This window comes from Castor canadensis, chromosome 8 (assembly GCF_047511655.1).
Source record: "Castor canadensis chromosome 8, mCasCan1.hap1v2, whole genome shotgun sequence".
Lineage (NCBI taxonomy): Eukaryota > Metazoa > Chordata > Mammalia > Rodentia > Castoridae > Castor > Castor canadensis.
In genome coordinates, this window is record NC_133393.1 from 92992843 (window position 1) to 93064931 (window position 72089).

At 36.0% G+C, this 72089-nt stretch overlaps 2 pseudogenes; one reads left to right on the forward strand and one right to left on the reverse strand.

The window, feature by feature from the left end:
• Positions 1-24923: 24923 nt before the first annotated feature.
• LOC109677996 (olfactory receptor 10A7-like) lies at positions 24924-25886 on the reverse strand (annotated as a pseudogene).
• A 6863-nt stretch (positions 25887-32749) lies between these two features.
• Positions 32750-35671, forward strand: LOC141425929 (olfactory receptor 10A4-like; annotated as a pseudogene).
• The last annotated feature ends 36418 nt before the right edge of the window (positions 35672-72089 follow it).

Here is a 72089-nt window from a genome sequence, read left to right on the forward strand (position 1 = left end):
ACATTAGTTGCTGGTATTCTTGATGGTAGCAATTCCAACAGGAGTGAGTTGGAATCTTAGTGTGGTTTATATTTCCTTTATGGCCAGGGATAGTGAGCATTTTTCATGTGTTTCTTACCATTTGTACTTCTTCCTCTGAAAAAGTTCTGTACAGTTCATTTGCCTATTTCTTTAGTGGAACATTGATTTTAGGGGGAGTTTAGTTTTTTGAGCTCCCTGTATATTCTGGTTATCAGTCCCTTGTCTGATGTATAGCTAGCAAAAATTTTCTCCCATTCTGTGGGCAACCTCTTCAATTTAGAGATCATGTCTTTGGTTGTGCAGAAGCTATTTAATTTCATGTAGTCACACTTGTCAATGCTTTTTCTTAGTTGCTTAAGTACTTGTGTTCTACTGAGGGAGTCCAGGTCTAATATAAAGGTCCTTAATCCACTTTGAGTTGATACTTGTACAGGATGACAAGAATGGACCTAGTTTCAGTTTTCTATAGGCAGATAACTAGTTTTCCCAGAAACATTGTTGAAGAGGCTATCTTTTCTCCATCATATGTTTCTGTTAACTTTTTCAAAATTTAGGTGGACATAGCTGTATGGATTCATATCCATGTCCTCTATTCTGCTGGTCTTCATATCCCTTTTTGTGCCAGTACCATGCTGATTTTATTGCTATGGCTCTGTCGTATAGTTTGAAGTCAGGTATTGTAATACCTCCATCATTGCTCTTGTTGCTCAGTATTGCCTTGGCTATTTGCAGTCTTTTGTGTTTCCAGATGAACTTTAGGGTAGATTTTTTTATCTCTGTGATGAATAATATCCCTGGGATTTTTATGGGAATTGTGTTGAACATGCAGAATGATTTTTGTAGTATAGCCATTTTTACTATTTTGATTCTAACAATCCATGAGCATGGGAGATCATTCCACTTTCTGTAGCCTTCTTCGATTTCTATCTTCAATGGTTTGTAGTTCTCTTTGTAGAGACACTTACATCCTTTATTAAGGTTATTCCTAGGTATTTGACTTTTTGAAGCTATTGTAAATGGAATTGTTTTCCTATATTCTTTCTCAATCTGTTCATTGTTGGTGTATAGAACCAATTTTTATAAATTGGTTTTGTATCCTATGACATTTCAGAAGCTGTTTATGGTGTCTAGGAGTTTTTTGGTGGAGTTTTTCAGGTCTTTATATATAAGATCATGCCATCTGCGAATAGGGATAGTTTGTCCTCTCTTTACTTGTTTGTATTACTTTTATTTCTTCTTCCTTCCTTATTGCTCTGGCTAGGAATTTCACATCTATGTTGAATAGGTGTGAAGAGAGTGAGAACTCTTGTCTCCTTCCTGACTTCAGGGAAAATGGTTTCAATTTTTCCCCACTAAGTATGATGTTGACTATAGATTTGTCACATACAGCTTTTATTATGTTGAGGTACATTCCTTCTATTCCTAGTTTCATTGGAGCTTTTATCATGAAATGGTATGGAATATTCTTGAAAGCTTTTTGCATCGATTGAGATGATCAGGTGGTTTTTGTCATTGCTTAAACATAATACAGCACATTAATAGAAGCAATTATATTTAATGATTTGCATATGTTGAACCATTCTTGCATCCCTGGGATGAAGCTGACTTGGTCTTGGTGAATGATCTTTCTGATATATTTTTGGATTCAGTTTGCCATTATTCTATTGAAGATTTTGGCATCAATATTCATTAAGGAGATTGGCCTTTAGTTCTCCTTTTTTGGATGTGTCCTTGCCCAGTTTTGGGATGAGCACAATACTGGCTTTATAGAAGGAGTTAGGCAGTGTCCCTTCCCCTTCTATCTTGTGGAAACATTTTAGGAGTGTTGGTATTAATTCTTCTTTAAGATCTGGTAGAATTCAGTGCAGACTCCATCAGGTCCTGGACTTTTCTTTTTGGGGAGACTTTATTGCTGCTTCAATTTCATTGTGCATTATAGATCTAGTTACATGATTAATAGCCTCTTGATTTAGTTCTGGATGGCCATATGTATCTAGAAATTTGTCCATTTCTTCTAGATTTTCCAAACCATTTGAATATAGGTTCTCAAAGTAGTTCCTGATGATTCCCTGTATTTCTTTGGTGTTTGTTGTTATCTCCCATTTTTCATTACTGATTTTATTAATTTGTGTCTTTCCCCTCCTCATTTTAGTAAGATTTGCCAGGCATTTGTTAATCTTGGTTATTTTTTTCAAAGAACCAGCTTTTGGTTTCACTGATTTTCTGTATGGTTTTGAGTTTTTTGGTTTTTTGTGTTTTGTTGTCTCTATTTCATTGATTTCAGCCCTTATTTTTATTATTTCTCTCTTTCTTCTTGTTTTGGTTTTAGCTTGTTCTTTTTTTTTTTAGGAGTTTGAGATGTAGCATTAGGTTGTTTATTTGAGATCTTTCTGTGTTTTTAATATATGCACTCATGGCTATAAACTTTCCTCTTAAGACTGCCTTTGCTGTACCCCATAGGTTTTGATAGGTTGTTTTTCATTTTCATTAAATTCCAGGGACTTTTTTATTTCCTCCCTTATTTCTTCTATGATCAATTGATTGCTGAACAATGTGTTGTTCAGCCTCCAATTGTTTGAGAATTTTCTGCCTCTGCTTTTGTTGTTGAGGTCTAGTTTTAATGCATTGTGATCAGACTCTATGCAGGGGGTTATTTCAATTTTCTTATATTTGTTGAGACTTCCTTTGTACCCTAAGTTATGGTCTGTTTTGGAGACAGTTCCATGGGTTGCTGAGAAGAATATATATTGTGCTGTTGCAGGGTGGAAAACTCTATAGACATCTGTCAGTCCCATTTGATCTATGGTGTCATTTAGTTCTAGGATTTCTTTGTTGATTTTTTTTGTCTGGGTAACCTACATACTGGTGATAGGCAGATATTAAAGTTATTACAGTTTCCCACTACCATAACCCCTGTAGGATTTATGTCCTTTAGTGTATGTTTGATGAAGTTGGGTGCATGGACATTTGGTGCATATAAATTGATGTATTGTTCCTTTTATTAATATGAAGCAACGTTCTTTATCTGTTTTGACTAATTTAAGTTTGAAGTCCATTTTATCTGATATAAGTATTGGTACTCCTACCTGTTTGGGGGGGGGCATTAGATTGGTAAATCAGCTTCTGGCCTTTCACCATAGGCCAGTGTTTGTTTCTGTCAATAAAACGGGTCTCTTGCAAACAACAGATTGTCAGGTCTTCCTTTTTAATCCAGTCTGCCAAACAGTGTCTTTTGATGGGGGAGTTGAGTCCACTAACATTCAGTGCAAATTTTGACAGATATGTGGGTATTCCTGCCATTTAGTTGTTTTTGTTGTTTAAGGATTTTGAGTGTGTGCAGCCAATTCAATGCTACACCCTGAGTACTTGTCTGTTCTTCTCATGAGATTTAATACTTCCCATTCTTTTGTGGTTATATTGTTTTTGTCTTCTGTATGTAGGATTCCTTTCAGAATCTTTTGGAGTGCTGTCTTGGTAGTGATATGTTGTTTTAGTTTCTTTTTATTGTGGAAGACTTTTATTCTGCCGTTAATTCTGAATGATAGTCTTGCTGGATAGAGTATCCTAGGACTGAAAGTGTTTTCTTTCAGTGCTTGAAATACCTCATTCCAGGTCCTTCTTGTTTTAAGGTTTCTGTTGAGAAATCTGCTGTTATTTTGATGGATTTGCCTTTATATGCTATTTGTTTTTTTCTCTCTTACAACCTTCAATATTCTTTCTCTGTTTTCTGTGGTATTTGTTTTAACAATAATATACCATGAAGAGGTTCTACTTTGATCAAGTCTGTTTGGTGTCCTGGAGGCTTCCTGTACTGGAATGGAAAACTCTTTCTCAAGATTTGGGAATTTTTCTGCTATTATTTTGTTGAATATACTACATATCCCTTTGGATTGTACCTTTTCTCCTTCTTTGATGCCCATGATTTACAGGTTTGGTCTTTTGATGGAGTTGCTGAGTTCTTGTGTATTCCTTTCACAGTTTTTGAGTCTTTTGCTTAAGAGCTGTTCTGTTTTTGTTTTTGTTTTTTAAATATCTATTTGGTCTTCAAGCCCTTAGACTCTGTCTTCTACTTGTTCTAGTCTGCTGGAGTGGCTTTCCCTGTATTTTTAATTTTATTTAAGGAACTTTTTATTTCCAGTGTTTCTGTTTGAGCTTTCTTTTTCCTGAGGTTTTCCACGTCTTTGTTAAATCCCTCTTTCATATCTTGTATTGTCTTCTTTATTTCATATACCTCTTTTTTCATACTCTCCTTTCTTGCAGTTTGGAGTTTGTTGAAGTTCTGAGTTCATTTAGATGATTCTGTGTCTTCTTAAGTTTTTTATTTGTGGTGTCTTGATATTGTTTGAGTTCACCTTGTGCTTTCTTTTTAACTGTGTCTTGTAGCTTCTCCATGACTGTCTCAGTGATCTCATTCATAATTTCCTCTTTTTTTTTTTTTTTTATTCATATGTGCATACAAGGCTTGGTTCATTTCTCCCCCCTGCCCCCACCCCCTCCCTTACCACCCACTCCACCCCCTCCTGCTCCCCCCCCAATACCCAGCAGAAACTATTTTGCCCTTATGACGAATGGATTAAGAAAATGTGGTATCTATACACAATGGAATTTTATGCAGCCATGAAGAAGAACGAAATGTTATCATTCGCTGGTAAATGGATGGAATTGGAGAACATCATTCTGAGTGAGGTTAGCCTGGCCCAAAAGACCAAAAATCATATGTTCTCCCTCATATGTGGACATTAGATCAAGGGCAAACACAAGGGGATTGGACTATGAGCACATGATAAAAGCGAGAGCACACAAGGGAGGGGTGAGGATAGGTAAGACACCTAAAAAACTAGCTAGCATTTGTTGCCCTTAATGCAGAGAAACTAAAGCAGATACCTTAAAGCAACTGAGGCCAATAGGAAAAGGGGACCAGGAACTAGAGAAAAGGTTAGATCAAAAAGAATTAACCTAGAAGGTAACAGCCACGCACAGGAAATCAATGTGAGTCAATGCCCTGTATAGCTATCCTTATCTCATAATTTCCTCTTTGTGAGATTTTTTTATGAATGTCATTTGTTGCATTGGTCATAATTAACAACATTCTGTTTGGATCAGTAACTGAGTACTCATTTTCTTCATTTTCCAGTAAATCCTATATTGAATTGGCCACCTTCTCCCCGTGCTTCTGTGATGTGCTGTGCTCTTATGTTGCTGAGGGCTATTTGGTGATTTTTGTTACCTGTTATCTTCCCCTTGACTCAGTTACTGCTCTATGACTGGCTTAGTTGTTAGCTATGTTGATGTGCTGTTTTTGTTCCCTGACTTGGCGATATGAATTAGTAATAACAATTACACTTATTCAATGCCAGACCAGTTATTTACAAAATATGTAGGGAACCTCTTGGTGATATCTATAAGCTGTGGATAAAAGTTGTTTAGGTAGAGGTGGATACTTAAGTATAGAAAGAGCTGGCACTGGAGGAAGGAGCAGAAAGGGGGGATGGGGAAGGGGAAGGGTGTGAGGTGTGGGGGTTCTAGGGTACTAAGTCCCTAGTGTGTGTTGAGGTGTATTCAGTCATTGTGGAAGAGTGTGCTATTGTCAGTGTTGCTGAAGGATAGTAAGGATGGGGTAATGTGTAAAGTTGGTATAACAGACTATTCAGTGGGTGGTTCATATTGCACTTTGGTAAGGGGAGAGGGAGGGAGAGGAGAAAAAGATGAGATGGAGAAAGGAAGGGGGAGATGATGGAGAGAGAAGAGAAAGAAAAAATTGGGGTAGAGAAAGGAAAGTGGGAAAATAGAGGGTTGAGCAAGTTAGTGTTAGGACAGAATGGAGAAGGGAGGTAGGCAATGGTAAGATTGAAGAAAAAAATAAAGAAAATAAAAGTTGGAATTAAAAATTAAGAGATACATATGTATGTATGTGTGTGTATGTGTGTGTGTATATATATATATATATATATATATATATATATATATATATATATATACACATTTCAATAAATGTTTTGGACTCTTTCCTCCAATTTCAGGTTGAGATGGTGATGCTTTTATTTTTTTATAGGGGCTTTGGCCAAGGCATTGCCCCTTCTTAAGGTTGGTATGTTGGGTTACCTGGCAATGAATGTTGCTCTTCCTTATCTGACAGATTTTGGGAGGCTCAGCTTTGGGTGTTTGAGCCAGGTTTCCTTAATGGAGTGGGCCCTTTGGAGCAGGTGGGTTCTCAGAAGTGGTCGTGTGAGGGTTGGTAAATGAGAAGTCACCAACCCGCTCCACTTACAGGGCAAGACTGTGAGTTAGAGATGAGCTTTTCTCTGGTGAGACTCTCATTTTCAGCTTGCTCCCAGTTTCTCCAAGGCAGTGCAGTGCCTGGTTTTTCCCACAGTGGCTGCTTAGTTGCTCCACCCCTGTATGGATTATTTCAGCTCTGAGTTCTGCCCTTCCCCTCAGACAGAGGGAAAACATTCCCTCCGTGTATTTGGCCACCAGTTTTGCCATGCTAGAATATGTGGTTCCCCCCCAAACAGTGTGTTGTGCTCTCTTGGTGGATTAGCAGATTTACTTGGTAGAAAACAGATGAGCTACAGGGCAGCACAGGCAGATAGCAGACAGAGGTTTTGTGTCTACTTGTGTTTGGCTGGTCCTAGTCTTCCCAGATGCTTGCAGCTTTCTTTTTGTGGTTCTCTGTGTTGTGTTATTGTTCATGAGGTTGAAGGCACACTAAGACAGAGAGAGATCTGTGCAGACAGGTTGGAGGTCTGTGTCTGCGTGTATTATGGCAAGTCCAGGTAGTCCCAGAAGCTTGTAGGTCTCTGCAGTTCTCTGCATGGTGTTTCACTTTTACTGACCCAGGTGGGAGGGAATTAAGAGAGAGAGAGAAAAACAAAAAGAAAAAAATGAGATGGATTGGCCAGGGCAATCTGACCCTACTCTTAGCTGTTCCCAGCCAATGAACAGACAGGCTGGCCAAAGCAGTTGCCTGACCTTATGCTGGGCTGTTAAGCACTTTACAAAGTTAGTTTAAGGGTCAGTCAATGAATATTAGTGCCCCTTATGTGTTGGGAGTAGCATGGTTGGCAGAAAAAGCAGGATTACCCAATCCTTGCTGTCACAAAAATCTGTAGTATTTGTTTGAAATCATGCAGGTCAAGGTTCCAGGGTCAGTCAGCTGTCTGCCATCCTGATTTCTCCTTTGAGTTTTAAATACTTTTATTTTATATAAATGAAACAGGCAAAATATTGAATTTAAGAAAAAGGAAACAGTAAAAGCAAGAACAAGGAATTGCTGTGGTTGTCATCAATGAACGATTTATGGGTATTGCTCTGAGTGTAGTCATCTTATATTTTAAAGAGAAAGCAATGTACCAAAGTTGAAAGGTATGGTGAACAAGGTGATATTCCCCCTGGTGGTAGAGTAGAGCAACAAAATTCCAGATGCTGAAGCAAGATTTTTATAGTTTTTCAATGTGCTTCTCAATAATGTCATATGATAGAGGATGCATTTGTATCTTTCAAATATCTCATCATAATGAGCTTTTTATATTTATTTATTTATTAGTGTATATGGGTGTGTATGCATTTCTTCATTCAATTATTTACACCATTAATTTACCACTTACATGTAAAACCAGCTAGATGGGCTCCCAATGAGCTGGGACAGTTGTGCATCAATATAGTAACTTCTCATAACCTCTTGAATAAAAGGATATTGGTCTTCACTAGATGGAGTCTGAGGTTTAGATGGGATAATGAGATAACATGTATATCCTGATTTTGATAACTGTATTTTAACTCTTGAACAAAACAAGTTTGAACTGCACGCATCCAATTATACACAGATTTTGTTCAAGGTTTATAATCTGTAAAGAACAAGTAACTGAATAGAAATATCAAAAAATAGGAAAACATTAGATATGTCATGAACACATAAAATATTGGTAGTTAATAGTCTAGCTCATCACTTATGACTACAAAACACACAAAAAACTATTATAAAAGTTAAAATTAATCAAAATTTGTGCATATATTTACAGACCTTACATTATGCCATTCTCAGTGGAGAGAAATGTGAAAAAGTGTAAAGATGTGGTATTAAATCATAACCGCATAAAATTAACTGTGGTAGCTGTACTGCTGTAATGATTTTGCAGCTGACCCATGCTGCTATTGCTGTGGTCACAAGTATTGCAAAAAAAACAAAAACAAATACATACACACAAAACCCTAAGAGACTAATTATCTCCCTGTGAGCAATGCTCTCTGTGGCAAATATAATTCAGTAAAAAGTGATCTCTTGCAGTATTGTCAAGATATATCAGATATGTATATAAATACAAAATATGTCCTTTGATTATTTATGTTATTTGTCAATATAGGCTATTAGCTAAGTTTTGTGGAGTGTATTATTTATATTTTCTTCTGACAAAAGCTGAGTTAAAGGAGGAATAATGTATTTTGGATCATGGTTTCAGAGGTTTCAGTTCATGGTCGCTTGCTCCATTGTTTCTGGGTCTTTGGTGAGACAGAACATCATGACAAGGATTATGTGGTAAAACATATCTGCTCACCACATGGGAGCTATGAGAAAAAGAGAAAGAGAGACAGAGAAGAAGGTGCCCATAGACAAAATACCCCCATAAAGACATACTACAGTGACCTACTTCTTCCAACTACAATACACGTCCTAGAGATTCTACCACCTTCCAATAGCCCACTAGGTATGAATTAATCCATTCATGAGGTGAAAGCATTCATGGCTCAATCACCTCCCAAAGGCCCTACCTCTGCATTGAGCACCAGGCTTTTAACACATGAGCTCTGGGCAGTCATTGTAGATCTAAACCATAACAGGAAGTCAAAAGTTATATGTAAATCTTCAACTGCCCTGGGTGTCTGCAACCCAAAACCCCATATAGTTTGAGTCAACTCTATTTGTAACTGTGTAAATACAGAAATATGTAAAGAATGTACTTTGACAAAAATAATCCCTGAAGTATGTGAGGGAGATAGGGTAGTGAATTGTTATGGTTTTATCTTGTTTTAGCACTCATTGTGAATATTTTTACCTTTTTTATACCAGAAGTAGGACTTAGTCACCTTGGCACAATGTGTAGTTATGTACATTCTTCGACTTCCTTGGTTTGGTATAGCAGATACCAGACTACAGTGGAAAGGACAGAGCAAAGATTGCCAGTTGGACATTAGAAGTAGAGCAATATAATCAAAGTACACTATTTGCATGTGTGGAAGTGTCATGATGAAACCACTTCTGTATAATTTGATACATGCCAATTAGAAAGAGAAGCAGAACACAACACAAATGGCCCAAACCAATAGTAAGAGGTAAAAACATAGATTCCTTTTCTCCCAGCAGAGTAGGCTCCTTGCTTTCCCATTGCTTCTGCTAAAGAGAACATTTTCAGGACTTTGTCCTCAAATTAAAGTGACCTACATGCTAATCTTCAACAAATATTGCTAACTGTCACATAATCTCTCTCTCTCTCTCTCTCTCTCTCTCTCTCTCTCTCTCTCTATATATATATATATATATATATATATATATATATCTTCATTTCTGCCTTGCATTAATTATCTGGAGAGAGAGGACTGTACTCCCAACTCAAGTGCCCTTCCTGCTCAGGAACTATAAGTTATAAATATTTGAGCTTATTTCCTATAAGTAATGGTAAATCAAATTTGAGGGTTCTACTGGAAGAATCAAGAACTACCCTAGGGCAGATTTTCCCTTTGATATCATGGAGAATATAAGGGACAACTTCCAGTGTGAGAGCAATGATCAAAGAGGTATACACTGGACATGGGTCAGACAAGAACAACAAGAGTTTCTGCCAGTATAAGCAAAGTTCCTGGAGGAGGGAGTCCATACAGATCATAGAGCAGAAAATTAGGCCATTTTCCTGGTAAAACAAGTGCCACATATAAGACAGATGTTAAATACACATGGCAAGGTCCGTTTCATTACTTGTTAAAGTAGAATTTGCTACTTGCTCTGTTTCTGGAATCTCAGTTTATCTGAGATCTCTCATGAAAGATACATTGCCATACTTACAGCTTATTTCTTAAATGGCTCATGAAGGAAAAAAAGTTCTTTGCATTATTTCTGCAAAACATATTACTGTTTTGCAGAAACAGTAAAAAAGAGAAATGTCTCTTTTTTATCATTTCATATCATTTTGTAGAGATCTTCCTCTGTGGTTTTCACTACTTTACAATACAAGAGTATTTTGCTTTGTTTTCAATTTTATATGAGTTTCAAGAAATTTTTAGGGTTTTTTTGTATCAATCTTCAATATTCATCTACATTCCTATTGTACCTGTAGTCCACTTGTCCTCATTGATGATACATATCTATTTTTGATGGACAATTAGGTGGCATTTATGAATGACATTGCTGTTAATATTCTATATGTGCATTTCATAAATATGTTTTTATTCTGTTGGCTTTATAAACAGCAGAATTCTTAGTCATAAGAATAAATACATTTATCTTAATTAATGTTATAAAATAATGAAAAAAGTCAGTCTCTTATGATTTTGAATTGTTATAAAGAAAGAAAATGGCAGAAAAAATATTTGAAGAAAAAATGGTGAGTTTTCTCTAAATTAGAAATAAATATATTAATTTATGAATCCAAGAAGCTAAAAGAAACTTGAAACAAGAACAAAAAAAAAAGAAACCCAATTTCAGAGCAACATAATCAAGTTGTTGAAAACCAAAGTTTTGAAAGTAATAAGGCAAAAATCAAAGAAAACTTGATTTGTTACATAGAAAGAAGGATGATATTAGGCTGATTTTTACTAGTGATCATATAAGTCAGAAAATATCAAAAGAAGAAGAGGGAAACTGTCAGCTAGTAAAGCCATATATTACAAGCTATCTTACAAAAATAAAGACAAAATTGGCTGGAGATGGAATGCATGCTTGTAATCCCAGAACTATGGAGACTGGGAAGGGAAGATGGGGAATTCCAGGCCCACCTTGTTTCACAGCAAGATCCTGTACAATTCAAGCAAAACAAATAAGGAGGGCTAAATACAAAAATAAAAGTATATATCTAATCCTTAATGTTGTTAGAAGTACTATGTATGACAACACTGACATTAAAAAAGAAAAACAGCAACAGAAATATAGTTAAGAGTGTTCCCTAACTGAAGAAAAATCATTTTAATGGAAGAAACAAACATATGAAAGTAAAAGGTTGGAAAAATATATGAGCATTTGGCTCACAATATTAATATTAGACGAAAAGAATTCAAAATATGTTATTTAAAAGAGATAAAAGGGAACCCATCAAAATAAATGGGTCGATAGTGCAAGAAATACAAATATACCTATTAACAGAAGATAAAGTGTATAAGTACTGTATTCAACAATAGAATCATTTCAGTAACAACTTTAATTTACAAATACAATACAAATCAAAATAAGCAATGTGTATCCTCTGTCTCACAGAATTTTCAAAACATTTTGAATCTTTCAGGGTGTGTTTTTCTACCACAATAGTTAGTTAAAAATCAATTTAAAAAATGAATAAAATCCCCAAATTGCTGAAATAAATAACTTCTTTGATAAACTAAAAGTTAAAGCAAGGAAAAAGAAAAATTTCAAATATTAATATGAATGAGATGAAATGTTATTATTCGCAGGTAAATGGATGGAACTGGAGAACATCATTCTGAGTGAGGTTAGCCTGGCCCAAAAGACCAAAACTCACATGTTCTCCCTCATATGCGGACATTAGATCAAGGGCAAACACAAGAGGATTGGACTTTGATCACATGATAAAGCGAGAGCACATAAGGAAGGTATGAGGATAGGTAAAACACCCAAAACACTAGACAGCATATGTTGCCCTCAAAGCAGAGAAACTAAAGCTCATACTATAAAGCAACTGAGGCCAATAAGAGAAGGGGACCAGGAACTAGAGAAAAGGTTAGTTTGAGAAGAATTAACTGAGAAGGTAACACACATGTACAGGAAAGCAATGCGAGTCAACTACCTGAATAGCTATCCTTATCTCAAGTAGCAAAACCCCTTGGTCCTTCCTATTATTGCTTATACTCTCTCTTCAAAAAAGCTAGAGGTAAGGGCAAAATAGTTTCTGCCTGGTAGTTGGGGGGGTGGGAGGAAAGGGGGGAGAAATGACTCAAACATTGTATGCACATATGAATATAATAAAAAAAGAAAAACTGAATGAGAATGAAAAAATCCATATAAAATTATTCTGATGAACATAAAGAAGGACTCGAATAAAAATTTATAGCAATGAATACTTAGATGAAAAGAAATATCTTCATGTAATTATTTAAGCATCTACTTTTAGAAACAAGAAACGTAAAGAGAAAATGCAAAATGACCAGAAGCAGAGGCATAGTAAGGAGCAGAAATTTCTTGAATTTAAAAATTAGTAGAAATTCATTGTATACAAAATGTTCCATGAGGACATAAATAAATTAATGAAATGCTGACAACTTAGGATGAAAAGGAATAACCACAAGTTTACCAACACTGGGAATAAGAAGGCCTCACTACAAATTCACATGAATTATAAGGATGTGAAGGAATATTATAAAGTTTAATGACAAAAAATTCAGTGAAATAACACAATCCCATAAATGACAGTATCTTTCAAATTTTACTCACAAAGAAGAAGATATTGAAGATTCTGGGGAGATGGTGAAGTGGAAAGAACAGGAAACGTATCTGTCAGCCCATCTAGACAGTAACTGCATGTCTGATATAACTATTTTGGAAGTCCACCAACTATCGGAGGCAGGCAACTTCCATGAGAAGTCTTGGCTGGTAAGTGATGGTTAGTTTTGTCACTTTCAGCTCTTAACACAGTAGCAGGTATCAATCTCCCATTTCTCAGTCTCAGGACAGGCAGACAGGCAAATGTTCCTAAGCAGCTCACACACAGCTTGAGGAGACAGGGAAGGCAAAGAAGTCTCTGTCTTCCAAGTGTCCAGAATCTGCACTCTGCTAACTAAAAGCTGTTTCTGATCACAGAGGAGCAGACCAAGAGGCTTGTCCACTGTCACTGCACCTCCTCTTATGTTTCAAGCCTCTCCAGTCTGCTTGAAATGACTCCCAGTGGGCATTAGAGGACAGCAGTCTTTCCTTGCCACCTCCCTTCATTTTTCTCTATTTCCCTTTTTGGAAGCCAGACCTGGAAGATAAGGACATTAAAAATAGCCAACTCTGTTAGGGAATTAGAAAGTTACCACACACACTCTCAGGAAAAGTCACCAGCCTACAAAGACCCAACGAAACCTTAGGTTTAGACTTGAGCTTAATTCTTAGCACAGAGATAGCCTAAAACAAACAAAATGGAAAAAGACAGGACAGGTGTGATGGCACACACCTGTAATCCTAGCTACTTGAGATGGGGAGGTTTGCTGGTCAAGGCCATCTTGAACGTAAACTAAAAAGTTAGTGAGACCCCATCTCAACCAATAAACCTGTTATTGTGGCATACATCTATGGTCCCACATACATGGGAGACATATAGGAAGCCCCTAGGCAAAAGCTTGAGACCCTATTGAAAAAATAACTAAAATATTAAAGTAATGGAGGCATTAATCAAATGGTAGAGCATCTGCCTAACAAGCGTGAGTCCCTGAGTTCAAATACCAGTAACAAAAACAAAAAACAAAATGGCAAATCCTGTTAAAAAAAACAACAAAGAGTTGATTTAGGGTTGGTGGAGTGACGCAAGTAGTATAGTACCAGCCTAGCAAGCATGAGGCCCTGAGTTCAAATGCCAGTCCTGCAAAAAAAGGAAATAAAATAAAAAGAGTTGATTTCCAGAGTTAGCAGATTATTAGATTCAATGTCCGATTTTCAACAACAACAAAAACAACATACTCACAACACAATGTATAAAACAAATAGGAGTCAGCTGTGGTGGCTCATACCTGGAATCTCATATCTGGAATTTCAGTTACTCAGGAGGCAGAGATTGGGATGATCAGTGTTCAAAGCCAGCTGAGGAAAAAAGTTAGCAAGACCTCATCTCAATTAAAAAGCTGAAAAGGAAAATAACTAAAACAAAAAATTCATTGCAGAGATTCAAAGTTGGATTTGAGCAGACAGGAAAAAAACAAACCAGTGAACTTAAAGGTAGAAGTATGAACATGATCAAATATGAGGAAAAGAAAGAAAAAGACTGAAGGAAATTCAACAGAATCTAGAGGTTGGTGACTCATTGCTGTAATTCTAGCTACTCAGATGGATCCCACTTAAAGCTTGTCTAGGCAAAAAAGCTTATGATACCCCATCTCAACCAATAAAGGATGAGCATGATGGCACTTGCCTGTCATCCCAGATACTGTGAGAAGCATAAATAGGAGAATAGTGGTCCAGGAAGGCTCTGGCAAAAACCAAGACCTTGTATCAAAAATAAGCAAAGCAAAAATGGCTGAAAGCATGACTCAAGGGGTAGAGTACCTGCCTAGCAAGCATGAGTTCAAACCCCAATACCACACACAAAGAAAAAGAGAGGAAATTTGAACTGAGCCTAAAAACATTATCAAGTAGATGAACAAGTGCATAATGGGAATCCCAGAAAGAGAAAATAGAAAGGAACAAAAGAATATTTGAAAAAAATAGACAAAGCACCCCAACTTTGGCAAAAGTTAAAAATAAACATCCAACAATCTTAACAAACTGCAAGTTTCATGAACTCATAAACCCACACTGAGACATTATAATCAAAGCATTGTAAGACAAAGATAGAAAATTTTGAATGCAAGAAAAGAGACTTGTCTCATACAGGGGATCCTCATTTAGATTATTATATTTTCCATCAAAAAATCAATGATGCAATGAAGAGATGGGTAAATGAAGTGAACAGAACTTTTTGAAAAGAAGAAGACACATGGCTAAAAATCACATGAAGAAATGCTCAACCTCCCTGGCTATAAAGAAAATGCAAATCAAAACAACAGTAAATATTCTACCTCACTTCTGTTAGAATGGCTACTGTCAAGAACACAAACAACAACTTTTGGCCACCCTGTGGGGAAAAGGAACCCGCCGGCACTGCTGGTGGGAATTCAAATTTGTACAACCATTATGGAAAAGAGTACAGAGGCATCTCAATAAAACTAAAGTAGAACTTCCATATGATCCAGCAGTTCTACTCCTCTGGATATAACTAAATGAATGTAAGTCAGGTTACAATAAAGACACCTGCACAGTAATGTTCATTGCAGCATTATTCATAATAGCTAAGCTACAAAATAGCTAAGATGCCCAAGTACTGATGAATGGATTACAAAAATGTGGTATTTATATACAACGGAATTTTATGCAAACACAAAGAAAAATGGAAGTTTTTCATTTGCAGGTGAATAGAACTGTAGAACATTGTCTTAAGAGAAGTTAGCCAAGTTTAGAAGGGGAAAAGCTGCATGTTGTCTCACATATGTGGAATATAGACCTAAAACAAATGCAGCAATATTATGAAAAACAGGTCATGCTACGGCAAGTCACATAAGAGGGAGAAGATAAATAAGAAACTTAAGCCTGTTGAAGCCAACATAAAAAGGGGGCTAAGATAGAAAGAATAAAAATAGAGTAGATGAACCAATTTGAGTTATAATATGTTGTATACATGGAAATGTTACAAGGAAATTCCCTATCTATCTGAAATAAATAAAAATATCATTTTCTCATTTACAAAATTGGAGAACAGGAAGACAGAACAGGTTCTGTCTGAGGGGTTGGTACCAGTTGGTGGTGGAAGCATGTAGGGAAAGGGTGTAGGAGGGGAACACAGTACAAATACAGTGTACACGTGTATGTAAATGGAAAAGTGATATCTGTTTAAACTAGTCCAGGAGTAGAGGTAGGAGAGATAAAGGAGAATAGTGGAGGGATTGAATTCAAGAATGATATATTTGAGATATTGTAAGAACTTTTGTAGATGCCACAATGTACCCTCAGCACAATAAAAAAAAAATCTTCCCATAATATATTTTCCCAGATAACATCTCCTATCAGTTCTTGCAAAATTTCAAAGAGGAGATAATTTCAAAGTTATACAATCTTCTCTTCAGAATAAAAAAGAAAAAAATTCTCTCTTTTAGTAATGAAACATTTGATACTGATCATTTGCACAATTTTAATAAAATTTAATAAGATTGTAAAAATGTATCTCAAGATAAGACATATTCAGACTCAATGTAATCAGCAAATACTTTCCATATTTCATTTATCCTTTTTCTGAAACGGGGATGACATCTTGTAGGAATTATTTTTGGTGAGGTAAAAAACAAAGCAAGGAGAGAAGAAACAAGGTGACAATGCTAGAAAACTTTATCTTGGTAAAGAGAGAAGTTCACAGGATCACTAGTATTTTCAACCACATTCCCTTGCCCAGGACAATATGATGGGAGTTAAGCCAACCAACTAGGAAATAGTTTGTATTCTTTTGTTTGTTTGTTTGTTTATTCACATGTGCATACATTATTTGTGTCATTTCTCCACCCTGCCCCCCTCCCCCACTCTTCCCCCCCTCCTCAGTTCCAAGTAGGTCCCTTTCTGCCCTTATCACTGATTTTGTTGAAGAAAGGACATATGCATAATAAGAAAGAGAAAGCATTTTTGCTAGCTGAGTTAAGGATAGCTATACAGAAAGATTCCTACTATTGCTGTCATGTACCCATATGTTACTACCCATGTTGATTCAACGCTAACTGATCTTTACATTGGTTCTTGATTCCCTGCTAGTGATAACCTGTCATTTTAAGGTTTCTGTATTAGTTCCTCTGGAGTGGGGACATCAAATGCTTTCATGTTTTGGATTTTCTACCTATTCCTATATCTCCCCTACAGGAAGGAGCAGGAAACACTCTGAAACAAATAGGTATAGGCAAAGATTTCCTCAATAGCACCCCAGCAGCCCAGCAACTAAGAGAAAGGATGGACAAATGGGACTTCATAAAATTAAAAGTTTCTGCACAACAAAAGAAATGGTCTCTAAACTGAGAAGTTTGTATTCTTGACATTCATCTAAATTATCCATTTTGTCCAAAATAAATTGTCTTAGTTGATACCACCAGATGGCAGCAAACTGCTTGTAAATTTTAGGGTTTGCTTTGAGAAGCACAGCCCTACAGAAATCCAGAGAGAACCATTTCTCAGAACTTGATGCCTTTGAAATAACTTAGTGAAAGCTCAGCAAAACTATGCTCAGAATAGTTATGGAAACGATCTGTGGCACTGATTGAAAATTGTGGCACCAGATACCTTATTTAGTTCTCATGGAAAAGAAAATTAAAATATTTGACTTCAAGTGGAAATCATTTGAACTGGTAATAAATTTATAAACCAGTGCCTTATTTGTTTCACAGAATTAAAAGGAAAAACAAGTTCCAGGTCTGTTGTAGCTTCTCTGCATCATGTAGAGAATGGAAACAATTTCGTTTAAGATTCAGGATAAGTCTAACAAATGCAATTGTTAACATCATTACTAAAGTAGACTAAGCATCATTTATCATTAGTCATTCTGTGTAACAGATCTCACCTCACCTCACTGCCTTAAAACAACAAACATTCATCATTGCCCATGACTCAAGTGTCAGCTAGGCAATTTTGATTATTGGACAGAGTTCTCCACATCTTTGAGAATCAGCTGTCTGTAAGCTTGTCTAAAATGGACTCCATTGGGATTAATCAGGTCAACTTCAGAAGGATTTTCTTTTTCCAATGAGCTTACTCTGTCTTGTTCTCATGAGAGTCACCTAAGTGTCAGAGTGAAGAGAAAGAAAGAGAGGGAGAGAGTGTGGGAGAGGAAGAGAAGAAAAAGAAGGAGAAAGGAGGAGAAGGAGCAGGAGAAGAAGGAGGAGAAAAAGGAGGAGGCATGGCTTCTTGAGTTCATACTAGGTTATGCAGCACTCCTCTTTTTACACCCACTTTGCAAAATCAAGTCATATTTCTAGACTAGATTCAAGGGATGGAAAAATAGATATCATCCTGATGTAAAGACTTGCCAAGTCTCATTACAAATGGTATGCTATGTTTCTATCCATCTACCCCATAGCACATGAAGGAACACCTAATCACTAATTACCTTACAGGGAGACTTAAAACAACAGAAATGTGTTCTCTCGTAGTTCAGAAATCCAGAGGTCCAGTATCAGATGTCAACAGAGTTTCTTCACGAGACCCCACAAGAAAACATTCCATCCCTCTCTTCAATATTCCAATAATCCTTGGTGTTCTCAGAGTACAGCTGCAACACTCCAACTTGTGCCACCATCTCCACATGGTAGTCTTCCCTGTGTTTGTGTCACTTTCACACTAAATCTCTTAGATTATATAAGGATACCAGTTTTACTGGGTTTAACACCTTCCCTAGTCTAATTTAACCTCAACTTAAGTTAACTACTTGTCTTCCAGTACTGTGTTCCCATGTCAAATAGAAAGCGTGCTTCTTTTTCAGCTAAACCCTTTTTGCAAATTTGTCGTTAATTTTTATAATCCGTCTCCCAACTATTTTGATGTTAATAATCCATATTATTGTTTATTGTCAAAATTTAGTTTTTTATGGTTTAGGGTTTTCTCCTTTATAGATGGTCAAAGTGACTCTCAAGTAGTTTCTGATCTGACCACTGCTAGAAAGATAGTGAAGAAGAGATACAGGAAAAGCATCTAAGTTTTTTTTATAACAAAAAATAAGTATTTTTCCTCTATCAATCACTTTTACACAATATGCTCCTGGTTGCATATAAAGGTAACAAATCCAACTTCTCTAAAATGAAAATACCATTATAATATTTTTATATTATTTATTTATTATGTATTCTTTTTATAATATTCAAATCCCTCCTGAAAAATGCTGTGCTCTCTCCAGATAACCCCAAAAAAGCACAGAGAAGAGTGTTCATGTCTAGATTATGATGTAGATATGGTCTTGTCTTTACATATCACAATGGTGTGTGTGTGTGTGTGTGTGTGTGTGTGTGTGTCTGTTCATAAATTTTAATTATATTTGCCTTTACACTCAGTTCACCTTCCATAAGACTTCTGAATGAGCCATTTTTTAAATTAAACTTACAAATGACATGTATAACTTGATGTTTGGTTTTCTGTCCATCAAGATTCTTCACTGTCAAAAAAAACTGAAATTGACTCTTGCTGACTTACACAGGAAAAAAATTGTTGATAGGATAGTGAGGAGTTCACAGAGCAGAAAATGGGAAGGGAAATATGGCAGAACTAGCAGCATCCAAGCCCACATTGAAATGTCCAAAACCCTACTGCAGAATCTGTTGTGAGAAACACAGCTGTGGCACTGCTTAGGCTCACCCTCCCAGTCCTGGACTTTGAGAACCACCACCGCTCTCTCTGCTGCTCTAGGATGCTGGGAAACACTGGTATTATGTGAGTCTTTACTGACTCACTTCCTTGCATTCTCACATCACCATTCAAATATTAACAGTTGAGCTTAGGTTATGTGCTCACAAATTACCTGTAAGCATCTGGTAAAATGTAGATGCATCCTTCACATCTTCTCCATGGGAAATTCCTCGGTCTTGCGCTAATAAGATAAGACATTCAGAGGCTAAACAGGTCTCATATGATCACCAAACTCTCTTCTGAATATATTCAACTATCACAGTATAAAGAAAACTAAAGAGTCTACTATTGCTACCTTGTGTTTGATTCTGAATTCAAATTCAAACTCTGTGGGTTACATTACACAGTGAAAGGCTATTATAATTTAATTTATGTAACTTCTATCATCTCTACTATCTGAAAATGTACAACACTCCCTGTCATTATTAATTTATAATACAAGTTTATAAGTTTAAATGACTTTGTAGCATTTATTGTAGCAAGTGAAAATTTTACCTTGTTACTTTATTTACAATTTTATTTTTTCTAATTGTACTTAAATTTTGTTTCCTAGCCAAACGTCAAAGTCATTCAGGACTGTTTTATCAACTGCATCTTAAAATATAAGTATAAACCAAGGTTATGCTTATACATCAGATTATATTCACTAATTTTACCCTAATTACATTGAAATAAATTGAAGACAGAATTTTTAAGATACACTGAAATTGTAACAGTATTGATTGCCTTTTCTTCTGGGATTTCTATCAGTTTTAATGAAACTATTTGAAGCATAATTATCAATTCCCTTTTTTTAAAAAAAAAGCATATATGGGAATCATGTATTCTTTTATTGTTGCAGTGGGTGGGGGTACATTGTATCATTTATGAAGGTTCTTACAATGTGTCAACTATATTATACTTGTTTTCATCCCCTCCACTGCTCTCTTACATCCCCTCTCCCCTGATACCTGGAACAGTTTCAACAGGTATCATTTTTGCATTTACAAACATGTGTATACATTATTTGCACCATATTTATCCTCCCGCACTTATGCCTTCCACCTCCTCCTCCCACCATTGCTAAGCCCACCCCCACCTCCTTAACCCCTGGGCAGAACCTGTTCTGCCCTCTTGTTCTTTAATTTTGTAGAAGAAAAAACATAAAAGATAATAATAGAAGCATGGCATTGTTGCTAGTTTGAGATAAAGATAGTTATACAGGGAGATTCCTTGTGTGGTTTCCATGCGTATATGTATTATAACCCAAAATGGCTCATCTCTAACAACCCCCTTTACTCCTCCCTAGTCCTCTTCCCATCGTGGCCTTGGCCAGTTTAATATTTCTATATTCATTACTGTACCATGAACACATCAATGACATTCAAATTTATTTCCTTCCCCTTAGTGAGCAGCCTCACCTTAGTGTGGCATGTGTCCCATTATATTGCTGCATTCATTTTAGTTCTGTAATCTGCATATGAAGGAGAACATGTGGCCTTTGCCCTTCTGAGGCTAATTTCACTTAATATGACGTTCTCCAGTTCTATACAGTTACCTGCAAATGACAAAATTTTATTCTTTGTGGATGAATAAAATTCCATTGTATATAATCCATTCATCATTAGTGGGGCATACTGGCTCTTTCCATAGCTTGGGTATTGTGAATAGTGCTGCAACAAACAAGGGTTTGCAGGTGCCTTTGTAGTAACCTGAGTCACATTCCTTTGGGTATATCCCTAGGAGTGGTATTGCTGGATCATATGACAGGTCTATTTCTAGTTTTTAAAGGAGCCTCTGTATTGCTTTCCATAGTGGTTGTACTAGCTTACATTCCTACCAGCAGTGTATGAGAGCTTGTTTTTCCCTGCATCCTCACCAATATTTGTTGTTAGTGGTGTTCTTGATGATAACTATTCTAACAGGCATGAGATGGAATCTTAGTGTAGCTTTTATTTGCATTTCCTCTGTGGCCAGGGATGGTGAGCATTTTTTCATGTGTTTGTTAGCTATTTGGACTTCTTTCTTTGAAAAGTTCTGTTCAGTTAAGTTGCCCATTTCTTTATTGGGTCATTGATTTTTAGGGAGTTTAGTTTTTTTAGCTCCATGTATATTCTGGTTATCAGTCCCTTGCTATGTATAGCAGCAAAGAGTTTTCTTCCATTCTGTGGGTGGCTTCTTCAATTTAGAGACCATGTCTTGGGTTGTGCAGAAGCTATTTAATTTCATGTAGTCATATTTGTCAATGCTTTCTCTAAGCTGATGAGACACTTGTATTCCACTGAGGAAGTCCATACCTATGCCTATCACTTCCAGTGTATTCCCTGCTCTTTCCTATACTAGCTTCAAGGTTTCAGGTCGGATATTAAGGTCCTTAATCCACTTTTGAGTTGATACTTGTACAGGGTGACAAAAATGGATCTAGTTTCAGTTTTCTACAGGCAGATATCCAGTTTTCCCAGCAACATTGTTGAAGATGTTATCTTTTCTCCATCGCATGTTTTTGACAACTTTGTAAAAAATTTGGTGGACTACCTGTGTAGACTCATATCTGCCTCTTCTGTTCTGTTGCACTGGTCTTCATATCTGTTTTAGTGCCAGTACCATGCTGTTTTTATTGCTATTGCTTTGTAATATAGTTGGAAATCGGGTATTGTGATACCTCCAGCATTGCTTTTTGCTGAGTATTGCCTTGGCTATTCATGGTGTCTTGTGTTTCCAAATGAACTTTAGGGTTGATTTTTCAATCTCTATGATGGAACTCATTGGGATTTTGATGGGAATTGCATTGAACATGTAGATTGCTTTTGGTAGTATAGCCATTTTTACTAGGTTGATTCTGCCAATCCATGAGCATGGGAGATCTTTCCATCTTCTGTAGTCTTCCTCGAAATCTTTCTTCAGTGGTTTGTAGTTCTCTTTGTAGAGGTCGTTCACATCTTTGTTAAGTTTATTCCTAGGTATTTGATTTTTTTGAAGCTATTGTAAATGGAATTGTTTTCCTATATTCTTTCTCACTCTGTTCATTGTTGGTGTATAGAAAGGCTACTGGTTTTTGTAAATTGAATCATTATCCTGCCACTTTGCTGAAGCTGGTTATGGTGTCTAAGAATTTTTGGGTACAGTTTTTCAGGTCTTCTAGGTATAAGATTCATATCATCTGTAAATAGAAATAGTGTGACTACTTCTTTATCTATTTGTATCCCTTTTATTTCTTCTTGCTGGCTTTTTGCTGTGGTTAGGAATTCCAAGACTATGATAAATAAGAGTGGGGAGAGTGGGCACTCTCATCACATTCCTGACTCTAGGGTAAATGGATCAATTCCCTTTTAAAAGCATAAGAATATAAATTACACAGGAGATGCACTGGGCTCAAACCTGTAAACATTTTTGGCTTGCATCTGGCAGAGGAAATTAGTTTTACATTTCAATTGGTACATAACACATACATAACTGAAATCATATCATTTCAATTCAGAGTATCCACTCTATATTTTCTAAATTGTGTTGAGTATAACAAATACCCAGACAATATTCACTGGGTGTCAAGAGCACACATAGTTTTCACATATTACTCATGATTCTATTCTATGTGTTAATGTACTATTTTTAAACTTATACAGGCATTCCGAATTGAGATTAAGTTTACAATCCAACAATCTACTCATGAGTCATACACACCTAGTAGAAAACCATTGTGGTAGAATCTTTGCAAGTGTTCACTGAGCTTAGTAGCATTCCTTTAAGTATTGGAGTTAGTCATTAAAAATTAAAAGGGAGCTAAAGGAGAAATATTTAAAGGAACATATATTTTGTGCCTCAAACACTCATTACACTTCATAAAGATGAGCCTCAGCAAATCACAACTAAACTAAAAACAATGATCACAATTTGAAAATTTGTAGTGGCTTTTACATTCCTGACAAAGTGACAAAGAATGATGGATGGTGGTAACTTGTTGAAGGAAAACATGTACAATTCACAGAATCATTGGCTAACAAAGAGGTAGAGGAAAACACATTTATGCCCAAGTTGCAAATCAAAGTCAATGTATGCTTTAACTGATTATCCAAAATTAAATTTTGCTCATATCATTTTATTTTCTCTGTTATTTTCAAAGTGAAACTCTCATGTAGGTGGTGGCTTTATCAAGATAAAAATATGACTAGAGATTTTTAAGAGATTAATATATTGGATTTCAGACTAAGACATACTGGATTCAAATTATTGTGGCCACCTCTCAATAACTCTGGTTTGTCAAGTTGCACACATTCTTTGGTACTAATGTGTCTTTTATGTAAATTACACATTTAATAGGATCTTTCCCTTGAGTTTTTACAGGACTATGTGCTACAACCAGTGTCTCAGTACATCATGTTTGCCATTATTATTACTCTTTTGATTTACTATGCTGTTAGGCAAGTGTTTGTTGTTTGAATTATAAGAACAGCTACTTGTTAAATAGTTAATGATTGATATAGCCAATGACCAAACATGCTTAGACTCATGTCACCAAATATAAACACTAACATAATTTTATTAAATAACTCATTTAAATATGTAAACAATGAAAAGAATTTCCATCATGAATTGGTATCTATAAATAATTTTATACGTTAAAAATCACTTTAAAACATTATAAGATTCACTGTTACATCACATTAGCTGCAAAATGTAGAGTGGTGGACATTTACATTTTCCCTTCATATTTTTCTTACCCTTTTCCATCCTGCAGTCTTCCCCAGAAGGGTAGCCTTTATGTATTGAATTAAGGAATATTTTCCCCCTATATCTCATATTTGGTTTGTGCAAGGACAGAAGTCAACACTAGATTTGGGAGGTAGAACAGAATAAGGCTGGAATGACATCCTTTCTCTACTAAAGAACAGAGCTGCTACTACATGTTTTTCTAATATAGATAGTTCCCAGTTTATGATGGTTTGACTTACTATTATTCACCTTTGTAACAGTGCAAATGTGATATGTAATCAGTAGAAAACACACTTCATATACTTAAGACTTTTATCCAAACCAATTTTAAAACTCCTTTGGGGCAGTGCACTGTGAATCTGGGCAGTGCAGTGAGCTGCTGCTCACAGCTAGCCATGGGATTATGAAGGTAAACAACCAGTATTCTGCAGTGTACTTATGGCTTGTCTGATGCTCACAAGGTTGGGTGCATTTCCATCATATGGTATTTTCAACTTACTATATTACCATTTATTTACATCATAAATTGAGGTGCAACTTTTAGTTGTACATTTGCAAAGTTAATAAACACACCTACTTGGAATCAGAAAAAGTTATGCAATTTGCATTGTGTGACTTGACTGGCAATTACCTAGTCTTGCCTACAAATATTAAACAGTCTTTTCATAAAGTTTTCCTCAGTTACTCCCAACTTAGGGTTTTCTTCCTAAGATCGAATGATGCTCTGGGAGTCACCTACCACAGTAAGTGACACTAAGAGAAGAAGAACAGCTCTTCTGCACCTTCCTTTTGTGCTACTTGAGTGGGTTCTGCCACTCATACTTTATTTGGAAACACTCTACATGAGGGACTTAAACTTGTCCAACTTCTGCAAGATGTTTCTAATGACTGTTCTCTTGATGGCTCCTTTTACTTCATTATTCCTTAGGCTATAGATGATGGGGTTTAACAAAGGTGTAATGACAGTGTACGACAAAGACAGTAGCTTCTTGCTCTCCAGAGACTGACTGGATTTGGGCCGTAAATAGATCAGACTGCTTGTTCCATAGAAGAGGGATACCACAATGAGGTGTGATGAACAAGTAGAAAATGCCTTCTGGCGACCAGTAGCAGATGGCATCCTCAGAATGGTCACAATAATGCAGGTGTAGGAAACCAAGATAAGGGAAAAGGGAAGCATGATAAACAACAGTGTGGATGCAAGTGCTTGCATTTCATACATAGTTGTATCCTCAGTGACTAATTTCAAAACTGGAGGACCATCACAAAAAAAATGGTCTATAGCATTTGGTCCACAGAAAGGAAGGGTCATCATCCAAGCAGTCTGTAGCATACACACAGGGACACCAGACACCCAAGAGCCTAGGACCATCCACAAGCAGAAGGACCTGTTCATTATGACTGAATAATGGAGAGGGTTACAGATGGCCACAAAGCGGTCATAAGCCATCATAGAAAGAAGAATGCATTCAGAGCAACCAAAGAAGAAGAAGAAGTACATCTGGGTACCACAGCCCACAAAAGTGATGATTTTCTTTGGTGACACTAGATCTATCATCATCTTTGGCACCATGACCAGAGTGAAACAAACTTCAAGAAATGACAGGTTTCAGAGAAAGAAGTACATGGGTGTTTGGAGAACAGGATCCACACTGGTAACTCTGACAGTAAGAAAGTTCCCCAACAAAGTAACTGTATAGATGGCCAGGAACAAAATGAAGAGGAAAATTTGCATTTCAGGGTTGTTTGTAAATCTAAGAAGAATAAATTCAGTAACTCTTGTGTGGTTTTCACAAATCATATCTTAGACATGTTTTTCTTTAAGAATCAAGGTGTGTCCATCAAAAGGCTTTCTATCAATACAGATATAATTTCAAAAATAAAATCCACAAAACCTCTCTGTTCCCTTTCATCTTACCCTTCTTTTTCCATAAACCACATATCCTTTACAATTAGAAACAACTAAAGAGAAATATCTTGGGAATGTATCTTACTTAATTATCACTTAGGTACAGTTTTCTTCTCATCAGCAGAAATGTTGTAAGTTCTTTGCATCAATAGAGACATACTGTTTTGAGTGAGTAGAAGATTTTAGATGAATTAAAGTTAAAGTAGAATTATTTAGTAACTTTGTAATGATTTAAGGTTTCAATGAAGATAAATAATGAGTTAGACTTTTCTATCTTTGGCAATATACATCATGTTTCTACAGAATGTTGTACATTTTTCACACACACACACACACACATATATATATAATATTTATTTTTCTACTAACACACATACATGTGTATAAAAGAGAAGTTTAGTAAATACACATAAGCTTAAAATTTTCATTCTTTTCCAGTCTCCATGGGACTCTAAATAATGACATTTTTGATCTTTTATCTTGAAAAATTCAATTTAAGGTGCTCCCATTTTTATTATACACATAATTAGTCATTGTTTATTTTAGGCCTAAATCTCTTTTGAGCAAGTATAACTTCCAACAGAGAAGTCATGCACCCAACAGTCACTGCAGGTCCTACTCATTGACATAGGTCTGCTCATGATTATGCATCTTCCCCAAAAGTACATAATGAGAAGTGGGAACTCATCACTTCTATGGTATGTATGCTAATATATATACTTACTATTGTATGTCTGCTCATAAAAGTACTAATTCACTCACTATGGTATCAAACACTGTATCTCACTTTGAATAAGATATTTTGACCTAGAAGAGTATACAAAATTCTAATGTGCACATAATTCCTAATAACAACATATCAAATATTATAACATTCATTTGGTGAATAACTATTCATAATGATGCAGTGAGTTGAATGATGTTTTTTTTTAATATTGAGTTAGATAAATGTTAAATTAATTTTATATTACACTTTTTTAATTTAATTCAGAAAATGGACAAAATATTATTTAAAAATCAATTTCTCCTCCAAAAGTAAGAAGTTAAAAACCAATCACTTACAGATTCATACTGAAACAAGTAGCTCGTTTAAAGAATACTGCATTTTAATTCTACTCTAAAGATAGGCAATTTGGGAACATCATACCTGTTTGTGTATTGTAAGAGTATTATAAGTTCCCAAGCCAGCATCCTCAGCATAAAGAAAGGAGGAACTTCAGGCTCCTCACCCTGAAGTTTCCAGAACATAGATGTGACAATATACTTCATGTGACATTGATTTCAGCCACAATTCTCCTACCAGTCTCGTCAAACATGTTTCCCTACTGTTCTTATCATCATTCACAGCAGCAGCAGCAGCAGCAGCAATAGTCTTAGGATATAACAAAACTTATGAAAAGCTTCGTAGGCACTGCTGTGCTCACCTGCACGTTGGAAAATACTAAGCTTGTTATGGTTCTAAAAATAGTCTTGTCATTTGTTTTGTAAAAACGTGGAGTGATGGACATATCAAGACTTTGTGGCACGATATTTAGTGTATCTTGTAATGCCTTAAACCGTTACTGTGTCTCCAAATCCTGGTGGCTGAAACCAATACCAGGATGAATGTCTCGTCTTTGAGTAATATCGTGTACAGTGTACCACTCCATGTGAAATAGGAGGTGTCAGTCTTTTGATTATTACCAGTGCACATTTTCTACCTTGCCTGATCACATTTAAATTTATAAGTTTTGAGAACTAGAGCTTTATAGTGTCACAGAATGCACCTCCATATATCCTACTCAGTCTTTCCATGAGCTAAGATACTTGTAGATTATGTTGCATAAATCCCCTAAGCAAAGGGGTTCCTTAGCAATAATGATGTAATCACTACCAAAAAATCATGCTGATGTCTCTTTTTAACTTAAAACCTGTTAAGTTGCCATGATTACTACATAGCTCTAAAGAATGTGCTATTTTACTTATTGCATGGCATTTTAACAATTTAATAGTCATTAACTGCACTAACTTTGTTGATTAGGTCCTAATGAGGCAAAAAAGTATATTCAGTCCCATTAAGCAACTCAACTTCGACCTTTTTCTACCAAATAGATTTTTACCTCCCATTCTAGTTATATCTCTTGAAAATATGTATATTGTCATTAGAATAATTATATTTTAATGATTTTTGGTAATCACTAAAATATCAGGATACATGTGAAGCTAAAATCAATATTAAATTTGTCTGATTTAATTTATTAAATGGAATAGCGCTTTCAAAACCTTCAGTGTAAATAGGTAAGTAAACTCAATATCTGAATTGAAAAGGCCTTTTTTGTAATAATCCACAGCATTCCTTAGCTACATAACTATCTTTTTCTTGATGCACTATTCTTTAACATTCTATAGATTTCTGGATAATACAACAGCCCCCATTATTCTTTGGGTTTTTTTAATTTTAATAAAGCATAAAGCTGTTCCACTTCCATAATCAACCAAGGTTTCTTTATTTATTTTTCTTACAATGGTTTTATAATAAACAGAGGGAAAAATAAAATGATGTGTTAAAAAGTGAAGCATCCAAGTCTTGTACTCTCTCCAGCATTGAAAATTTTGCTCAAAAACATAGGCATGAACATAAAAGAGGGACTGTTTGGAGGGGAACCAGCAGTAATGGAGAGGTAGAAAGGAGACGGTGATGGGTTGGGTGAATATGATCAAAGTACTTTACATGAGTGTATGAAAATAAAACAATAAAATGCATTTAAAATGTGAAAAGGGGGGAAAGGAATTATAAACAGTATAGAGGGGATGAATTTGATCAAAGCAATTATATGCATGTATGGGAATATCACAACGAAACCCCTTTGTACCATTAATATGCACTAATAAAAATAATAAAAAATTAAAAATAAAGAATAAATATGAAAATTTTAAAGAAATCTCTGCACATATCTTACCAAATAAAATCCCATATTTCTTCCTTATCTAGAAGTTTGGTCATTTTTTGAAAAGTTGTGTGATACTTTCTGAGAAATGGTAAATGATCTTGAAATTTATCAATAGTTCACATTTTCAGAATGAAGCATGTTGCTTTGCTTTGGCACTACGTGATTGATATACTTTAGTAATAATATTTAAAAGTGTAACTAGCCTTGGGGAAATGATCCCTGGGACATTAAAAAGGTGTAGAGTTAATTAAATAACACTTATCTCATAGGGGAGAAGGTAGAATGCTTATGGAATTATCTATATTTTCTTGAAGTCATCTTTGCAATTCAATCTGTATTAAACAATACTAGTTCTTTGTGCTGGGCTACTGAACACACTGAGTCCTTTAGGGATTACAACTATTCAATGTGTCAAGACTGTGGGAACAGTATAGATTTTAATTTTTCCTACACACTTTTGTAGGAAAAATTCTGGCTCAATTTTGATGGAAATTTATAGCATGCACTTAAAACTTATACAATTTTACATTTTTGTATTTAATTTATTTTTAAAAATATTATTTTAAACATTTTTGTAATAATCTTTGCAAAGTGATAAGCTATATCTAGTTAAGTTAAAATTTGACATATTTTATTTTTACTGTTTTTTATACCTTAAAGAATTTGGCTTAGTTTGTTTCATTTTGAGAACATTCCTAGGATATTATTACATAGAAATAGTACTTATAACATTTACATGGTTAATGTCTTAAAGTAGTAAAAATTTTTTTCTTTTGTATTTTAATCTTTGGAATTTTTATCAACATTTATGAAGTCATATAATCAAGAGAAATATTAACTTGAAGTATAATAAACAAGAACCTGGAAATAATTCCTTATATTTCATTATAAATACATTTGTTGCAAATTCAAATCTTTTAATTAAATATAAATTTTAAACAGTCACATATTAGTATAGTGGGAATGATTTTTTAGAACAAATTCTACTGAAATCTTAAGGGGGTGGAAAAGCTTTGCAATGGTCCCAGGAGTTTAAGTTCAACTATGCATGAACAGGAGTATTAACAAACAGCTAGGTAGGAAGTCTGGCCATAAGTGACCATCCCCACCCCCACTCCCAGAAGCAACAGCATCCCCCTACCCTTGCCCCCACCAATGGTATTGACCTTTCCATCTTCTCTGAAGAAATTAACTCTGCATTGTCTGAGGAAGCAATAATGGCCTCTCCTGAGATGGGTACCAAGCAAGGCAATGCAGATTCTCCTCAAAACCTATCCCTACCATTTCTCTTTGCTTCTAGACATATAACTAGACTGAAGTCCCAGCACTTTTCTAAAGAGGAGATGACCCAGAAGAAGGTACACCTACCTTAAAATAACTTCTTAGGTTATACATATATTATGTATATTATGTATAGGTTTTATATATATATATATATACAATGTGTATATATATATATGTATATATACAATGTATATATATATATATATATGTATATATATATATAATATATTTATACAGAGAACATTCATGGAAATAGATATTAAGGCTTTGTTATAGTGAAATAATGAACTTGAGTTTGGATCTGGTCAAGTTAATTTATATGGGCCTACTAAGCAGAGTGCTGCATTTAATGTAGCAGCATGAGGAGTTAGGAAAGTTTAGAATTATTTGGTTGATTGTCTGAGACATGGGTCAAAAGATGAGCCAACTGGCTAAACCAGAGATGCCCCATCTCCCATGGTTTACAGTTGATGATAGGATTGGAAAACCTAGAGAGGTTGAAAAGCAGGAGTGTATTTCTCATGTATTCACCCACAATAAGAGGGTCCAGAGACATGCTTTTCATCAATACTTGGAGAAACAGATTTGTGATGTGAACCCAGGGCAATTACTCTTCTCTGTGGGGCATACCTTACAGCAGAAAACATGGTCACTCAATTGAGAAAGTTAAATGCATTGGGAATAATTGGATCCAGTTTGGCAGAGGCCAAGTGGTGGGGCTCAGTCATGAAAGGCAAGGTGACTGTAGTTATAATGGAGAGCAAAGGCAGTGCAACAATAAGAGTAGTCTGATTTGTATAGATCTATGGCATTGAGTAGTTAACCATTGTGTTCCTAGAAGTGAAATGGAAAGCCTACTAAATTCTTGATCTATGTAAGCAAAAAACTTTAGGTCAAGTGAACAAAGAGTAACTTGAATCATATAAACAGAAGCACAGCTTCTGTTCCCATGCTTGAACTATAACAGGAACTCTAAGAATTAGCATCCCTACAGAAAATGCCATGTTTTTGGCCTACCCCAAAGGCCTTGGCACCATGAAAAAGACTTTTCTCCCAAAAGAAAGACTGTCTGTCAGTTCCCCTAACTGGGGATCACATCTAAGTCTACACACCCATATTTCCTGACTTTTGTTTCATCTTTTCTAGAGGTTGTAATATTGCTATGGTAGAGATTATTAAAAGTTTTTCTTTTTCCAAGCACCATTGGTTCACAACTATAATCCTAGCTAATCAGGAGGCAGAGATCACAAGGATCACAGTTTGGAGACAGCCCAGGCAAATAGTTCGTGAGACCCTATCTTGAAAAACCCTATCACAAAAAAATTGGACTGGTGGAGTGGCTCAAGGTAAAAACCCTGAGCCCAAGCCCCAGCATGGAAAAAAGAATTAATTTTTTTTCTTTTTCCATTCTTGGTCCAAACTATAAATTCATTTTCATTTCTTACACATAGTATATATTTTCTCTTCATATGTGCAAGTGTTTAAACTGAGACCAAACTTCATGTCAAGGACTTCTAGTACAAAGGCAGTTCACAGAATCAGAACCTCTTGAATGAAGGGGCGGCAAGAACCATTTCCAGTAAGGATTCTTTTACACTACCAAAATTTGATACTGTTTGTCTTTTTTCCATCCTTCCCTAAAGGGACCTAGAGCCTTTTACAAAGGTAATTGTTCATTGTGAAAATGGAAACAATTAGAATCTGGGAAGTCTACTGGATGCTGGGTCTGACCTGACATTGAATCCAGGAAACCAAATACATCACTTGGCCTTCTAGTTGTAGTAGGGCATTATGGAACCCAGGTGATCAATGAAGTTTTATCTCAGGTCCAACTTACAGTGGGTCTTCAAACCCATCATATAGTCATTTCCCCAGGTCTACAAGGAAAAATTAGAAGAGAAATGCTTTGAAGCTGGCAGAATCTCCATATTCATTCTTTAAGCTGTGGAGATTTGATTATTATCATGGGAAAGGCCAAATGGAAGCCATTGAAGCTGCCTCTACCTCAGAAAATAGTCATTAAAAAACAATATTGCACCAACAGCCAACATGCCTAAGGTTTCCTCGTTTTGATGTGCTACTTTAGTCTACCAAATAAGTTGAAAAGCTGTTAACTTGAATGGGCCCAGAATAGACAGCTCTGTGACAGAGCCAGTCCACTGTGAAAGTTATTCTGTTACTTGGGCCATAAAAACTTGAGATTTTAAATGGCAGGCAGAGATTCTGTTTAGAACCTTTGTAAGGTCTCAAAGGTGAATTGTAGTGAGGGCTCAGAGCATTTTGACAAAAGCCATACAATGTTCACAGGTAAATACTCTCCATTTGAGATATACCTTTTGTCCAGATAATGGGCTTAGTAGAAATTAAATGCTTCACTATAGGCTACCAAGTTGTGATGTGACCTGAGACGTCTATCATGAACTGAGTGGTATCTGACCCATCAAGTCATAAAGCTGACATGTATGGCAGGATTCCATCATCAAGTGGAAGTGGTATGTACATGATTGGGCTGATCAAGTCCCAAAGTCACAGGTAATTTATATGAAGAAGTGGCTCAAATGTCCATGGTTCCTACTTCTGCTACACTGCTTCTCCCAGTCTGTACCTAAGGCCTCATGATCAATTGATAGAGGAAGAGAAGACTAAGATCTGGTTTATAGATGGATCTGCAGGTATCATCTAAAAGTAGACAGCTGCATCACTTCAGCCCCTGTCTAAGACAGCAATGAAAGGAAATCCTCTCAACAGGCAGAACTTTGGGCAGCTTATGTGGTTATCTACTTTTCCTAGATGGAAAAATGGCCAGATTTCAAATTTCATACAAATTCAGGGGCTATAGCCAATAATTTGGCTGTATTGTCAACGACTTGAATAGAAAATGATTAGAAAACTGGAAGGAAACTTAGGGGAATGGTACATGAACTCTCCTCTGAGTGGGCAAAGATGTGAAGATATTTGTGCCCTATGTGAATTATCACCAAAGTGTGATGTTAGCAGAAGTCTCTCTCTCTCTCTCTCTCACTCTCCCTCCCTCCCTCCTTCTCTTCCTCCCTCTCTCCCTCTCTCCCTGCATCCCTCTATCCCTCTCTCCTTTTCGCTCTCTCCCTTTTCCCCTATTTCTGCTCATGAATTGTTTGCTCTAGAGAATTCTAACTACTATGAACTCTCATATTTTCTTGCACAAAGTAATTGTGGAATTAAAAAAAAACAGCTTTGTAAGCTATATACAAAACAATAGCTTAAAAACAGGTCTCTCAACTTTCCTATTTACTCCCCTTACTACCTATGCCAACAAATTTAGAATATTGAACCTGGCAGTGAAAAGAAAATGTTTTTTGATTAAGGAACATGTTTTTCATTTCTAGAAATTAAACTTTTAGTTTTAATAAACATTAACTACATCCATCAGAAATTTTATATTTCCTCACCATGTTGATTTTTTATGCTTCTAATAATCAAATAAAAGTAATGAATGAAGTGAATGTGTCTGTGGGATTTATGGAGCCCACATGTATTCTGTACTGTGCCCACTTGTATTAGAAAGACTTCAGTGGTTATTGTCCAGTGGAGCTTACAAAAGATTACTATGTAAATATTTGCAAAGTTCAGTAATTATTGAAGCTGTATATGAGTATCAATTAGAACTTTTACAGTATTGAAACTTTACTGATGTAACTGACAGCAACACCTCATTTCTTGCAATATATCCAAAAATATAAGACCAAATTGCACATGGAGCATTCGTTGTTGTTTTTGAACATACTCCTCATGAGATTAATATAATTATGTCATGTAGTGGATGTAATCCCTGTGGTCTCTACCCAGAATACAAATACTGCCTACTCCAAGTTCATTTTATAGTTTGGAATCACATGAAGTCTGGAAGCCCAACAAGAAAAACAAAGTTTACCTTTAATTCTAGGTATGTCCTCCCACTCACAATTTCCTGAAAAATTATATTATAGTTGTGGAGAGAAGATTCGATTGGTTTTGGTTTCCTAGGATCTTGTTACCAAATCATTTACTTATTCTGTTTAAATAAAAATGATAAAAATATTTATATAAATCTATAGATAAGTGACTGAAACATTACTTCTTATCAGGTCCTTAAGTGTAGCTTTGAGGAAGGTTGTGGAGTAAAGAAGATCAGAGTAAATGCTTTTATATTTTATTCTATATATTAGGTTTTATAGAACCCTTTATAATTATAATGTTTTCATCTGTTAATCATATAACAGATTTGCATATAATTAGAATATCTGAAATTAAATTGTTCTCTATAAATTTCTATGAAAATAAAACAAGATCCACAACTCAAATGAGGAAACAGTATGAATCCATTTTAATTGGGTTGTTTTTTAGATTTAACAGAGAATCCAGATGTCTAGTGACTCATCTCAGACCACTGAGTCTAGGAGAGCTGTGCTGCTGAAGCTTGAAAGACACCTGTGTGAGATGACCGGATTCTAGGTACTATCCGCCTTCTCTGTTGCCTTCACAGATGCCTGGCCCTGAGCCCACAGTGAGTGGAAACCAGTCCCTTTGCACTAAGTTCACATTTGTGGCTTTTTCCCCTCTAGCAGAGCTCCAACTCATACTCTTCACTGTGTTCTTAATCATCTACTTATTTACTGTGGGAGGAAACCTCATCATCATCTGTGTGATCCAGGCCACCTCTTCCCTGCACACTCCCATGTATTTCTTCCTGGTGAATCTCTCCTTTTTGGAGATGTGCTATATCACCAGTGTTGTGCCTCAGATGCTGGTGCACCTTCTCGTGGAGCCCAAGACTATAAGTGTGGAAGGCTGTGCAGCACAGATGTATGTATTTGCCATCCTGGGACTGACAGAATGCTGCTTGTTGGCAGCCATGGCTTATGACCACTTCATAGCAACTTGCTACCCACTACATTACACTCTCCTGATGGGTCCTCATGTTTGTTTGACATTGGCTGCAGCATCGTGGATGACTGGAGTGGTGGTGGAGTCTCCCCAAATCACCTGGATCTTCACTCTGCCCTTCTGTGGAACAGGAAAAATTCAGCATATTTTTGTGACATCATGCCTGTCGTGAAACTGGCTTGTGTTGATACATCCCACAATGAGATTGTGCTGCTTGCTGTTTCTCTGATCTTCATCATGAGTCCCTGTCTCCTGATTCTGTGCTCTTATATATGCATTTTTGCCACCATCTGGAGAATCCCTTCAGCAGCTGGCAGACACAAAACTTTTTCCAGGTGTTCCTCTCATGTCCTGGTTGTTTCTCTCTTCTATGGCACAGCCTTATTCACTTATCTCCAACCCAAGAGTGCACACACTCCAGACACAGACAAAGTAACTGCACTCATGTACACAGTGGTCACACCAGCTCTAAATCCTCTTATCTATACTTTGAGGAACAAGGAAATGAAGGAAGCCTTTTGAAAGGTAACACACAGGAGACTTCAGAGACAAGTAGCCTAATTTAACCGTGGTAGCTGAATCTTTCACCACCACACAGAGAGGTCATCCAAAACTTTGTGATTCTTCTATTAATATATATAAATATACTTGTCTGTGTATACATATACACATATTTATAGATAGATGATAAATAGATTGATAGATAGATAGATATTGTGTCATTAATGCATTTATAGCTTGGCAACCAGACAACACTTGTATTAAGTCTACACTTTTCAATGCTAGCAAGCAAAGAGTAATGTGTGTTAGCATCATTAAATTGTTTAATTATTCATTCACTCAACAATATTTACTGACCATGTTCTGTGTTTTGATGAAGGAACACATTTCTTGAAATGAAATTTTCAGTTTTAATAAACGTTAAATACTTACATCAGAAATTTTGTATTTCCTCACCATGATGATTTTTTATGTTTCTAATAATTAAATAAAAATAATGAATGAAGTGAATGTGTCTGTGGAATTTATGGAGACTGCATATATCTTGTACTGTGCCAACTTGTGTTACAAAGACTTCAGTGGTTACTGTCCAGTGGAGCTTACAAAAGATTACTATGTAAACATTTGCAACTTTTGTATTTTTTAAAATTTGGTGAAAACTTTAAAATTTAATCTTGGAGGGGAATAGTATAAATTACAACATTAAGACTTATTGCCCTCTATATCCAGGTAGATGAGGAGTATATACGTCTTTTGTCACAAAGCATTGCCTAAGAGTTGATGAAGGGAAAGCTAACTCTGACACTACTTCCTTTTACTGACTGTAGCCAACTAATTGAAATGCCCTCAGATACAGTGAATTGAAATTTTGGCTACTGGAAAGCATATGGTTTTAAACCTTGGAAATTGTAAGTAAGGTTGAATGGACTTTTCATACATGGAGGTGACATTTTCAATACAATCTAGAAGTTTACAATATGGAAATATTTTGAACACCTGTATTTATAATCCTTGAAAGCAGGTGAAATACAGAAGTTTGTGATAAAGAATTAGTTTGAATATAGAATAACTAGTCTTAGCTCAATAATCATTTTTCTCTCTTTTTCTTTCTCAGGGAAGTAGAATGTCAATTCTTAAAATTCAGAGCTAGACGTCTATATTACAAAGAATTTTACAAGGGAAAAATAGAATCATGTCATCATTTGGATAATTTCTTATCATTCAACTTTCTCTTGAAGCACTGATTTATTTTGTAAATGTCTAAGTCTATTTTTTTCTTAAAATAAACACCAAGAAGAATCAAAACTCTAATACCCTGAATCCTCAGCTCGTACAAAGCTTCTCCCCACCATGTTACACTGAGAAAATAGGTGGGCTCCTATGCCACCAGGTGCCAGCTCCAAACCAGCTTGGGAGATGTAGACCAACAGGTGAGCAAATAATTGTCATGTGGTACTCCCACAGCTACACCTGGGATAACCAGCATAGCCCCTGGACAGACTGAACCCCCCCCCATCCCACAAAAAAATAATAATAAACAAGGAACTGAAAAGGAACATACAGCAGAGGGGGCACGGTGTTCTGAGCACAGTGGAGAAGGGGGGAGAGGGCAAGAAGCTGACCTCCCCGTGAACTTCCAGAAAACAAAGACTGGAAAGGCAGAAGGGCCGACAGTGAGCAGGTGATAAGTCGCTGCCTGAAATAAGGCAGATAGCAGTCCACAACTTTCATCTCCTGAGCCAGTGAGCAATATCCAAAGTCAAACAACGTTAGAAAATTGAAAAACAGTCAACAAACAAGCATAACATGCTGACAATAGAGAGCCGGCTGAGTGATCTCTGACCTTGCCCCAGAAAAAGGGTGCAAGGCAAAGAAACAAGCCACTGATAAACCAAACAGTGAAAACCCATCTCCAAAACAGGACGGCTACTGGGCCACAGACCTGATCTCTGGAACCTGAGGACAAGCCACACCTCACTGAGGGAGGAGCTGACTAAACCACCTGACAAGACTAAGACAGAGTTTTTGCTTAAATAACAACACCAGGACTGGATGCTGAAAGAGTAACACCAGAACTACTAAGACTGAAATTCTATTGTTCCTGAACCTGGAATTTTTTTTTATGTGTTTTTTGTTTTGTTACCTGTTTGTTTGTCCACCGCCTCTCCCTGTGGATTTATTTGCTTCTCTTTTTTTTTTCCTCTCCTTCTTTTTTTTCTTTCTTTCTTTGTTTAGTTAGTTTTACTATTGTAAGTTAGCTAATACTAAATTACACACAGACCAGGGACAGAAACAGCACCAAGTGGAGCAATGGGAAAATAAAGAAAGTATGGAAACTATTCTCCCCCAAAAAATAAATTAATACAGGATTTGGAGGGAAATGCAGAAAATAGATACCCAGTTCCAGACTCCAACAAAACAAAGATAAACTATGCCAAGGAACCCAATGAAGCCCACAAGAACACCCTGAAAAAAGAAATCCTGCAAATAATCACTGAGACTATCATGGAGATGTTACTAGACACAGTCAACCAAAATGTACAGGAGGCACTCAAGAAATTACAAGAAAAGAAAAATAAAGAATATGAGAAGACAAAAAAACAAATAAATGAACTCATAGGTGCCCTAAATAAATATGAAGTGAAACAGAGAACACCATAAATAGATATATAAATGAATTAAAGATGAAAATTGACAATATTAAAGAGGAAGTGAACTTTGATAAGGGAAGTTTCATCCCAGGGATGCAGGGGTGGTTCAACATATGCAAATCTATAAATGTAATGCAGTACATTAATAGAAGCAAACACAAAAACCACTTGATCATCTCAATAGATGCAGAAAAAGCCTTTGACAAGATCCAATTCCACTTCATGATAAAAGCTCTAAGAAAACTAGGAATAGAAGGAGTGTACCTCAACATATTATGAAGAAAAGAGAACCTCTTCAACAAATGCTGCTGGGAAAACTGGTTATCTGCTGCAAAAAACTGAAACTAGACCCATGTTTATCACCCTGTACTAGTATCAACTCAAAATGGATCAAGGACCTTAATATCAGACCCAAAACTCTGAAGTTAGTAAAGGAAAGAGCAGGGAATACTCTGGAAGTAAAAGGTACAGGCAAGGACCTCCTCAATAGAACACCAGCAGCCCAGCTACTAAGAGAAAGGATGGACAAATGGGACTTAATAAAACTAAAGAGCTTCTGCACAACAAAAGAAATGGTCTCTAAGATAAAGAGACCACTCACAGAGTGGAGAAAGTATTTTCCAGCTATACATCAGACAAAGGATTTATAACCAGTATATACCGACAGGGAACTCAAAAAACTAAATTCTCCAAAAATTAATGAACCAATAAAGAAATGGGCAACTGAACTAAACAGAACTTTCTCAAAAGAAGAAATCAAAATGGCCAAAAAACAAATGAAAAATTGCTCACCATCTCTAGCCATAAAGGAAATGCAAATCAAAGCCACTAAGATTCCACCTCACCCCTGTTAGAATAGCTCTCATTAGCAACAACAGGCATTGGAGTGGATGTGGGGAAAAAGGAACCCTCTTACACTGCTGGTGGGATGCAAGCTGGTGCAACCACTCTGGAAAAAATATGAAGGCTTCTTAATAATCTAAACCTGGATCTGCCATATGATCCACTAATTCCACTCCTGGGGATATACCCAATGCAATGTGATAGAGGTTACTCCAGAGGCACCTGCACACCCTTGTTTATTGCAGCACTATATTTCTCAAGTAAATGGATGGAACTTGAGAACATAATATTGAGCTAGGTTAGCTAGGCTCAAAAGGCCTAGCTCCTAGGAAAAGGTTCTCCCTCATATGTGGATGTTAGATCTAGGGCAAATACTGCAATGTTGTTGGACTTGGGTCACATGCTAATGGGAGAGCACATACAGGAGGTATGGGGATAGATAGGAAACCCAAAACTTGAAAGTGTTTGATGTCCCCACTGCAGAGGAGCTAATACACAAACCTTAACGCAACAGAGGTCAGTTTGGGAAGGCATTCAGGAACTATTGATCTGATTGAAAATGATGAAAATCCATCTACTTCTTTTTATTTCTTTTGGCATAGTCCAAACATAATTTTTGACACTTTAATTAAATTCCCTATGACCATATGGACATTGCTCAATCTTTTCTAGCATGTAGTCATGGTTAGAGTTTCAAAACACAAAGTTCTTTCTATCATCAACATGTTTAAGTACATATAACATTTGAAGGGATAAAAACCAGTGACTGAAAAGACCTCTATAATCTGTTTCCTATTCTCTCACCAACCCTGCCTCGTGCTATGTTCTCTTTGCTCCAAATTTGATGACTTTTGCTAAGTTGATAAGACAGGAAGTTTAAACTCTGAGAATAAAACTGGCTCAGGTTCTTTAAATTTCTTAAGCAGAAAGGAAAGACAATGAAAGGGAGAAGAAAAGAAAGAGAAGAAAAAGGATGTTAGATATGTGATGTTATTGTACATAATGTCACTCCCAAGCAACTAATTTGTATTTTGAATGTCAGAAATTTGATATAAAATTAGAAATATGTAAAATATTCAAGTTTTGTATTTGTAACACATTCCCGCTACCGTGGATTAGAGGAAATAAATCTATTCTGTTTACATTTCACTGTGCTTTGTTTCTAAATCCTATGTAACTCCTAATGTATAAGGGGCACTTTAACTTTTGTCTCCTTACAGAAATGCATCTCTGACTTCTCAAATGACATGGTCACCATAGCACACGGACTGTGTGTGATTAAGGCCTTGCAGAAAAGACTGGCTCAACGTCTGAGACATGACTTTGCAAGTTCCAATCAAACTAACACTTTAATTTTTTTTTGAAGCAAGCAGAAGTGTATCAACTTACCTTTTAGATTTCATCTTAGAAAGATATAAGCCTAGAGCTTCTCAGGGCTGTGGCATAAAAAAAAAGAAACTTGAGAGTAATGTCAGTGGAGAAAAACACTGTGCAGAGCTGTGTAAATGTTGAGTCATGATGACACAGAACCCTGTAAATAAAACTGTAGTAATACACTGGAATTTTCTGTTGCATGAGATAATTCTCTCTTTTTCCATCATTATCTTGTATCATTCTAGAGGAGGTGATTCTGTATCAACTTTACATTACTACAGCAAAGTACTCAAAGTGAAGTACCTATGATGTATCAAGACATTTATTTTAGCTCACAGTAGTAGAACTTCAACATCAAGCCTGGGAAGCCCCATTGGTTTGGGGTCTATTGAGGATAGCACATTATGGTAGTGTGTTTGTGCTTACACTTTGATCAGGATATTGAAAGAGAGACAGAGAGAGGAGGGGAGAAAAGAAGGGTAAGGTGGAGTGAGCGAGGAGACAAGAAGAGAGAGGGGAAAGGAGAGAGAAGAGGGTGTGTGAGTGTCCTATAGCCCATTTTGAGGTTGTACCTTCAATGACCTAAAGAATGTCCATAAAGTCCCAAATCTCAAATGTTTTACCACACCTCAGAAGTCACACCCTAGGAACCAAGTTTTTAAATGTGGACCTTTGGGGGACACTCATTCAAGCCTAGCATTATTTTATCCAGAACTAAAAATAGCTATCTAATAATTTAAAAGCCATTCTAACTGAAGTCTGGAGACTTAGGCAGTTAATTTTTTCTAATTCCATCTTTCCCTACAAATGTTATTATGAAATTCTTGTTCTATTGGAGATATCTTTAAATGGTTATAATGTTCAGTGATTTATTTTACAAATTTTTAAAAATTTAATAAATCCATTATTTAATCAAACAAATATAGTACACATATATCCTTTAAGAGTAATCTAGGAATGATGCAACTTATTCAACAAATAATGTTCATATATTGTGAGATAAACAATCCAGAATTGTCCATTTATTTGGCAGTGTTCCTAAAGATTTTATTTTTTATTTTGTGAGCTTTTACTGCTGTCCTGAGAAGGAAAGCTTACAAAAAATAACCTTCCTGACAAGGACATCTGAACGGAAAAAAAATTGACAAAATACCTAAACCAATATATATGACTAGAGTCTAGATCCTTTTTTAAACTGTTCCTCCTCCACTTTTTTTCTCCTTTGTAGTGCTGGGGATTAATCCTAGTTCACTACTCATGTTAAGCCTGAGCAACACAACTGAGCTATACCTCAGCCTGGACCCTTATTAAGATAGAGATATATGCAGTCAATTAAGTGTTTTTAAAAAATTTTTAAGTAATACTTAAATAGGAATAAAAAATGTCACCTCAGTTTCCACATCAGTTACCACTACTTAAGAGATATTATCAAATAGATGTTAATAATTACTGATTGATTTAATGTAGTAATAATAATAACCCAGAATAAGATTTCATACACATTTTGCATGTTTTAAATTTAACACAATCAAGTAAAATTACTTATTTTCAAATAATGACTTATAATAAAAGAAAATAACTGCATAACTATATTCATACCCTCCCAATTAGTTATGGAAGTTCAAAGAAGTTTGTTTTAACTGTGCGGGTCAGATCATTGACTTGCTATGAAATGCTCCCTAGCAGTGTCATCTGCTGGACAGAAACCATAAGGCTTATATCTGAATACAAGACATGCTAAACAATTTTACAGTTTAAAAAAATCTGACATTTTGTGAGATGTAGCTCTCAGGATACTGTGCTGAATGCACTTTTATTAAAAGTATTATCTCATGCTTATTATATTAAAAAGCATCATTTCCTCCTGTGCTCCTTCACTCTGTTTTATGTGTATACAAATGAACAACATGCCCTATATGATTCATTTTCAGTCGCCTAACTCTGTTTTTGTCTAGAACATTTGTAACTCCTCGGCATGTCTCTCTCCAACAATTCATAATATACTTGAGAGGAGAAGATTCTGTCATAACCATCAATGAGTTGGCTATAGTCAATGCAGAAGTCCATGGATTGATCCTCATCCTTAAAGGAGGACCTCAACAGTATTAAATAAAACTTCTTAAGGAAATGAACAAATGACTGTTGTACTAAATTCTAATGTTGCTGTATTTTAAAGGCTCAGGTAACACAGGAGGGTATGTTTACAAGGGTGGCCAAAATTGTTATGTTTGGTTATAACAGGCAGGCAAGACTTGATGGAAGTCATTATGAAGGTTAAGTATTTTCAAGAAGACTGAAATCATTGCCATTACATATTCAAGGAACTCATAAGAATTTAACTTATTCTGAAGGACATAAAGGGTAGAATTTAAAGTGCTGGAAGTGACAGGAAATCACCTTTCTGCTCAATATGAGAAAAATTTTTCTACAAAGCAGAGTTTTTTTAAAATGAAGTGAACTCCCTTCAAAAATATGAAATTCTCCATTGATGAAGCTATTTGGTAGTATCCTAATGATTATTGATTTAGGAAACACAAGATAGGGTACACTTTGAATTTACTTGTTAAACTCTTATATCTGTACCATAAGAAAGTACACCATTTGCATTTGAACATACTAAATACTGAAAGAGAGTATCTAAAATCTAAATTTCTGTTTTCTTCTTTCTCCTTGTCTTTACTTTTTTATTTTGAGGTAGAGTGTAGTTTCCAGCATTTGATGCATTTTTATATGCTTGGATGCTATAACATAAGTTACTAAACTTAGACCTTTCTTTAAGAATAATTCATTTGTGCAGCATAATCATCTGATATGTCATTATCAAGACTAATTTTCTAATTTAAATAAAAATGACAATAATATCAACTTTTGGAACATGTTTGAATTTTAAAACACTATCTTTTGCAAGGCAAACTCCAGTGACTCCATACTTTATGAGAATCTGGAAAATGTTAAAATAAAAAAAACTTGAATTATAGCTTAATTACTTAATATCTGGAAGTAGCCTTCATTGGGAAATATAAATTTTCTTGGTTTTAGTCAACAGGTAACACAGAGCCTTGCTTTCCTTTTTATCTACCCTGGAGAGTAAGGTGAAACACCATGGTGCACTGCTTTAGGTAGATTACAGATGTACAACATTCTTATCATTTTACCTCTTCTTTATTTTACCAATTTTGGTTATCAAAGTCAGGGAGTTATTCCCCCATTAATCTTCCCAGTTATCCATGCTGTGACAAGAAGATAAATTATTAAATTTGGTTGAGTATAATATGTCTTTGAGAAGACTTAGACAAGAATATGTTTTGATAGCCACCCTGTGTATACTCAGTTGTTATTGTAGATAGTTTGTGATGTAATTTTGATATTTAATTATATAAAGTCTTAAGAAGCATTAATGATAAAAACTAATTCAAAATTCTGTGTGTGGATGCTGTGGTTAAAAGTACTAGCTGAGAAAAGTGTGTTGTATCATGTAGAACCTAATGTAGTTCTGAACAGAAGTACTCCAACCAAAAAACAGTATCTGTGAGGCTATAGAACATATATACCTGCTGTGGGCTGAAGGGAAGACAAATAATAAGAGCACATTAATTGAGTGAAGTAAAGGCCGAAATGTGCTCATTTGGCTAACTAATGCAAATACCTTCTTTGAAATCTCCCAATAAGTATTAGTAGCATCTCAATAGAAATTGTTTATACTGCATCTTACCATTCAGACTGAATTTTTTAAATGAAAAAATATTAAAGATGTCAAGGAATTGTGTAAAATATAATTTTCTGTGATGGTAGTAGAAGCAACAGCATGTGTTGTCCAAATATGTCTATGTAGAAGGGAAACAGTTTTTTTAAAAGAACTTTTACTTTTTCCCAATTATCTTAGGTTATATCTCTTAAACCTAATGAATAAAAGCATTTCCACTGAAGAAATAATATATGTAAATCAATTCTAAACTAACTGCCAAGGATTAAAGAATGTAAAATGGTGTAAAGTTGAAGCTATAAATTAACCACTCAGGTAGATTAAAAAAGAGACAAACATGATTAAAGCAGATGTAATTGTCTATGGAAGGAAGAAATCAAAAATGGTTTTTCACATATAACAAGTCTACTTTTTAACATATGAACTGTTTAAGAATTCATCTAATAATGTTGGCATCCACCCAAGAGATTGTTTACTGCATACGTGTCTGTAAGACAAGTATGAAAACTTAAACACTTGTCTCTGATTCTAGTTTTTGTCATTTAATGTACCATTTAAAATTATTTCAAGTTTGAACTGTAATAAAATTATCTTTCCAGGGATTTCTTAGGGATAGTTCTAATTTTGTTCTTCACTAATTTTACTTTTTAATGGGGCCCAATAAGACTGATTAAAATTGGAGGATATTTTCTAAAGACTTTATTTATAGAAATTGTTTATATTGCATCTTACCATTCAAACTGAAATTTTTTAAATGAAAAAGTATTAAAGATGCCAAGGAATTGTATAAAATATTATTTGCTGTGATGCTAGTAGAAGCAAGAGCATGTGTCATCCAAATATGTCTATGTAGAAGGGAAACAGTTTTTAAACAGGATACAAAAGTTTCATTCCATCTTTTGGGAATTGTGTGGTCACCCTGGTGCCACAAGTAACTAATTATGGCAAAACCATAATATACCATTCTCAAAACATTAACATTAACCTTCTCAAAAACACAAACTTACAGGGTCTCTCTAGCTAATGCATTTAACTGTGGAAATGGAGAATTAGTTTAAGCATCCAGTGGGTATCACACAATTTGGAACCATGAGAACAGAACTAGGTCTAAACATACCTCCTTGAGCGTGATGTGATATTTAATTAAAATATCTGTGTAAATATTCTTCTGGGACAAAGAATAATTAATGGCAACAATGGATGACTGCTTTGTAATTTTCTGATTTGCCTCCAGGGTTTGATTCATTAAAGATACCAAAATCCCCCTGTATAGCTATCCTTATCTCAACCAGCAAAAACCCTTGTTCCTTCCTATTATTGCTTATACTCTCTCTACAACAAAATTAAAAATAAGGGCAAAATAGTTTCTGCTGGGTATTGAGGGGGGGGAGAGGGAGGGGGCGGAGTGGGTGGTAAGGGAGGGAGTGGGGGCAGGGGGGAGAAATGAACCAAGCCTTGTATGCACATACATATGAATAATAAAAGAAAAATGAAAAAAAAAGAAGATACCAAAATCCACTGGTTATAGACTCCAGAAAGCTCGGTACATATTCTTTTAGGTGAAAAAGATCTCTTAAGGTATTTTCTCAATTTCCATTATTAAGATGAGTCTCCCTTCCAAAGAATACTAATCAGAAAATGCTCTCATCAATTTCCAAAATTCTCAGGATTAAAGCAAGGTTAGAATAGTCAGTAAGAAATATCAGTAAGATAAAATATTATCTAAATATGTACAAGATGTTGTGAAAATCTCATAGAAGTTGGAACAGGGGAATGGGGTTGTAGTGGTGAATTTGTAACTGATAAAACCTGGAAATGAGCTAATCACTGCCCATTTGTGAATTTCTCATGCTTAAGTCTTAAGAACTCCAGCCTTACATCACAGAAGTTTTTGTAGAATAAATTAATAATCAATGCAAACAGATACATACTGTATTTATTATTCTATGTGCCAGTTGAGCCATATTCTATTAAAACACCCATCATCTATCATGTTTTATGGAATAAAACATGTATCCAATGTGAGAGTTTTGTTAATCCCTTTAAATTTCACATTATATCTCCCAATTCTGCCTGATAAAACAAATTATCATTACAAAATGAGTTCAAAATTTATCTTTTTTTTCTTCACATTATTTGTTGTCTCAATCCACAATAAGGCTATAGTCACAAAAATATATCAGTATGAGCAACATAGCAATATATGCACTAATTTATTTTAAAATTTTAAGTAAAAATTGAGTAATAAGAAATATATTAGATAATATCCACTATGCCTCACCTTGGAAGATAAGTGCAAAACTTTAATGAAGAAATATAGAAAATAGGGGGAGGACCCAAGATGGCGAGTAGAGGGAGGAAGCAGACAGCGTGAGCTCCATAAATCAAAAATCTTGCTGAGATGCTAGAACCACACTTTGCAGAAAAAAAATCACCATGAAGAGGCAAAATTCCGACACCCCAAACCTCCAGCCCACACAAAGCTTCTCCACACGACATTATACTGAAAAACCAGGAGGGCTCCTGTACCGCCAGATGCCAGGCTCCAAACCTGCTTGGGAGATGCAGACCAACAGGTGAGCAAATAAGCCACACATGGTACTCCCACAGCCACCCTGGGATAAACCAGCATAACCCCTGGACATACTAACCCCTGCTCTGCAAAAAAAAAAAAAAAAGAAAAGAACTGAATAATAGACAAGGAACTGGAAAGGACACGTAGCAGAGGGGGCAGGGTGCTCTGAGTGCACTGGAGAAGGGGGGAGGATCAAGGAGCTGCTGTTCACAGGAACTTTTAGTAAACAAAGCCTGCAATAGTAGACAGCTGACAGTCTACTACACGTCTGGAGGCTGAAGGAGTAACACCAGAACTACTAACACTGAAACTTCATTGCTCCTGAACCTGGGATTTTTTTCTTCTTCTTCTCTTTTCTCTTCTTTCTTTTTCTCCCTAAATGCTTGCTTAGTTCACTGTTGGTTAGTATACCATCTGTCCTTATTGATTTCTTAGGTCCTCAATTTTTTTTCTTTTCTTTCTTTTCTCTCTTTCTTATTACTCTTTTCTTCAAGATCTCATTCTTTTACTACTGTAAGCTAGCTAATACTAAATTACACACAGAACAGGGACAGTAACAGCACCAAGAGAAATGATGGGAAGATGGAAAACTGATAGAAAATATTCTCCTCCCCCCCTAAAATAAATTAGTTCAGGAGTCAGAGGAAAAGGAAAAAAATGGATACCTGGTTCCAGACCAGAGCAAAACAAAAATAAACTATCCCCAGAAACCCAACGTAGCCAACAAGAACACCCTAAAAGAAGAAATCCTACAAACAAAGAATATGAAAAGACACAAAAACAAATAAATGAACTCACAGAAGCCCTAAATAGATATCAAAGTGAAATGGAGAACACCATAAATAGAGAGATAAGTGAGTTAAGGATGAAAATTGACAATATTAAAGAGGAAGTGAACCATAATTTGGAAAGCCCCAGAAAAAAGAATGAAACAGAAATACAAAACACAATGCAAAGCCACTACAGCATACTAGAATGAGCAGAAGACAGAATCTCAGAACTTGAAGATGAAATGGAAATTAAAGGAAAAACTGAAGAGCTATTAGTCAAACAACTCAAGACCTATGAAAGGAATACACAAGAACTCACCACCTCTATCAAAAGACCAAACCTGAGAATCATGGGCATTGAGGAAGGAGAAGAGGTGCAAGCAAAAGGAATTCATAATATATTCAACAAAATAATAGCAGAAAATTTCCTAAGTCTAGAGAAAACTATGGTCATTCAGATATAGGAAGACTTCAGGACACCAAACAAGAAAGAGCAGAAAACACTCTGGAAGTAATAGGTATAGACAATGATTTCCTCAATAGAACCCCAGCAGCTCAGCAACTATGAGAAAGGATGGACAGATGGGACTTAATAAAACCTAAAAAGCTTCTGCACAACAAAAGAAATGGTCTCTAAAATGAAGAGACCACCCACAGAGTGAGAGAAAATATTTGCCACCTATACATCAGACAAAGAACTTATAACCAGAATATACAGGGAACTCAAAAAACTATATTCTCCCAAAATTAATGAACCAATAAAGAAATGAGCAACTGAACTAAACAGAACTTTCTCAAAAGAAGGAATTCAAATGTCCAAAAAACACATGAAAAAATGCTCACATCTCTAGCAATAAGGGAAATGCAAATCAAAATCACACTGAGATTCCACCTCACTCCTGTTAGAATAGCCATCATTAAAAACACTACTAATAACAGGTGTGGTGAGGATGTGGGGAAAAAAGGAACCCTCATACACTGCTGGTGGGAATGCAAACTAGTGCAACTACTCTGGAAAAATATTTGGAAGCTTCTTAAAAATCTAAGCATAGATCTGCCATATGATCCAGCAATACCACTCCTGGGGATATATCCAAAGGAATGTGACACAGGTTACTCCAGACGCACTTGCACACCATGTTTATTGCAGCACTATTCATGATAGCCAAGTTATGAAAACAACCAAGATGCCCCACTACTGATGAATGGATTAAGAAAATGTGGTATTTATACACAGTGGAATTCTTCTCAGCCATGAAGAAGAATGAAATCTTACCATTCTCAAATAAATGGATGGAACTCTAGAAAGTCACTCTGAGAAAGGTTAGCTAGGCTCAGAAGACCAAAAATTGTATGTTCTCCCTCATATGTGTACTTTAGATCTAGGACAAATACAGCAATGTAGTTGGACTTGGGGCACATGATAAGGTGAGAGCACACACAGGAGGTATGGGGATAGGTAAGAAAAGAGAAACATGATAGCATTTGATGTCCTTACTGCAGAGGAACTAATACAGACATTTTAAAACAACAGAAGTCAATAAGAGAAGGGGATCAGGAACTGGATAAAAGGACAGTTAGAGATGAATCAACTTAGAATGTAACACGTTTGTACATGGAAGCAATGCTAGGAATCCCTCTGTATAGCTATCCTTATCTCAACTAGCAAAAACACTTTGTCTTTCTTATTATTGTTTATACTGTCTCCAACAAAATTAGAGATAGGGTAGAACAGATTCCGCCTGGAGTTGATGGTTGTGGGGGGGGGGGAGAAATGGCCCAAACAACATACGCACATATGAATAAATGAGTAAAAAAAAGAAATATAGGAAATAATAAGTTTCAGTAACTCTTTGTCATATAAATACTTACCACTGTAGTAAATAAAGTTTTCTTTAGAGTATCAATAGAAAATTAGTAATTTAATCAGATACTAAGTTAAAAATACTTTTATAAGACCAAAATATTGGGTAAAGATGAAATTTTCTTTAAAAAAATTATAAGAAAACATGAAAATAACCCCCAAGGGAGCAAAAAGAAATATCATGTAATAAATTTGAAAAAAATGCAAAAAAAAGTTAGATGATTTAAATGCACTAGAAATCAAATTTCTCATAATTTTTTTATTTTCTCATTTATACATTTACTCATATGTGGATACACTGTTGGGCCACCTCCACCCCATCATCCAGGCAGAACCTGTTCCACCCTCTTGTTCTCTGATTTGTTGAAGAGAAAACATAAAAGATAATTAGAAAGGCATAATTTTTTGCTAGCATGAGGTAGAGATTTTTAGCATTGCTTCCATGCACATATGTATTGCAAGCCACATTGGTTCTACCAGACCTCTTCACTACTTCCTATTTCCCTGCCTATACTGGCCTCTGCCAGTTTAAGATTACTATATTCACTCCTCTACAGTGTGCACATCAACCACATTCAAGTTCTAGGTTTCCTTCCTTTACCTTTTCCTCCCATGTACCATCTCCCATTAGCGTGTGACCCATGTCCAATAATATTACTGCATTTGTTTTAGGTCTATAATCCACAGGTGAGAAAGAACATGTGATTTTTAGCCTTCTGAGCCTGGCTAACTTTGCTTAAGATGATGTTCTCCAGTTCCATCCATTTACTTGCAAATGACAAAATTTCATTCTTCTTTGTGACTGAATAAATTTCCATTGTGTATAAATACCACATTTTCTTAATCCACTTGTTGGTAGTGGGGTACCTTGGCTATTTCCATAGCTTGGCTATTGTGAATAGTGCTGCAATAAACATGGGTGTGCAGGTGCCTTTGTAGCAACCTGAGTCACATTCCTTTGGGTATATCCCTAGGAGTGGTATTGCTGGATCTTATGACAGATCTATTTCTAGTTTTTTAAGGAGCCTCTGTGTTGTTTTCCATAGTGGTTTTACTAGCTTACACTCCTACCAGCAGTGTATAAGAGTTCATTTTTCCCTGTATCCTCACCAACATTTGTTGTTAGTGGTGTTCTTGATGATAGCTATTCTAACAGGAGTGAGGAGGAATCCTAGTGTGGATTTGATTTGCATTTCCTTTATGGCCAGGAATGGTGAGAATTTTTTCATGTGTGTTTTGGTCATTTGAATTTCTTCCATAGAAAAAGTTCTGCTTAGTTTAGTTGCCCACTTCTTTATTGATTCAGTGATTTGGGGGGAGTTATTTTTTTGAGCTCCCTATATAATCTGGTTATTAGTCCTTTGTCTGATGTATAGCTGGCAAATATTTTCTCCCACTCTATGGGTGATCTCGTCAACTTAGAGACCATTTCTTTTGTTGTGCAGAAGTTTTTAAATTTCATGTAGTCCCATTTGTCCATCCTTTCTCTTAGTTGCTGGGCTGATGGAGTTCTACTGAGGAAGTCTTTGCCTATACTTATTGTTTGCAGATATTCCCTGCTCTTTCATGTACTAACTGCAAGGTTTCAGGTCTGATATTAAGGTCCTTAATCCACTTTGAGTTGATAATAGTACAGGGTGATAGGCATGGATATAGTTTCTGTTTTCTGCAGGCAGATAACCACTTTTACAAGCAACATTTGTTAAAGAGTTTGTCTATTCTCTGTCATACGTTTTTGAGCCTTTGTCAAAAATAAGGTATGCATAGCTGTGTGGATTTATATCTGGGTCCTCTATACTGTTCCACTGGTCTTCATATCTGTTTTTGTGCCAATACTGTGCTGTTTTTATTGGTGTGGCTCTATAGAATAATTTGAAGTCAGGTATTGTGATAACTCTGTCATTGCTCTTTTTGCTGAGTATTGCCTTGGCTAGTCACAGTCTTTTGTATTTCCAAAAGAAATTTAGTGTAGATTTTCAATCTCTGTGATGAATGTCATTGGGACTTTGATGGGTATTGTATTGAACAGGTAAATTGCTTTTGGTAGTATAGCCATTTTTGCTATGTTGATTCTACCATCCATGAGCATGGGAGATCTTTCCACCTTCTGTAATCTTCCTTTATCTTTCTTCAGTGGTTTGTAGTTCTCCTTGTAGAGGTCATTTACATCCTTGTTAAATTTTCTCCTAGGTATTTGATTTTTTTGAGGCTATTATAAATGGAATTGTTTTCCTACATTCTTTCTCAATTTAGTCATTGTTGGTGTATAGAGAGGCTGCTGATTTTTGTAAGTTGATTTTATATTCTACTACATTGCTGAAGCTGTTTATGGTGTTCAGGAGTTTTGGAGTAGAGTTTTTTGGGTCTTTGAGATATAAGATCATGCATCTGTTAATAGGAATAGTAGTCACTTCTTTACCTATTTGTGTTCTGTTTAGATGGCAAATATCCTCTTGGTTCAGTTTTGGATTATCATGCGTATCTAGAAATTTGTCCATTTCTTTAAGATTTTCCAATTTATTGCAATATAGTTTCTCAAAGTATTCTCTGATGAGTCCCTGGAATTCCTTGGTGTTTATTGTTATCACCCCTTTTTTGTTTCTGATTTTACTAATTTGGGTCTTTTCCCTCCTCATTTTAGTCAGATTTGCCAGTGGATTGTCAATCTTGTTTACTTTTTCAAAGAACCAGTTTTTTGTTTCTTTGATTCTTTGTGTGGTTTTTTTGTTTTGTTTTGTTTCTATTTCATTGATTTCAGCCCATATTTTAATTATTTCTCTCTTTCTGTTTGTTTTGGGTTTTGCTTGTTCTTCTTTTCCTAGGAGTTTGAGATGTAGCATTAAGTCATTTATTTGAGATCTTTCTGTCCATTTAATATATGCATGCATGGCTATAAACTTTCCTTTTAGGATTGCCTTTGCTGTGTCCCATACATTCTGGTAAGTGGTATTTTCATGTTCATTAACATCCAGGAAACTTTTGATTTCCAATCTTATTTCTTCTAAGACCCACTGATCATTGAGCAATGTGTTATTTGGCCTCCACTTATTTGTGTATTTTCTGCTATTTTTTTGTTGTTGTTGAGTTCTAGTTTTAATGCATTTTGATCAGATAAAATGCAGGGTGTTATTTCAATTTTCTTACAATTGCTGATGCTGGCTTTGTGCTCTAGGATATGAAGTTTTTGGAAAAAGTTCCATGGGCTACTGAGAAGAATGTATATTGTGCTGTTATTGGTGGAATATTCCGTAGACATCAATTAGGTCCATTTGATCTATGATGTCCTTTAGTTCTAGGATTTCTGTGTTAGTTTTTTGTTTGGATGATGTATCTATTGGTGATAGAGGGGTATAAAGTCTCCAATTACCACTGTGTTGGAGTCAGTATGTGCTTTTAATTCTTTAGTGTATGTTTGATGAAATTGCATGTACTGACATTGGGTGCATTTAGGTTGATAATTGTTATTTCCTTTTGACTTATTGTCCCTTTAACTACTATGAAGTGTCCTTCTTTATCTCATTTGACCAATGTAAGTTTGAAGTCTACTTTGTCTGATAGAAGTATTGCTACTCTTGCCTGTTTTCAGGGTCCATTGGCTTGATATATCTTCTTCCAATCTTTCACCCTAAGCCAGTTTTTATTTCTGTCAATAAGATGGGTCTCTTGCAAACAACACATTGTCAGCTCTTCCTTTTTAATCCAGTTTGCCAAACAGTGTCTTTTGATGGGGGAGTTGAGTCCATTGACATTCAGTGTTAATATTGATAGGTATGTGGTGATTCCTGCCACATAGTTGGTTTTGTTGTTTAAGGATTTGATTGTGTGTGCAGCCAAATCTATGCAATTCTTTGATTATTTGTCTTTTTTTCTCTTGTGGTTTGATACTTCCTATCCTCTTGTGATTATTTTTGCTTTCATCTTCTGTGTGCAGAAGTCCTTATAGAACCTTCTCTAATGGTGGCTTGGTGGTCATATATTATTTTAGTTTCTGTTTGTCATTGAAGATTTTTATTCTCTATCAAATTTGTATGATAATTTTGCTGGGTAGAATAACCTAGGGGCTTTTTTCCCATGGCCAGACATGCCTTGTTGGCTGTGTTGTGTGGGATTTTTAACAGCTATTAAGGCTGATTTAAAGGTCAGTCTTTGAATTTTATGTGCACGTAATGTGATGTGGTTATTTTTTTGGCTAGGAGCAATCAAAATTACCCAAGTTTATATCCAACATCTCAGGTGGTTTCTGGAGTGATGGAGCTCAGGATTTCTGATTCAATACCTTAATCACTATCTTGGATTCCTTCTAATAAATTTTTATACAGAAAATAATTTTAAAGTATTATGTATGTTACAAAGCCTATGAATTTTAAATATTTTTATTTATAAAAATAAAGCAAGCAAAAATATTGAATTTAAGAGTGAAACAACAAAAGCAGGAACAAGGGATTATTGTGGTTTTCATCAATGAACAATTTATTTCCCATGAGTATTTCTCCAAGCTATCTTTTATTTCAAATAGAAGCCAGTGCACCAAAGTTGAAAAGTATGGTAAACAAGGTAACACACACCCTGGTGGTACAGTAGAGCAAAAGAAGTACAGAATTGCACTTCAATGGAAGTAAGATTTTTATAATTTTTCAATGTTTTTCTCAATAGTAATGTCATACACTAAATAGAGGATACATTTTGTGTCTTGAAACTATCTCATAAAATTTTTAAATTTACTTATTTATGAAGGTGTGTGTGTGTGTGTCTGTGTGTAGGCATTTCATTATTCAATTAATTATAACCTTAACTTACCACTTACATGTAGAGGGGCCCCCACTAACCAAACTTTATACAGTTGACCATTAATATGTTAATACATCTTAGCCACTTGAATAATAAAGGATATTAGTCTTTACTGAATGGAGTCAGAGGCTTAGAATGGGTAAGGTACTAACATGTTTTTCCTGATTTTGATGGCTGTATATTTAACTCTTGAGCAAAACAAGTTTGAGCTGTATGCATTCAATTATACACAGATCTTGTTTGAGGTTTACAATGTGTAGAAAACAAGTAACTAAATAGAAATATCAAAAAACAAGAAAACATTAGATATGTCATGAACACAAAATATTGGTAGATAATAAGTTCATCATTTACAAGTACAAAACACACAAAATTATAATAAAGATTAAAATTTATCAAAATTTGTGTATATATTTGCAGACCTTACATTATGCCATTCTTGGTGGAGAGAAATGTGAAAAAGTGTAAAGATGTGGTATTAAATCATAATCTCACAAAATTAACTGTAGTAGCTGTACTACTGTAACAGCTTTGTAGCTGACCCATGTTGCTATTGCAGTGATCACAAGTGTTGCAAAAAAACCAAAAACAAATACACACACAAAACCCTATGACGTTAATCATCTCCCTGTGAGTAATGCTCTTTGTGACAAATGTTATAATTCAGTAAAAAGTGATCTCTTGCAGTGTTTTTCAGATATGTATATAAATACAAAATATGTTCTTGGATTATTTATGTTATTTCTCAATTTAAGGTATTAGCTAAGTTTTGGGGAGTGTATTATTTATATTTTCTTTGTTGTGGCAAAATAGCTAAGAATCCACTTAAAGGAGAAAACATTTATTTTGGATCATGGTTTCAGAGGTTTCAGTTCATGGTCACTTGGCTCCATTGTTTCTGGGTCTTTGGTGAGACAGAATATCATGATAAGGAGTATGTGGTAAAACGTATCTGCTCACCACATGGGACTATGAGAATAAGAGAAAGAGAGACAGAGAAAAGAAGGTGCCCATGACAAAAAAAAAAAAAAAAACCCACAAAGACATGCTGCAGTGACCTACTTCTTCCAACTAGGTTACACTTCCTAGAGATTCTACCACCTTCCAATAGCCCACTAGGTATGAATTAATCCATTCATGAGGTGACAGCATTCATGATCCAATCACCTCCCAAAGGCCCTACTTCTGAACACTGCTGAATTAAGCACCAAGCTTGAGCTTATGGGGGTCATTATGTATATAAACCATAACAGGAAATCAAAAGTTATATGTGGATTTTCAACTGCCCTGGGTGTCTGCATTCCTAAACCTCACATACTTTGAGTCAACTCTATTTATAACTATGTAAACACATAAATATGTAAAGAATGTACTTTGACAAAAAATAATCACTAAAGTATTTGAGGGATATAGGGTAGTGAATTGTTATGGTTTTATCTAGTCTTAGCACTCATTGTGAATATTTTTACCCTATATTTCCAGAAGTAGTACATAGTCATCTTGGCACAATGTGTAATTATGTACATACTTCCACTTCATTGGTTTGGTATAGCAGATACCAGACTATACTGGAAAGGACAGAGCAAAGGTTGCCAGCTGGACATTTTAAGTAGAATAATATAATCAAAGTATGCTATACACTGGACATGGGTCAGACAAGAGCAACAAAAGAGTCTGCCAGTATAAATGAGATTCCTTGAGGAGGAAGTGCATACAGGTCATAGGGCAGAAAACTATGCCATTTTCCAGGTAAAAGAAGTACGCCATGTGAGACAGATATTAAATACACATGGCAAGGTCACTTTAATTACTTATGAAAGCAGAATTGTTACCTGCTCTGTTTCTGGAATCTCAGTTTAACTAAGAACTCTCTAGAAAGATATATTGACATATTACAGCTTATTTCTTAAATGGTCTATGATGGAAAAAAGTTCTTTGCATTATTTCTGCAAAACATATTATGTACTTATTGGCAAATTTCTTTTTTTATCATTTCATATCATTTTGTAGAGTCTTCCTCTGAGGTTTTTACTAACTTATGAGTCTTTTGTTTTGTTTTCAATTTTATATGAATTTAAGGAAATTTTGAGTTCTTTTTGTATCTATCTTCAATATTCAACTGCATTCCTATATCTGTAGTCCACTTGTCCTCATTGATGATACATATCTAGGTGGCATTTGTTAATGGCATTGCTATTAATATTTTATATGTGCATTTTATGAATATATTTTTATCCTGTTGGCTTAATAAAGAAGAATAAAATTCTTAGTCATAAGAGTAAATACATTTATCTTAGTGGATGTTATAAAATAATGGTAAAAATTTCAGTCTTTTTATGATTTTGATTTGTTATAAAGAGATAAAATGGCAGAAAAATATTTAAAGAAAAAATGGTGACTTTTCTCTAAATTAGAAGTAAATATATTAATTTATGAATACAAGAAGCTAAAAACTACCCAAAACAAGAATAAGAAGAAAAATAAACCCAATTTCAGAGCAACATAAACAAACAGTTAAAAAACAAATATTTAAAAGTTTTGAAAGTAATTAGCCAAAAATCTAAGAAAACTTGATTTGGGGGAGGGCATGATGGTGGGGAGCAAAATGTCCCAAACAATGTATATACATATGAATAAATAAATAAGAAAAGAAAGACAACATAAATGGCTAATTTTTATTAGCAATCATAAAATTCAAAAAATATCAAATGAAGAGAGAAACTGTAAGCCAATAAATCCTTATATCATAGCTATCTTACAAAAATATAGGCAAACTTGTCCAGGGATGGAATGTGTGCTTATAATCCCAGGACTACGGAGGCCGAGAAGGGAAGATGGGGAATTCCATGCCCACCTTGCTTTCATAGCAAGGCCCTGTCTCAATACAAACAAAACAAATAAGAAGGCCAAAATTTTAAAAATGCCTATAATCTAATACTTAATGTTGGTAGAAATAATAGGTATGACAACAAAGGCATTAAAAAAGAATGAGAGCAATAGAAATATAATTGGGTATTCCATAACTGAAGAAAAAAAACATTTTAATTGAAAGAACATATATTTGAAACTAAAAGTTTGGAAGAATAAATAGACAAAATATTTGGATGTGAGAGTTTGACTCACAATATTAATATCGGTCAATAATGATTTTAAAATATGTTTTTGAAGAGACAGAATGAGACCCTTCAAAATAAATGGGTCAATAATGCAGCAATTATAAATGTAAATGAACCTAATAACAGTAGATAAAGTGTATGGGTACTGTATTCAAAAACAGAATCATTTCATTAACAGCATTAATTTAATTTACATATACAATACTAATCAAAATAAGCAATGTCAATCCGTGGCTGGTAAGTGACGGTTAGTTTTGTCACTTTCAGCTCTTAACACAGTAGCAGCTATCTATCCCCCATTTCTCAGTCTCAGGACAGGCAGACAGGCAAATGTTCCTAAGCAACTCACACACAGCTTGAAGAGCCAGTGAAGGCAAAGAGATCTCTGTCCTCCAAGTGTCCAGAATCTGCACTCTACTAACTAAAAGCTGTTTCTGATCACAGAGGAGCAGACCAAGAGGCTTGTCCACTGTCACTGCACCTCCTCTTATGTTTCAAGCCTCTCCAGTCTGCTTGAAGTGACTCCTAGTGGACATAAAAGGACAGCAGTCTTTCCTTGCCACCTCCCTTCATTTTTCTCTATTTCCCTTTTTGGGAGCCAGACCTGGATTATAAGGTGTGAGGGAATTAGAAAGTTACCACACACACACTCAGGGAAAGTTACCAGCCTGCAAAGATCCAAGGAAACCTTAGGTTTAAACTGCAGCTTAATTGTTAGCACAGAGACAGCCTAAAACAATCAGAAAGGAAAAAAAACAAGCCAGCTGTGGTGGCACACACCTGTAATCCTAGCTATTTGGGAATCTGAGATGTGGAAGTTTGCTGTTCAAGGACAAAAATGTTAGTTATACCCAATCTCAACCAATAAACCAGGTATCGTGGCATACACCTATGATCCCAGATACATGGGAGGCATATAGGTAGCATCTAAGCAAAAAAGCAAGACCCTATCCAAATCCAACTAAATAAAAAAAAATGGAGGCTTTAATCAAATAGCAGAGCACCTGCCTAGCAATCATGAGGCCCTGAGTTCAAATGCCAGCAGCAAAACAAAAACAGCAAATCCTGAAAAAGAATTGATTTTCAGAGTTAGAACATTATTAGATTTAACTGTCTGTTTTTCAACAACAACAAAAACAACATATGTACAACACAACGTATAAAACAAACAAGAGTCAGCTACGGTGGCTCATATCTGGAATCTGAGCTAGTCAGGAGGCAGAGATTGGAATGATCAGGGTTCAAATCTAGATCATGCAAAAAGTTAGCAAGACCTCATCTCAATTAAAAATACATTAGAGATATATTCAAAGTTAAATTTGAGCAGGCAGTAAAAAAAAAATCCTTGAACTTAAAGGGAGCACTGTGAACATGATCAAACCTGAGGAAAAGAAAGAAAAAGACTGAAGAAAATTCAACAGAAGCCAGAGGCTGGCAGCTCATTCCTGTAATTTTTGCTATTCATGAAGTAGTGATCAAAAGGATCACAATTAAGGTCAGTCTAGGCAAAAAAAAATTCATGAGACCACACCTCAACCAATAAAGGCTGGGCATGTTGGAGCTTGTCTGTCATTCCAGGTACTGTGAGAAGCATAAATAGGAGAATCATGGTCCAGGCAGTCCATGACAAACAGTAAAACCCTATTTCAAAAATAACCAAAGAAAAAGGTCTGTAGGCATGACTCAAGGGGTAGAACACCTGCCTAGCAAGCATGACTTCAACCCAATAAACACACATACACACACACACACACACACACACAAATAAATTTGAACAGAGCCTAAGAACATTACCAAGTAGATGACCATATGTATTATGAAAAACCAAGAAAGAGAAAATAGAAAGGAATAGAAGAATATTTGAAAAAAATAGCCAAAGTATCCCAAATTTGGTGGAAGTTAAAAATAAACATCCAACAATCTTAACAAACTGCTAGTTGGATGAACTCGAGACCCACACTGAGGAACATTATAATCAAAATACTGTAAGACAAAGCTAGAGAATTTTGAAAGCAAGAAAAGAGAAGAGACTTATCCCATACAAGTGATCCTCAGTAAGATTTTAAAATTTCTCATTAAAAATCAATGACCCAATGAAGAAATGGACAAATGAACTGAAAATAACTTTTTCAAAGGAAAAAGTCCTTGAAAAAACACATGAAGAAGTGCTCAAAGTCCCTGGGTACAAAGAAAATGCAAATCAAAACCATGTTAATATTCTACTTCACTCCTGTTAGAATGGCTACCATCAAGAACATAAACAACAACAAATGTTGGTGGGCATGGAGAAAAAGGAAGCCTCATACACTGCTGGAGTGAATACAAATTAGTACAACTAATACTGTGGAAAACAGTATGCAGGTTCCTCAAAACACTAAAAATAGAACTTCCATATGATCCAGCAATTCCACTCCTAGGGATATACCTGAAGGAATGTAAGTCATGTTATAATAAAGGCACCTGCACATCCATGTTTACTACAACATTATTCACAATAGCTAAACTGTGAAACAGCCAAGATGTCCTAATACTGATGAGTAGATTAAGAAAATATGGCATTTATATACAATGGAATTTTATTCAACCAGAGGAAAAATGAAATTTTATCATTTGCAGGTAAATGGATGGAACTGGAGAACACCATCTTAAGTGAGTTTAGCCAGGTTCAGAAGGCCAAAAGCTTCATGTTTTCTCACATATGTGGAATAGAGACCTAAAACAAATACACCAATATTATGAAAAACAGATCACACTAAGGTGAGGTCACATAAGAGGAGGGGAGGGTAAATAAGGAACTTACAAAAGAGAATGTGGTTGATGTACTCTCTGTATAAGGATGAATATAGAATTTTTAAGCCTATTGAAGCCACCATAAAAAAGGGACTAAGGTAGAAAGAAGAAAAATAGAGGACATGAACCAACTTGGGTAATAATACATACATATGTGGAAATGTCACAAGGAAACTCCCTGTGTAGGTATCTTAAACTAACAAAATATCATTTTTTTAATTTACAAAACAGAACAGGTCCTGCCTGGAAGAGTTGGTACCAGTTGGAGGAAGAAGTAAGTGGGAAAAGGGCACGAGAGAGTGAATATTGTACAAATACAGTGTATATATGTATGTAAATGGAAAAATGATATCTGTTGAAACTATTCCAGGAATGGGAGGATAAAGTAGTATGATGGAGGGGTGAATTCAAGTATGGTATATTTGATATTGTAAAAACATTTGTAAATGCTATAGTGTACCCTCACCCAGCACAACAAGAAAAAAAAAATCTCATCAGAAAGCATGGAAGTTTAAAAGAGAGGATAATTATATCCAATGTGCTAAAACTAAAAGAAAGAAAATACTTTGAACCAATAACTTAAAAACTGGCAAAACTTACTTTTGAAAGTGAGGGGGATTGGTAATAATATGACAGTGGAATAGAGGCTTTCTCTATCAAGCCCTGTGAATAAGAGTGTAGATAACAAAGAAGAGAGTACATACAGAAGAGCTAAACAGAGTAAAGTATGGGAGAAACATAAAAGAAAGATAGGATATGTGAAGAATTCAGCAAATATAATAGACAACACAGAAACAAATTGCATGGCACTTGTGTGCTGCCCCTGGGGGGAATGGAAGCCTCTACCTGAAAGAAATCTTACCCCCTATCTATGGAGATCAACCAGACCCATAACAACTCAGAGGGCAAAACTCTTTCATAGAATTGTCCTGTAAAGTGTCAATCACACTGTCTCAGCTGTCCTTTCCTGAAGACACAGCTACACCTTAAGCAAGAAGTGCAGCTCAACCTTTCTGAAGTTGATCTACAACAACCAGAGCAAGAAGAACCAATAGAAAAACACACTCGTCTAATAACAAATGTAAATTTTTTGTTTGTTTCTTTGTTCTGTTATTTGTTCTGTTGTTGTTATCATGTTTTATTTTTGGTTTGTTTCTTTGTTGGTTTGTTTCCCTTCATCTAATTTGTTCTTCTTTAACGTTTCTCTCTTTTTCTTTCATTTTCTATTTCTGTAACAAATATCTAGACCTGTCTCATACTTCTATCTCCTACATCTACCTCCCCTTCTTCCTATTGCTGCATTCCCTTGTTTTCCCCACGCCCAAACTTCACAATAGTAAATTACAAATCCTTTCAATCAGTGTTGAGCTCCCACATCTAGAAATCAGAATGTTGTTCCCATGCAGTCTTACTGGGGAGACACAATAGGGCTTCAATTTTTCCCTACTCATACAAGTACTTGATTTATTGCTGAATTGTTAACCTTGCTACTGAAGTAGGTTCTCCCACCCATCCAAGGAAATAAAAGGAAACTTATACCAACAGATGCACAATACACAGAATAGAAGTTTAAACATGATAAAGTAAGGCAGTGTCTTACCTCCAAACTCCCACCACAACTCATCATCTGAAGCCAATGGTAATAAATTGGCCAAGATGTTGGAGAGAGAATTCAGAAGCTTACTGCTAAAAGTGATCAGAGACCTTAAACTGGACACAAATAAACAGATAAATAAACTTAGGAAATCAATCCAAGACCTAGACAAGAAAGTTAGCATCATACCAGAGAAATTCAGCAAGGAAATGAAAATTATGAAAAATAACCAAGTAAAAATATTAGGAATGAAAATATCAATAAATCAAATACAAACCACAATGGTCGGCAGACAAGATCAAATAGAAGAAAGAATATCAGAGATGGAGGACAAGATTGAGGAGTTATTGCATACAAAAAATCATAAAGAAAAAATAATATACATGAATACAACATATAAGAACTCTGAGACATAATGAAAAGGCCAAACCTAAAAACTTACAAGGTAGAAGAAATAGCTGAAAAACAAAGTAAAGCCATAGAAAACCTATGAAAAGCATATAGAAAAATCTCCTGACTCTATATAACAATATAGACATCCATGTACAGGAGGTATTTTTAACTCCAAATAGACATGAACAAAAAAGAAAAACCCTACAATACAGCATACCACCAAGAATCCTTTATTGGGCAAAGTTGTATTTCAACCTCAATGGAGAAATAAAGACCTTTGAAGACAAGGAAAAGCTAAAGCAGTTCATGTCCACCAAGCCTGTATTACACAGGATACACAAAGGAATCATTCACATGAAAGAGCACAAAAAACAATCACAAGTACAAGAATCTAGGAAAGAATAAAACTCAAAAGAGAACTTGATGAATTGATAACAGCTAGGAAAGTAGCAAGATTGATCAACTCAGTAAACCAGCAAAACCTGAAATTGAACAAAGCCAAGGGAAAGAACAATTAACATGAGCTTCATTCTGGATGAAAATCAATAGAAACACAGGAATCAGGAAAGACTTTTCAATCATAACCCTATCTATAAACAGACTTAACTCTCCAATCAAAAGTCATGGATTGTCAGATTGGTTCAAAAAGCAAGATTCAAAAATATTTTGTCTACAAGAAACACACCTCACATCCAAAGACACACACAAACTAAGAATAAAAGGTTAGAAAGAGATTTACAAGACATGCAGAAACTGAAAACAAGCAGGATAGCTATTCTTATTTCAAACAAAGCAGATTCTACACAAAAATTAGTCAGAAGAGTTAAAGAAGGTCATTACGTACTAATAAAGGTAACAATCTATCAACAAGACATAAAAGTTTTAAACATATATGCACTAAATATAATGCCCCAAGTTCATAAAAGAAGCACTCCTGTGCTTGAAGGAACAGATAAGACTAGATACAATAACAGTGGGAAATCTCAATGCCCCATGCTCTTCATTAGACATAACATCCAGACAAAGAATCAGCAAAGATATCCTTTACTGATACATGAAACAATACCATAGACAAGTGAGTTTAAAGAGACATTAATAGATAATGCATTTTTTCTCAGCAGTTCATAGATCTTTCTCCAAACTAGGTCACATCCTAGGTCATAAAGAAAACCTCAACAAATAAAAAAAAATGAAATAATCTCCTGTATCCTAACAGACTGTGATGGAATAAAATTAGAAATCAATAGCAAGAAAAACCATAAAACCCTTCAAACTCATGGAGATTGAACAACACACTTCTGAATGATCATTGAGTCATTGATGACATTAGGAAAGAAATTAAAAGAAATCCCCAGACTCAAATGACAACAAGGATAAAATTTACCAGAACCTGTTGGATACAGCAAAGGCAGTCTTAACAGGGAAGTTTATACCATGAGCACTTACATCAGAAAATTAAACAGACCTCAGATAAATAGTCTGATGATACATCTTTAACTCAGTAAAACAAGAGCAAGCCAACCCAAAATGTAATAAGCAGAAAGAGATTATAAAAATCAGGGCAGAAATCAATTAATTGGACACAAAAATGATATAATCAATGAAATATAAAGTTGATTCTTTGAAAAAATAAATAAAATCAACAAACTTCTAGCCAAATGAAAAGAAGAAAGTAGAAACCTGAGTTAATAGAATCAGAGATAAAAAAGGAAACATTACAACAGATACCAATGAAATTCAGAATATCATACAGGAATACCTTAAAAACCTATGCTCCATCAAACTGGAAAATGAAGAAATAGATAACTTTCATGACACATGTGACACACCAAAACTAAACTAAGGGTCATTATAAAACTTAAACAGATCTAAAATAAGCAATGAGATTGAGGCAGTTATAAAGAACCCCCAACTTCTTAAAAAGCTAAACACAGATTTGCCATATGATCCCAGCAATACCACTCCTAGGGATATACCCAAAACAATCTTACTCAGATCATTACCAAGGCACATACACACCCATGTTTATTGCAGCACTATTTGAATTAAAGACCTTAATATAAGACCTGAAACACTGAAGCTGGTACAGGAAAGAGCAGCAAATACACTGGAAGCAATAGGTATAGGAAAGGACTTCCTCAGTAGAACTCATATGGATCTGCAACTAAAAGAAATGGGACTACATTAAATTTAAAAGCTTCTGCACAGCAGAAGAAATGGTCTATAAATTGAAGAGGCTATCTACAGAAGGGAAAAAAGTCTTTGCAAGCTATACATCTGATAATGGATTAATGACCAGAGTATACAGGGAGCTCAAAAACTAAACTTCCAAAAAATCAATGACCCAATAAAGAAATAGGAAAATGAACTGAACAGATCTTTTTCTTAGGAAGAAGTCCAAATAGCCAATAATCTTTGAAGAAATGTTCAGCATCCCTGTCCATAAAGACACCCAAATCAAAACCATGTTTAAGATTCCAACTCATTCCTGTTAGAATGGCTATCATCAGCAGCACAAAAAACAACAAATGTTGGTGACGATATGGAAGAAAAGGAATCCTCATACACTGTTGGTAGAAATGTAAATTAGTACAACCACTATGGGAAACAGCATGGAGACTCCTCAAAAAACTAAAAGTAGAAATGCCATATGATTCTGCAGTTCTACTCCTGTGAACATACCTGAAGGAATGTATGAGGTTAAAATAAAGGCACCTGTGTACCCATGCATATTTTAGCATTATTCAGAACAGCTAAGCTATGGAAATAGCCAAGATTCTCCAGTACTGATGAATGGATTACAAAAATGTTGTATTTAGCTACAATGGAATTGTATTCTGCCACAAGGAAAAATGAAATTTTGTCATTTGCAGGAGCATGGATGGAACTGGAGGATGTCATCTTAAGTGAAGTTAGCTAGGCTCAGAAAGCCAAAAACCATATTTTCTCACATATGTGGAATATAGTCCAAATATAAATATACCAATATTAGGAAAAACAGTGATGCTAAATGGAGGCCACATACAAGAGAGGGAGGGTAAAAGAAGATGAGTTAGGGTTGATGTATTCTCTATATATTAACAATTATAGAATTTTTAAAACTGTTGAAATCATCATAATAAGTAGACTAAAGTAGAAAGAAGAAAAATAAAGGAGATGAACCAATTTGAGTTATAATACATACATGCATGTATGTATTCTACTAAAGTGATGCCACTTGATCTCATCAAAGTATTAAATATCTGATATAAATGTAACTCCTGTACACTAAAAACTGGAAAACAGCCAGGAGAATGAAAAGACTAGTCACAGACTAGGAGAAAATATTCATAAAACTCACAGCTGATAAATAACTTTGTTACTGGAAAACTGGTCCCATGGCCTCCATGCCAATTCACAATTTACAAATAATGAGAGTAGGGTTTTGAGGAAAATGAAGTAAGGTTTATTATTCATCAGATGAAGAGGCAGACAGAAAGAGTCAACCTCTCAAAACACTGTCATCCCACTTCTGAGAGAAAACTTCTGCTTTTTAAAGGAGAGTTCAGGGGCTCAGCTTGACTGAGAGTCCAGATGAATGTTCACCATGGCAGATAGCCTTGAAGTGTTTGGCATCAAATCTCTGAAGCTGTATGTCTTAGCTGTCAGAATACTGCTCTAATGGTCACTAAAAGACAAGAGGTAAAAATTTTCCTCATCTAATTGAAGAACAAAGAGAGTTAACCTTAAATATTCCTGTCTTTAGTTGATTTCTGTACCCAAGTAAGGAGTCAGTGCACCTAGCAAAAGCAACTTTTAAGCCCTTGTTACAACTTCTCCCTTCTGTTTGAAAATTGTTCCATCTTGAAGAAATTAGGGAGTCAGCCAGTTTCTTGACTTCTGGGTCAGTAATAGACTAGTACACAAAAGTGGACAAGTACCTGACATATATAAGTCCAAAAAAAAACCACCCTATTATTTAAGCCTAAAACAAGAAACACAATTATAAAGTGGAATATAAGAAGGGTAAATAACACCATAAATATCAAAAGGACATGTCTAGAGTGAGTAGAAATAGTCACTTTGCCTCTATTTAAGAAAGCTCTGGCCAAATATATGATTTCACCTTCTATCAGGGGAGCCAGGAAAGGCTTTAATGTCAGATAGCCATACAAGCATATGAACCCCTTCTTTAAAACTCTTGGTTTTGGTTAGTGTTTGAAAGGTCTGGCACAAGTGACTCCATTTGGATTCTAACTTTCCCCCTCTTCTGAGCAATTGTCTCTGAACAATATTCTCCAAAGATTTAGCTAATTCACCATTCTTGGCCCTCATCATCAAGATTAGCTTTCTCCCAGATGATCTGGTTTGGTTCTACACTGGATGGGAGGTAAAAAGCAGGTCAGGTGGGAATCACTGCCAATAAGATCCTTTTGGTCAAATTTAAGAAATAAAGAGTCTCAAAAGGAGTTGCTCTTACACTGGGCTTACCTGAAGCCAATTTTTAAGTCTAATTCTGTCTGTCTTACTGGTGATGTCCTAGTGTCTCAAAAATGTTTAGACTGTTTGTTAGAAGGTGTCCTTCTGCAGAACCTTAAGATGACAGTTATGAAGTTTTAGAAGGACAATGCAAAACAAATCCAACAAAATTAAATATTTAAATAGATAACTTGGTTGTCAAATAAGTATTTGTAAGATCATTGGCCATGAATTTGACTGCATTCTCCAGAAGGATTAGAACATCAATGACCAAAAAAACCCTTAAATAGCCATGGTTAAAATATTGGTAAACAGTTTAGAAACTAACAGAACAGTCTAGATATTTCTGTTGTTTCCAGCACTTTAGAATAATAATTATGAATGATAGCATCTTATCAGCACCATTAACATCTCTTTGGTATGGACATGTGAACACAACCCTGTAAAAGGCTACTATCACTAACAATTTTAATTTGGAGGACACCAGCTTGGTACAGCATTTTCCTAAAGTTTGCATGGAGAATGCAAATACATTTAATATATAACAGAGCCAGCTAGAGCATCATAGCTTAACAGAGGTCATAAATACATACATATTGATACCCTTTAATAAAACCTTAAATTTTTGGATAGGTAAGATAGCAGGTACATAGCACTGATAAAATTCAAAACCCTAGCTTTCCCATCAGTTAGATGGGGCAGTGTCAGTGATCCCAAATAGCTCCAATTTTTAATGTTCAATTGCATCTCAATGAACAATGTTTACCTAGCCAAGACAAGGAGATGTAGTCCAGGTTCCAAACAGCAAGGCTGCCCAAATGGCAGTCCTCTCCCCTCTGAATGCACTGACCACAGATAACAGAAATGCCAAAAGTACTATTGACCATTTTTATATGTAAGAAGTTCAGATACAATGCATCTTAGATAAAAGAGAGCATCAGTTGTCATTTTATATTGACTAAACATATACATTTTTGATTCTCCAAACATTTGTACAATTCAGATAAACTTTAAATATACAACTCCACATATCTTTAATTAGACACATATAGGGCACTAACTGTATAGCATTGTTTAAGATAATAGTTGTTTATCCACAATTATGAGGTGGTTATTTAGAACACTTGACATAAACAGATTCTCAAATGAGCTTTCTTTTAATTATGACTCAATTACCCCTGTGGTCAAAACCCTGACAAAAATCAACGGAGAATGCAAGTAAATACTGATGAGGACTAAGCATGGAAACTCACTGGCTGGGGATCATGGCTTGGCAATTGATATTGAATCACATCCCAGATTACTGATGTTAACACATGGCTCATGACATGCAGCAAGGTCTTGCTGACCTGCAGCCCATGGATCCCCCCAAAATAACAGTCCCATTCTGACCATCCAAGGTCACAAATTCTTTCCATCCAACATGTGAAAGTAGTTGATGCATACCTCAGTCTCTGAGGGTTAATGATGTATAACCCAGTTTTCTAGGACTAACCATCTCTATCTCTGCAGACCTCAATAAAAAATTTGAGGTCTTGGAACCTCTAGTGCAGCAGTACTTCTTGAGTCTTTCCATCATTCCATCTGGAGGGTACACTTTTGCTTTGCTTTTACTTCACTTTACATAAGTAAATTTGTCCCAACCCTCACAGTAGAGCAGCAACATTCCCTGTGCTCAACTGCCCATTGCTTCTCCATGTCTTAATAAACTTTCCCTTCTTCTACTTGCTTGTCTTGGCAAATTCTTTCACCAACCTGTAGCACCAAAAGTCCCTGACAGTTATCTTGGTAAAACAAAAAGCTTTCCTTTAAGCCACTTTTTTCAAATATTATCAAGAACAGAATAATATTTTAAAGACAACCTTGTTGTTATGGACAGAAAATAAAGTTCTCCTTTAACATCATCAGCACATTACATTTTGTTTTCCCTGTACAAAAACAATGTGCAGAAAACACATTTGTTAATAGACCAATATGTTATAAAAGATAATTAAATCTCAAATCTCATTTATGTCAGAAAGAATCAGGTTAAGGTCATTTTTTTTCAAAATCCCCAAATTTCAAGATCCCTGCTGCACACTGCCACTTGAATTTAAAATGGCCCTTTTTTTCCTAGTCTGAGACTGTGAGGTAATCACTGATGCCTGCATTTTAGGCATATCTCATCAAGATAACAGACTACAGATCAAGTTAATGGAAGAGACAATATCTTTTACATATTACCTTTTAATACCAGTTTAAGAACCATCCTAAAGATATTTGCACACATAGTCACAGAGATGTTTTAATTTAAGGCATGCCAAAATTGTCAATGTAAGCATGCACTTTTACTTCTTAAGGAAAGACAAATTTGAAAAATGGCCATTAAAGCCTGTCAGTTGTATGCTGGAATTCCAGGGGCAAAGGAAGATTTTGCCCAATCCTTGACAGATTATTGCATTAAATACAACACACAAATAATAATTATATTAATTTGGGTACTTTCAGACCTGTAGCCATAGGCTAATTTCAACTCTTCCTAGGGGATAACATGATGGACTCAGAGTTCTTTATTCTTTTGCAGACCATAGTAGATCTCCTTAAATTTCCTATGTTTGTTTCTCCTTTATGTCTTTCCCTGTCTTATGACATGGAGGGTCTTAAGTTAGCCCTTTATTTCTCACCTTCCCCTGAGGGCATAACAGAGGTATAAAGAGTTTGCATCTGTCAGCCTCATTCATTCTGAAAGCAAAATTAGTGGCTGGGCTCCTAAAGGAGGCAGACACTTACAGAGTTGGGCCTACTGTGCAAGCTGCCTGGGTTGGTTACAGCAGACATGTAGGGAGTTATTTCCCTCTGTCACAGGCACAAGATGTCATGGGGGAATCCAAGGACACACTAAAGGGTTCTTGCTCTCAAAACACTCTTAAGAATAAGAGTCTGGAGCACCAGAGTTACAGGCAGGCAAGAAACTTTACTGATAGAGACAGGCACACAGAGACACACATGGGAGTCTGGAAAGCAGGTGACCCCCCCCAGCACTGGAGTTGGGAAATATATATGTATAACATAAAGAACAGTTCACAGTGGAATCCTATAGGTCCATTTTTGGTGTACACAGACCTCCTGTACCTCCTGGTCCTCTGGCCAAGATAGTTCTTCCTTCAGTGGTGGAATGAAATGGTATCTAGCCCCTTTGTCAGCCTCACTTTGGGGATTCCATCCAGGATCCAACCTGGGAATCACTTGGGCCCCACTTGGGACTCTGCTTCCCCTTCTTGGAGTGTGGTCTTAACAGAGGACTTTTGTAGGTGATAATCATTGCCTGCCTTAGTGGCCTGATCAAGGACTCTTTGCTGCTCCAGGGAAGTGAGGGTTTGATGGAGGAGCAGCAATGACATCTATCCAAGCCTGTTCAAAAGTCTGGATAACAGTAATAAAGGCTTGAATGTACCAGTCTGGGTCATCAGTAAGTCTGCCCAAATCCCTTTGCTTAACCTGAAGGGAGCATCAATTCTTTCCAGGTGGCCACCTCTCCCCACAGGAACTGACTAGAGGAGGTAGTAGCTGATGGCCACCAAGTAAGGAGGTAAGGGAGCTGCAGGAGTTAGGCAGCCACTCTCCTCACTCCCCTTGGGCGGAGGGAGGGAAGTGGCTTTCTTAGGGACAACTGGGAGTGTCTTAGAGGTATTCCGATCTTTAGATATGATTTTACAAACCATGGTCAGGGTTTGAGTACCTCCCTTACACTGTTTCACTCATTGGGGATGTTCTTTAAGGAAAAAGAACAGCTGCACATAGGGGATTTCTGTCCATTTGCCCTCCCTCTTGCAAAACAAGTCTAACTGGAGAACTGTGTTGTAGTTAAGAGTCACACACTCAGGCCATTTTTCTTGATCTCCAAGGGGATATTGGAACCAGGCCTGAGTGCAAAAGATAATCAAAACCCTTTTGCAAAGGTTGTCAGGATAGATGTCCTCTCAGCATTTTAGCAGGCAGGCAAGGGGAGACCCCTCCAGAACTCGAGAGGAGGAAGTTCTTATCTGGAAAAAGCACATGTTGTCTACAATGGAGGAGGCATTCCTATTTATCGGTGTCCCAATAAGGAAATCTCTCCCCAGGGAGAATGTCCTCTCCCCTCTATTTTGTCCCTTCTGCTGTCTGTGACCAAGACAGAGGGAAAAGCTGAAAAGGCCTACGGGGTTGCAGATACCCCACCAGTATGGCCCCGACCACATGTAACCCTGCCAGACTTAAAACCCAAGTACTTATAATGTCTCCAGTTAGTGAAGGCATCCAGTTCAAAGAGAACTCACTGGAGGAAGGGTTCAATGAAAGACATAAGGGCTGGAGCACCAGAGTTACGGGATAAGAAATTTTATTGATTGAGAAAGGCTGAGTGGAGAAATGCACAGCAGGGTCTGGAAACAGGGTGCCCTCCCTACCCCCCAAGCTCTGGAGTAGGGATTTATGTGGCTTCCCCTCTAACCTAAAGAACAGTTCATAGTGGAATCCTATAGGTCCATTCCTGGCATGCGTGGAATCCTATGCATCCATTACTGTACCTCCTGGTCCTCTGGCCTAGTGGATTCCTCCACTTCTCCCAGGTCATGGGGGCTTCTGCATTCCTAAGATGTCATGGGGCTGATTTATGTTATGGTACTGCTACATCTCCTCTATCTTGGGCTGTGAAGGGGTAACAGTCAGAGGTGGGGAGAAGGGGAGGCATTGCAAGCTCTGCACTACTTCTGGTGGGCATGAATTGTAGGATGCTCAAGACCTGGGACTTACACCCCAGGGTCTTCTGCCTCTTCCATCCTGAGCTCTCCCACACTTTCTAGCTCCCCTCCTTTTCCAGTCTTCCTTCTGAAAGTTCTGTAGTGCTCTATTCAGACTTGTAGACCCACACATTGTCTGACCTGCGGTCTAATCTACAGGCAGAAAAAAACCTTCTTGCTTCCCATTGTTCCCAGTGGGCCCCACAAGATTTTTCCAAAGGTCTTTCAGATGAAATAGATGTTGCATTTCCCATATCAAACAGAACAAACAAGTACCAGCAAACAAACAAGCAACCAGATGGAAATTTTCTCCCCCAGAGCCAAGACCAACTGACAGAGTTATTTAACAGAAGCCAGAAAGGAGGCACAACATCTCCACAAACCAAATGAGGATCTTAACAAAAGAAAGGTCAGATGGGGACAACTCCCCTCAAAATCAGATGGAGAAGGATCTCCACATTCCCTATTCTCTTTCACCCTGAGATTCCTGCCCTAAATATGTTGCCCACAAATTCCCCCTTTTGAGAGACCAGATGAAGATCCCAGCAGGAGATTCCCAGACAGGTGGAGTCTGGAAACTTACCCAAGTTTTGGCCAAGGCATGGTAACTTTTTACAGATACTTTTTCTTTTCTTCAGATGTCATTCAAACAGTCAGAGGTCCTATTTGTTGTTCTTGGAGAAGACAATGGGAGTTCTCTAGAGTTAATTGTACCCCAGCAGCTGCTGGGAATCCTCCCTGAGTTGTCCCCCAGCCTCACCCACCATCATCTCTGCTGAAATACAGTCAGAGTTTTACTCAG